The 70,203-nt window shown below is 49.0% G+C and overlaps 3 protein-coding genes and 2 long non-coding RNA genes across 6 annotated transcripts in view; 3 read left to right on the top strand and 2 right to left on the bottom strand.

Annotated features, from left to right (window-relative positions):
- The window catches only part of PRR15L (proline rich 15 like), a 5,778-nt gene extending 4,212 nt beyond the window's left edge, over positions 1-1,566 (top strand). For both annotated transcript variants that reach the window (XM_040245573.1, XM_040245574.1), the window contains exon 2: positions 403-1,566. In XM_040245573.1, coding sequence (XP_040101507.1) covers positions 403-734 — 332 coding nt within the window. In that variant the 3' untranslated portion in view covers positions 735-1,566. The remainder of the gene's footprint in view (positions 1-402) is intronic.
- A 2,620-nt stretch (positions 1,567-4,186) lies between these two features.
- On the bottom strand, positions 4,187-12,872 carry PNPO (pyridoxamine 5'-phosphate oxidase). The gene is made up of 7 exons (XM_040245572.1): positions 12,586-12,872; positions 9,170-9,294; positions 8,609-8,708; positions 7,711-7,764; positions 7,331-7,459; positions 6,956-7,026; positions 4,187-6,735 (listed from the first exon to the last, which is right to left on the bottom strand). Exons 1-7 carry the CDS (start codon positions 12,721-12,723, stop codon positions 6,567-6,569), a joined length of 786 nt encoding a protein of 261 aa, XP_040101506.1. The 5' UTR covers positions 12,724-12,872; the 3' UTR covers positions 4,187-6,566.
- Positions 12,873-16,580: 3,708 nt separating this feature from the next.
- LOC120867271 lies at positions 16,581-19,064 on the top strand. Its single transcript, XR_005721837.1, has 2 exons — positions 16,581-17,209; positions 17,751-19,064. It is a non-coding gene; the product is annotated as an uncharacterized LOC120867271 (long non-coding RNA).
- SP2 (Sp2 transcription factor) lies at positions 18,669-49,131 on the bottom strand. The gene is made up of 7 exons (XM_040245570.1): positions 49,068-49,131; positions 29,779-29,855; positions 28,016-28,990; positions 25,240-25,552; positions 23,955-24,129; positions 23,534-23,727; positions 18,669-19,905 (listed from the first exon to the last, which is right to left on the bottom strand). Exons 1-7 carry the CDS (start codon positions 49,072-49,074, stop codon positions 19,805-19,807), a joined length of 1,842 nt encoding a protein of 613 aa, XP_040101504.1. The 5' UTR covers positions 49,075-49,131; the 3' UTR covers positions 18,669-19,804.
- A 2,557-nt stretch (positions 49,132-51,688) lies between these two features.
- On the top strand, positions 51,689-53,333 carry LOC120867269. The gene is made up of 2 exons (XR_005721836.1): positions 51,689-51,838; positions 52,172-53,333. It is a non-coding gene; the product is annotated as an uncharacterized LOC120867269 (long non-coding RNA).
- The last annotated feature ends 16,870 nt before the right edge of the window (positions 53,334-70,203 follow it).

Here is a 70,203-nt window from a genome sequence, read left to right as displayed (position 1 = left end):
ATCACCTGTCTGCTCCTGGCAGCAGAGCCTGGAGGCATAGCGGGAAGAGCTTGGGAAGGTGGCCAAGGCCTAGTTGCTGTATGACCCAGCAAGCTATTCACTCTCCTGCAGCCCCAAGGGGCTTGGAGTGTCAAGCTGTCTGGCAGCGGTGTGTAGCTGTCCCACTGTCCCATCCACCTGGCTCAGATGGCTTCCCCGTGGATGTTTTCTTGACTGCCTCTTCCCCAGACCCTTCTCTCTCTCATGTTCACCGAAAGGATTGCATCGCTTACCTGAATCCTGGGTTCACTTGGCCCCACCTTCAATTCTTTCAAGCCAGGTTGGGAGACTAGAAAGGGCTGCTCCAAGGCCCCTACCCCTTCTCCCCACTGACCCCTTTCTCTATGTCCCCTGCTCCTGCAGGAAGCCCCACCTTCAGGTCTGGGAACGCCATGACCGAAGTTGGTTGGTGGAAGCTGACCTTCCTGCGGAAAAAGAAATCCACTCCCAAAGTGCTGTATGAGATCCCTGACACCTACACCCAGAGTGAGGGTGGTGCGGAGCCCCCAAGGCCTGACGGTGGGAACCCCAACAGCAACTTTAACACTCGCTTGGAGAAGATTGTGGACAAGAACACCAAGGGCAAGCACGTCAAAGTCTCCAACTCAGGCCGCTTCAAGGAGAAGAAAAAGGTCCGAGCCTCATTGGCGGAGAACCCCAACCTGTTTGATGACAGGGAGGGCAAAGGACAGTGAAGGGGGCCGAGGAGGACGCTAGCACCTTCCTGCTCCCTGCCATCAGCTGGGTCTGAGACAGGAGCTCGCCACGCTGGCCTCTTTGGCCACAGCTGAAGCTGTGGGGGGACTTGGTGCCTGCTGGCAGGAAATGTCTGGTTTTAGGTTTGTATTTATGTGCTCTGGCTTTCTGGAAGGCCTGAGAGATCCCAGGTCCTCCCGCCCTCCCCCACCACATACAAAGGCACTTCAGTTCAAGGTTGAAAAGTCCCACTTGGGAAGGACAGCCCTCCTGGAAGCACTGGCAGCGCCAGCAGGGAGGTGGGCGTGGAAGGAATGGAGCAAGGGATCCGGACAGACCTCACCCTCTGCAGGGGCACGGGGTCAAGGGTGAGCTTAAATTACTGCTCCCTCTACTTTCTCTACCTGTGATTATTCTCTGGATCCATTCTGAGTGCTTTTTCCAGAAGCCACATGATGGGGGTGGTTTCTTGGAGCTGAGGTGGAGATGATGAACTTGAGTTCACCTCCTAACTCAAGTGGGAAACTTCCTGGAACTTTGCCCCCAGGTGCGAAGGGGGAGGGGACCCTGGCACTCCCTAGGAGGTGCTGCAGAAGGCCGGACCAGGGACCCCACAAGTTCTGCATGCAGCCTCAAAGGGAAAGTACACTGTCCCTCGGGCCCAAACTTGGAAAAGGGGTGGGAAGTTCTGGCAGGAGCCCTCCTACCCCTACTAGTATTTAAGATGGATCAGCCCCAGAGATGAGTCCTGGAGCCTTGAATTTTGTTTAAAAGAAAAAAAATTGTAGGTTTCTTTTTGTAATAAACAATGCTGCAAAAGCAGAGAACCTATGTACGCTCTTGTCTTACATTTACTGTAAAGTCTTTCATGACTTTACTCTTTTTTACTTTGTGTTCAAACTGTTCCTTTTGAGCATCAGGAAAGGTCCTCAGGTGAAAAAAGATAGTGTACGGGGCACTAACTTCACCACCAAGCCATCTTAACGTTTGGAGATGGAGAGAGCAAAGGAAGGAGCTAGTTATACCTCAGAAACAGAAAGGCCTTCAGGTGCTCCAAGAGAATGGAGCAGACCTCTGGTGCTGCTGCTGCTGCTAAGTCGCTTCAGTCATGTCCGACTCTGTGTGACCCCATGGACGGAAGCCCACCAGATTCCCCCGTCCCTGGGATTCTCCAGGCAAGAACACTGGAGTGGGTTGCCATTTCCTTCTCCAATGCATGAAAGTGAAAAGTGAAAGGGAAGTCGCTCAGTCGTGTCCGACTCTTCACGACCACATGGACTGCAGCCTACCAGGCTCCTCCGTCCACGGGATTTTCCAGGCAAGAGTACTGGAGTGGGGTGCCATTGACCTCTGTTGACTGACCCCCAAATCTCAGGGGTTTAGTTTGGGATCCAGATTCAAATTCTGGTTTCTCCGTTAGCAGCTGGGTGATTTGGGGAACATTAAAAAGCAAAAACAAAATCTCCTCTGAGCCTCAGCTTCCTCTTCTGTAAAAGGGGCTGTACTAATATCTATTTCACAGACAGTGGCCAGTATAGGGCTTCCCTGGTGGCTCAGCGGTAAAGAATCCACCTGCAATGCAGGAGATGCAGGTTCGATCCCTGGATTGGGAAGATCCCCTGGAGGAGAGCATGACAACCCCCTCCAGGATTCTTGCCTGGAGAATCCCAGGGACAGAGGAGCCTGGCAGGCTACAGTCCAGAGTGTCGCAAAGAGTCGGATATGACGGAAGCGACTTAGCACACGTACCTGGTCAGTATTACATGATCCATAAGAAGTCCTCTGTATGTGCTCAGTGCATATCGGTTTCCTTTCCTCTCTTTTATGAAGGAACTCCACCACAGCTCATGCTTCCGTTTAAGGATGAAGAGAGAGCTTACTCCCTACGCTGTTAGGTCTAGACCCTCCTCAAGCCCCAGGAACTGAGAACTGGAAAAAAATTGGCCAAATCTCTGGAGCTCATGGTGGGAACAGAAAGAGACCAAGGTGACAACTAAATGATGTGATTCTGTGGCTTCTGGGTCAGGCTGCTGGGCCACCCAGGGAGGTTACTCAGGACATTCACCAATACAAACAGACCTGTACAAGGGGGCCTTTGTTAGCTGGCCTCACCCAGGCCAGAGGCAACTCTGAAGAAGAGGGAGGGAGCTCAGGGACTGGAGGGAGGGAAGGCGGGCTCAAGTGTATGGCCTTCCCCCAAGCCTCTTCCCCATCCCTCCCCACCACATGGAACTTTCTAGGGTCCCCACAATCATTCAGTCCATAAAGCCTCGCATGGAGGAGCTGACTTTCAGCCGACTGCAGCTCTGCCCAGTTAGCAGCTCATACTCAGAGGGTTTGTAATCAGCCAGCTCTATGGTGAGTTCCCCAGGAAGTTCCTCCTATAACCCTCTCATCATAGGTGCTGTCATTATCACTGTTTTCTAGTTTTCCAGCTACATTAGCTGACCTGGGTCAGGGGTTCCTAGTGGCAGAGCTGGGACTGAGGCCAGATCTGTGCATATGGCTGCCGTACCACACAGCCCCCTTCACACTGGATTTGTATCTGCTCAGGGAAGGGAAGCCTGGCGTGCTGCAGTCCATGGGGTTGCAAAAAGTCGGACAGGACAGAGCAAATGAACAACAGGGAAGGGAAACTGATCAGAACAAGGAAAGGAGTACAGTCACCTTCTGCAGTGGGAAGGTGGGGAGAAGGCCATGCCTGGGCCTTGCGGTCCCGGGAGGCAAGCATCCTCTGAGGGGGCCGCCCAGAATCTGGAACCAGTGAGGAAAAGCCAACCAGCTTCAAGGGTGAGAACCCAAACCATAGGGACCTGCTGCTTCAGCCATCCTCAGGTTCCCTGAGGCAAGGGGTGGGGAGGGGCGAGAGGCTGGGCCCCAGGCCACTGACCTGTGCTTCTGTCTCATACTGGCAACCACCAGGCCACTATCTTTCCTCTGAGGTGAGAGGGTCTGTGGGTTCCTCAACCCTGTGCATGCCACTCCACTCCACGGCCCCAAAGTGACGGCCACAGAATCTCCCACGAAAACTCCACACATATCCCTAAGTTAAGGGATGGACAGATGGGCTGGGGGCAGGTAGTAGGAGCCAAGGAGACCTGGCTGCCCAGGAAGTCAGCGCCCAGGCAGCCACAAGTGTTCACCAGGCCAGAGGAGGAGGAAGCGAGAGTGCAAATATGAAAATATGAGCAGGAGCGGGAGAGGCCACGGTTATTGACCACAGTTTCACTGGGACGGGACCCAAGAGGGGAAAGAAGGGGGGCAGGAGGGGCCGACTAGAACTGGCCTGTGCTGCCTAGAAGGGGCCAACCCTGGGCATTGGGCTCCCCCTGCTGGACGCCCAACCTCCCCAAGTGGAGAAGCCAGGTAGGAGGAGTTGCTTAAATTCTTCAACTCCCCTCAAACATGGGGGGTGGGGGACGAGACCAGGCTACATCAAATATTTACATAATGGATGGCTGATGAGCTTTTATTTTAGACTTGGCACAGGGACTGTCAGACAGAGGAAAGGAAAGGAACAGCTGAGACCAGGCTCAAAGCAGGGGATATACACAGACCCCATAATATAACAGGACAAGGTAGAGAAGGGCACTCCATACCCTCTCTTGCAACTGGCCACAAGGCTAGCATTGTGCCTTCCTGCACCCTGACTTAAGGAAGCCGGTGGGGGTGGGGGGTGGTCAACACCCAGAGGGCCGCTCTTGGAGGAGGCAGTCAGTAACAGACGCCAAAGAACACACCCATACAGTGGAATGAAGCAGTTTACAGAGTTGCAAGCTCAAAGGCCAATGTATGCAAACAGTCAGTTCTCTGATCCTGGCTTAGGCACAGCAAACATTTGCCCAGCCTGGCTCCTCTCCGCAGCCTGGAGGCCACTCATCCACGTTATCCCTGGTCACCAGACTTGTGCTCGAAGAAGACAAAGTCTATAGCTCAGCACAGGCCTCAGCCAAATGCTACCGAAGAATCCAGCTGCAGAAGTGGTTGGTTTAGAGGCTGAGACTAATCTGGTTACCTGGAAGCAGGAGTGGTCTTGTTTAAAGCAGCGTGGGATTCAATGGGTCTGGGGTAGGCTCCCAAGGGAAGCCAAAGCTACTGGCCTGTTGACTACACTCCAAGTGAATCAAAGTCGCTCAGTCGTGTCTGACTCTTTTCGACCCCATGGACTACATAGTCCATGGGATTCTCCAGGTCAGAATACTGAAATGGGTAGCCTTTCCCTTCTTCAGGGCATCTGCCCAACCCAGGGATCGAACCCAGGTCCCCTGAATTGCAGACGGATTCTTTACTACCTGAGGCACAAGGGAAGCCCCACTGCAAGTAGCAAGGATCTATTAACAGGGGCTCTCAACCTTGGCTGCACAGAATTCTCAAGGACCTTGGAAATTTCCCCAAGTCCAGGCTGCACTCACACTGGTCAAATCACCTCTGTGAGTGGGACTGAGCAGCAGGGTTTTTAAAGCTCCTGGGTAATCCAGTGAAAACCAGTGACCTAGGAGTCATCATCAGTAGGGGTGGAAGGGAGGTAAAGGGATGTGTGTCAGCAAAGTATAAGCTCTATTATTTAATTTTATATCTGGAAAGCGAAATACATATAAATGTATGTATATATGTATTTCACATACATATGTGCTGTGCTAAGTCGCTTCAGTCGTATCTGACTCTTTGCAACACTAGGGACGGTAGCCCACAGGCTCCTCTGTCCATGGCATTCTCCAGGCAAGAATACTAGGGTGGGTTGCCATGCCCTCCTCCAGGGGATCTTCCAGATCCAGGGATTGAACCCACATCTCTTACATCTCCTGCACTGGCAGGTGGGTTCTTTACCACTAGTACCGCCTGGAAAGCCCTCACATACATTGAGTTTTTAAAAACAAATGTGGAAAGTAAGGCCTGAAGAAAATCTTCCTGATCCACAGGTACTAGCATGAGTTCCTTCTACAAAACTCCTATCTGACAGGGACAGAATACTCACTAACTAACCTACTCCCTCTTAGGCAGCCCCAATTGTTTGAAATTTCTTCCCATATTGAGATGAAATCTAACTTCATCTAACTTCCACGTATGGGTCCTTTACAGCTACAGAGAATACGTTTAGTCTCTTTTCCACATTGCTCTTCTTCAGATAATGGAGGGCATCTATCAGTTGGGTAAGAGGTTTAAAAATATCCTATTAGTAAATGAGTTAGTGAAGATTCTTTTCATTATAAGCACATCAATTCTGACTGGTTTAAGCCAAGAAAAAAATAAATCTCTCTCTTTTTTTTTAGAGACAATGGGTTTTCTGAGGTAGAAGGAGGAACTGGACAACCCCAGGCATGGGAAGGAGGGATCCATGGATGGTTCAGAGAATTGCAAGAGCAGCAGCCAGAAGGTGCTGTTTCTAGGCCGCCATTATTTACTTGGCTCCTATGCTCTGAGTCTCTAGATTTCAAATTTGAAAGAATAGAAAAACCGATTGGCTAGATTGCCTCAGGTGCTTCTGCTGGGACCAATCGGCTTTGGCCAGACTCTTGTCATGTGATAAGAGACAAGGCTGCTGGGGCCCTAACCCTGTCACACCAACCCCACCCCTACAGGGAGCTATTCCAATAAATTATAGTTAAGGTCGAGAAGATAATCACGAGATTTTCCGTTTGTGATCGTCTGTGCCACTGTTAAAACTCGACTAGACTAGCTGACTACGCAGAATTCCGAGGGCAAACACTGAAGGGCCCTGAATATAAGAGGCAGGAAGGGAAATGGGTTGAGTTTATAAGGGTCTGGCCCCATATCCCATACCCTCTCTGGGGCACTGGCCCCAGCTCCACTCAGTGCCGACAGATTGGGAGTCAGGGCGCAAGTCTCTCATAGAGCCAGTCTTCCTCGCCTCGGTGGGTCATGGGCCCCAGAGGGGCATCTCCAGTTAGTAGGCCTCGTCGAAAGACGATCCGGTCGTGCAGGCGGTTGGTTTGGCCCTGCCAGAACTCAATCACCTGTGGGTACAGCATGTAGCCACCCCTACAAGGAGAAGCAGACGGTTTGGTGCCCTGTGCATGCATTTTTCCAGCCAGGCAACCCCCACCACCTTCCACGCCATCCAGGGTCCCGTGAAGGAAGTTGGTGGCATGCATCTGACATGGGTTGCCAGGGAGGAGTATATCTGTAATTCCAAGCATGGCTTCAAGGAAGCATGAGGGCCCCAGTGTCCCTTTCTAGGTGACCCCCCTGTATCACTCACCAGTATTTTGGCTTTGGCACCTCCTGTTCCTGGTAGAGTTGCTCTAGTTCCTTATTCTTCTTTCGCAGATACTGTCCAGGGGAAGGAAATGAAGGAAGGGCCAGACCCAGTCAGGGATTCATTTAATCACCACTTACAGGGCCTGTGCTCTGTGCCAGGTGCTGGGGACACAGGTGACCTCCGGGGGGCACAGTTCAACAGGAGAGTCAGACAGACACAGGAGGTCTGATCCCTGCTCCCCATATTCACATCCTCCAGGGAGACCATCCATTTCACTTTGCTGGAGAGAGAGGGCCCTGGCACCCCCTGGGGACAGCCTCTGGGGCTGAGCCAAGGCACCCACCACTCAAAGGACTAAGGAGAAGCCCCACTCACCTCCCGATCCGGGATCACGGAACTCTGGTGACTGACCACAGCCCCAATCTGGCTGCTTTTGGGGCGGGAGTGGAAGTAGCATTCAGCCTCCTCCTCAGGCAGCTTCTTCACGGGCCCCTCCACACGCACCTGCCCAGGGATGGCCCTGGTTAGATAACAATCAAGGCCACCTGCCCTCCCGACCAGCACTGGCCCGTCTTCTTTGTTCTTCTCTTTATCCACTGCCCCATTGCGCCTGACTCCAGGTAGCCTAGCTAAGTGAGAGCCATTTGAAAGGCAGGATGTTTGCGCAGCCTGGGGACCTTCACCAGGTTCATCCATAAACTCAGGCCCCTCCTACCTCCAGTCCACCCCTAGCTGTCCCAGGAATGCTCACTCACCTGACGGTGCAGGGGCTCCCAGTAGAAGACGAGGGAAGCAAAGGGATTCGAGTCCTGGAAACGGAAGAGAATCCACAGACAGTCATCAGGATGGGAGAGAGGAGGCCTGAGCACAGGGGGAAGGTAGCGGGTCTGCACCGTGCAGGCCCTGCAGATGCATTTACTGCAGCATTTCATTAAGTCCCCAAAGGCGGGCCTGCTTTTACAGGTGTAGAGATAGGCTCAGAGAGGTTCACTAACATGCCCAGGTTCACAGAGTCAATGGAAGACCTGCATTGAAAACCTCAGCCAGATGGACTCGAGTGCGGCTTGCCATTTCTCTTACCCACAGATTTGCAAATCCTCTGAAATGCACATTTGACTGCACTGGACTCGGGGGAGAGCTACTCATTTTGGATTCATTAACTGAATGCATAGGAAGTGCCAGCTCTGTGCTCAACACCAGAAGAGGTGCTGGGGGTATAACAGAGACATCTCAGAGGCAGTCCCGCCCCCACAGAGCTTACCGTTTAGCAGAGGACATAAACATTAATCACATAATCCCCCAAATACATGCAGTTAGAAACTAAAACAATGGCAGAAAGGAAATTTGTAAATTATAGTGACCGAAGTGAGAGGGGCTGGCTCAGCCTGGGAGTCCAGAGGCTTCTGTGAGGAGGTGACGGCGGGGCTGAGACCTGAAGAAACAGGAGCTACTCAGATAAACAGCTAGGGAGGTGGAGGAGCTTAAAGCTTGCCCTCATTCACGGCAGAGAGAAGCCAAGTGCAAACGCCTCTAGTCGGGACAGTGCCTGAGCACGGCTGGCAAGTGGACGGGGGCAGGGGTGGCATGAGTAGGTGACCAAGAAGCCAGGGCTGGACCCTGCAGGCCCAGGAAGGATTTATCATGAACCCTCACCAGCTCTTTTCCCTTTCGACTCTCGAAGTTAGTGAAGAAGCGGAAGCCATCCTTGTCAAAGCCCTTCAGCAGCACCATGCGGGCAGACGGTTTCCCATCTCTGGGGCAAAGAGCAGAGGGGGAAGAAGAGTTGAATAAGAGGCTAATACAAGCGATGTCTCAAGGGATTTATGACTGATTGTCAAATGAATGATACAAACCAGCACTGTGCTAGATTTCAAGAGAGGGAGATGGCTTTATGGAGATCTACCTCCCCAGATGGGAACTGGGGAGACTGGGAGCTGAGGGAGACAAGGGTGTGTGTACTGGGAGGTGGAAGCATCAAGGGCAGAGATGAATGAGGCACTACATTTTATCACTAAATGGAACTGAGTCAAGTCTAATCTTTGGTTTACAGGTAAGGACACCGAGGCCCAGAGAGGACAAATTACTTGCCTGAGGCCACACAGCATGTTAATAATAGAACTAGAATCATAAAGTTGTCATCCATCAAATTGAGAGCTTCCTAAGTTTCCTACTTCATCTGAACCCACCTACAGAAGGGCCCACGGCTATGCCTACCTTGTACACGTAGCCAGACACATGGCGTTGGCTTCCATTATGTTAGGACACTGAACAGCCTCCTCGAACCAGGCAGCAAACTGCTTCACAGGGTCCAGGGAGGTCAGATGAGTCTCCTCAAATGCCTGGGAAGGGAGAGTTTTATTTCATTTTACAAACACAGAGTGTTTACTGTGTACATGGCTCTCTTCTAGGCACTTTTCAAGTGTTAACTCATTTAGTCCTCATAACAAAAACCATCGCCAGGAAGGTTCTGTTAGCCTTATCTTATAGGTGAGAAAACAGGTACAAAATGGTGAATAATTTGACAAATCAGGGTTTCATGTCACAGGTGTCAAACCTATCACCTGGGAAGCCTAAAAAAAAAAAAAAAAAAAAAAAACAACTCCTGGGCTCCACCCAGTAAATTCTCATTCAGCAGGTCAATTGCAGAAAGGGGGATCCCTTCCAGGGCCCGAGAGCAGACTCCTGTCTGACACTCAGAAATGAATTGTCCGAGGAGGTACAGTTCAGTTCAGTTCAGTTGCTCAGTCATGTCCAACTCTTTGAGACCCTATTAATCGCAACACGCCAGGCCTCCCTGTCCATCACCGTCTCCCGGAGTTCACTCAGACTCACGTCCATCAAGTCAGTGATGCCATCCAGCCATCTCATCCTCTGTCGTCCCCTTCTCCTCCTGCCCCCAATCCCTCCCAGCATCAGAGTCTTTTCCAATGAGTCAACTCTTCGCATGAGGTGGCCAAAATACTGGAGCTTCAGCTTTAGCGTCATTCCCTCCAAAGAAATCCCAGGGCTGATCTCCTTCAGAATGGACTGGTTGGATCTCCTTGCAGTCCAAGGGACTCTCAAGAGTCTTCTCCAACACCACAGTACAAAAGCATCAATTCTTCGGCGCTCAGCCTTCTTCACAGTCCAACTCTTACATCCATACATGACCACAGGAAAAACCATATCCTTGACTAGACCGACCTTAGTCAGCAAAGTAATATCTCTGCTTTTCAATATGCTGTCTAGATTGGTCATAACTTTCCTTCCAAGGAGTAAGCGTCTTTTAATTTCATGGCTGCAATCACCATCTGCAGTGATTTTGGAGCCCCCAAAAATAAAGTCTGACACTGTTTCCCCATCTATTTCCCATGGAGTGATGGGACCGGATGCCATGATCTTCGTTTTCCGAATGTTGAGCTTTAAGCCAACTTTTTCACTCTCCTCTTTTACTTTCATCAAGAGGCTTTTGAGTTCCTCTTCACTTTCTGCCATAAGGGTGGTGTCATCTGCATATCTGAGGTTATTGATATTTCTCCCGGCAATCTTGATTCCAGCTTGTGTTTCTTCCAGTCCAGCGTTTTTCATGAGGTACTCTGCATAGAAGTTAAATACGCAGGGTGACAATATACAGCCTTGACGTACTCCTTTTCCTATTTGGAATCAGTCTGTTGTTCCATGTCCAGTTCTAACCGTTGCTTCCTGACCTGCATACCGATTTCTCAAGAGGCAGGACAGGGGTACACTTGCTGACAAAACAAGAGACTTTATTGGGACGGAGCGCCCAGGTGGAAAGCAGCAGGGCAAGGGAAACCAGGAGGACCGCTCTGGCACTTGGCTTGCAGCTTCATGTTCTATGGTGATGCTGTTGGTTTCCAGGTTGTCTCTGGCCAATCATTCTGACTCAGGGTCCTTCCTGGTGGCACGCACATTGTTTAGCCAAGATGGATTCCAGTCAGAAGGATTCTGGGAGGTAGGCAGGACATACAGACTGTCTCCTCTCTCCTTGTGACCTTTCTCAAATTCTTCTAGTCGGTGTTAGCTTGTTAGTTCCAGATTCCTTCCTGGGACCTCTGGTTTAAGATAACTCATGCAAGTGGTTACTTTGGGGCCTGGCCTGGGTGGGCAGTTTGGGTCAGTGGTTCCCCCAACAAGTCTGAGATTTAATGAAAAACTTCATGTTTAACAAGCATTTCTGGAAATGTTCACATGCAACTAGATTTGGTAACCGGTTCTGGGCCCTAATTCCAAAATAGTTCTCTTGGTTTCTATCTGAGGAGAGAAAAGGAAGTAAGATCCAGGAGCTTTCTCCTGCACTCCTGGGTAAGTTATTCCTCCTCCTCAAAGTGTTATTTATCAAACATTTATGGACTTTCCTGGGGTCCAGTGGTTTAAAATCCACCTGCCAATGCAGGGCTCTGGGGTTTGATCCCTAGTCTGGGAAGATCCCACATGCCGGGGGGGCAGCCACTGAGCCCATGGGCTGCAGCTATGGGAAGACCGCACACCTAGAGCCCCATGCTCCCCAGTGAGAGAAGCCTTTGCTCAAGGAAGACCCAGAGCAACCAAAAATAGACAAAATAAATTAACTAGTTACATTTAAAAACAACAACAAACATAAGCTTCCCAAGTGGCTCAGTGATAAAGAATCTGCCTGCCAATCCAGGAGACACGTGTTTTAATCCCTGGGGTTGGGAAGATACCCTGGACAAGGAAATGGCAAGCCACTTCAGTATTTTTGCCTGGGAAATTCCATGGACAGAGGAACCTGGTGGGCTTCAGTTCATGGGGTCGCAGAGTTGCAAACGACTGGTGACTAACCCTGTTATCACTGTTCTAGGCACTTTACTAGCTTTATTACTTTGGCCACCTGATGCAAACAGTCGACTCATTGGGAAAGATCCTGATGCTGGAAAGATTGAAGGCAAAAGGAGAAAGTGGGCAAAAGAAGAGGGCAGTAAAGGATGCGATGGTTAGATAGCATCACCGACTCAATGGACATGAAAGTGGAAGTGTGCTCAGTCATGTCCGACTCTTTCCGACCCCATGGACTTTAGCCTACCAGGCTCCTCTGTCCATGGGATTTTCCAGGCAACAGTACTGGAGTGGTTTGCCATTTCCTTCCCCAGGGGATCTTCCCAAACCAGGGATCGAACCCAGGTGTCCCACATTGTAGACAGACGCTTTACCGCCTGAGCCACCTTTGGGAGATACTGAGGGACAGGGAAGTCTGGCCCGGTGCAGTCCATGGGGTTGCAAAGAGTCTGACGCAACTTGGAGACGAAACAGAGGTATTTTACAAATATCAAAGTCCATAACATCCCCGTGAGGTCAGTGATATTACTTGTGAAGTGAGGAAACTGAGACCCAGAGAGGTAAGTAAACCGTCCTAGAAGTGCACCCAACGACCGGCAGGATTCCTCCCAGGCAACCCCTAAGTGAGCGCCCTGAGTGCCTATAACGAGCTGCCTCTGGAGTCCATCTTCATCCTTGTTTCTCCAGAAACCCTCCCCTATTGGTTGTCTTTGAACCCCCGCTTCTCCCATAGGGGTAACCCCGAGCCCCAAGAGGTGGATCAGAAACCCCAGGGGATCCCTTCCATGCCCCTCCCCTCGGGAGATGACTGCGGAGGCCCTGCAGGGCAGCGGCACCTCTGGGTCCCCGCGGTAAGTCTTGCGCATCGGTCCCAGGTCCATGGCAGCACCGCGGCTGCAGAGGTGGCGGAGGCAGCGGGGCCACTCGGCGGGTCGCCCAAACGTCACGATGACGCTCCGCAGCCAGAATGTCATGGGCCCTTTGGCCACGTGACCCAGCGTGGCTCCGCGCTGGGTTCCGTTGCGTTTGGAACCAGTGTCTTAGCCGGGAAATCTCCCAGCAAGGAAGAATTTATCAGTCACCAAGCCAGGCCAACAGCCTAAGTCCGCCGAGCCAATGGGAGCCAATGGGAAGCCAGAGGCGGTGGAGGGAGCCGGGAGCGGAGAGACCATTGGTTGGAGTTTTTCAGGCGCGAGGCCAATTAAAACAAGAACAGAGGAACCCGGCAGCCAATGGACGGCGCCTCCCGGGGCGGGAGCAGAGAGACAAGGAAATGCTGTCACCGCGGTTAACACGCACGTGGAGGTTTGTTAAAGGTATAGGGACTGCAGCGGCCCAGGCGGGAGGGGCAAGGGAGGAGCCGCTGGGGGCTTGTGGAGATAGTCAGTTTTAAGAGACCCGCCCCTAGCAGATGACCGAAGGCTAGTTTAGAGATTGGCGGTCTGGAAAGTACAAACGGAAAATGGAATTAGGGGCCAGACTCTGAGGCAAAGTGTAGTGGAGACACAGAAAGGGGCGATCTGGTGGGGGGATGAAATTTGGGCTCGAGAATGGGAGAGGTTGAAATAGGACTTCGGGTCTCATGGGATAGGGGTGTGTATATAGTGTGTGAGTATCGGGAGGTACTCTGATGTCTGGGAGGAGCAGTTGGGTCAGGAGGAGACTATGGGTAAGAAAGCAGATGGCCAGATGGGAAAGGGGAAGAGGGAAATTTGGGATCAAACTATCCCAGATGAGAACCATCTTCCTGTTTCAGCTCTGAATTGCCGCTCTCCAGCCTCATTTCTGTAATGCAAGTCAGAGCATGCTCCTCCCTTTTCTCATGGTTTCCTCTTTTGTGGTTGCAGCGGAGCTCATACTACCCAGTGTTCCAGCAGATGGAAAGATTGCCCCATCGCTCCAGGGCTGCCTCCCTCTTTGTTGTTTCTCCTTTTTCACATTTTGCCTCTTCTCGGTAGTTGGAGTCTAGTTCCCAGGTCAGTGACAACCATAATTAAAGGCACAGGGGAGCCTGTTGCCATGCAAAGTCACTTCCAGGATGTGGACTAGGGGCTTGAATAATAGACACTTGCCAGTGCCCATTCCAGTTTTGACTTGGCTGGGCAGCCTAGGGTCAAGGCTTCTCTGTAGTCCTTCCTGAACATCAAGAAGGGGAGCTGCAAGAGCCTTTTAGGCAGGCACCCCAGGACTGTGTCAGGTAAGGGGAACTTCCCTGTCCTGCCCAGGTGTTTGCATTACTGCCGAGCTTCATTAAGCCCTACATTAGATGACTGTCATCCTTTATTATGTGCACGTAGCTTGCCAAATGGCATCTGGAAGACAAATTTGCTGCAAAGAAATAATTCATCTCAAGGTTTAATGATGTTGATCAATGGATTCTCCACTGGTTGAAATTTTTTTGTGTGGCCATCATTTTTCTCTCTTGACATGATTGAGAGAGAGGTGATGGACTTTCTTTCTTGTTGAGGTTGTTCTTCCACATATGACCATTGCTTCCCCCCTCCCAAGGCCCTGCACTTGAACCTGGATAAGCAGTGATTAGTACTCTTCAGCTCACATGATTTTATTCATGGGGCTACACTCTTAGCACTGCTGGGTTTTGCTACCCTGGGCCCAGATTCTGGGGCACTAAAATTAGGATCATTTGAATGGTTTGTTTAAAATTTAAAAGCCAAGGGCTCAGTGTAGTGGAGAAGACGTGTTAAAGACCAGGCACTGAGCTAGGTCTGAGAATATGAAGATAAACGTGCATAGTTCCTGCCCACAGGGGGCTTACACTCTATAGGGGGAGACAGATCTGTAAACTAAGGAGTTACAGGAACTTTAACAGATGTATCTGCAAGGTAAAGGGGAGCAAAAATGAGAATGTGGTCTCCAAGGGTTACGCAGTCGGGAAAGGCTTCATAAAGGGAGCAGACATTTGATTTGTCTTAATGAGTAAGTGTTCTCCAGATGGGCAAAGAACAGTCATTCCAGGAAGACGGAACAACTTGAATATGATTCTGCCAGAGCAAGGTGGTGAGAAAACAGGCCAGGCAAGGAGGCAGGGGCTAGGTGACTGCTAAAGATCAGACAGGTGGCAAGGGCCAGCTTTAGATATCTCTTCTCAGTTTTCATCCTGTGCTGCTGTCGAACTAGGGTGTCTAATTCCTAGTTTTTTAAGGCCAGGTAGCAAGAAAAAGTACTAGATTCTGACAGCCTCTTCCATCCTTGGCTGTTGGTGAGGAAATTTGCAACTGGTTGCCTTTTTATATTTCCCCTTTGTCTTAAAGATAATCAGTAGGCTTGTATTGTGCTTTTCTGCCTAGTGGAATTTGGTGTCTAGATCACAAAGGGGCCCTTGCAGTGCAAACCAGAGGGGGGACATGACGCCCGCTGTGGGTGCTGCTCCTGCTGCGACCCCAGCAAGGGGTTTGACTGCTTGGGAGAACTGAATTTCTTTTTTACTGATTTTCTTAAATATTTTGCTTACCACCCCCCAACTTTGTAAAGTTACTAATCTTTTCTTGGAGGTCTTTAATGAATAGAAGCTATATTACAATACTGCATTGTACAGAGACATCCCAGGTTATCAATATGCAGCAAAAGGTTGAAGAGTTTGTTTGGGGACTATGCCTTGCCTGTTTTCTCCTAATGCTTTTGCATTTATGTTCTTAAATCACCATTTTTAGTCTAATTGTTTGATTAAATTATACATTTCAGTTACATCTTGGTGACTGGATTTTTGTTTGGGGATATGGCTCTGGTGACCAGTAGGTGATGGGCAAAGGAGGGTGAGGCAGTGGCAGGGAGACATTGGGAGATGCTGTTCTCTAAGCTAGACCTGGGAGTAGGGAGCCTGATGCCTGAGTTTGAGAGGTATGAAGTGGAGAGGAACGATTTAACTCAGCAGGATGCCTTTAGGTGAGCTGGGCAGTGAGTGAAAGTGAAGTTGCTCAGTCGTGTCCAACTCTTTACGACCCCATGGACTGTAGCCTACCAGGCTCCTCCATCCTTGGGATTTTCCAGGCAAGAGTACTGGAGTGGGTTGCCATTTCCTTCTCCAGGGGATCTTCCCAACCCAGGGATTGAACCCAGGTCTCCTGCATTGTAGACAGACGCCTTACCGTCTGAGCCACCAGGCGTGTTGGAGGAAAGGTTTCAGGGAAAGATGAAGTCGCATTCAGGCCTGTTGAGTGTGAGGGTTTATGGGACAACCATGTGTGGTCAGGTTGAAAAAGTCCTTCTGAAGCTGGGGGAGAGGTCTAGATTGATGGGATGGTTGAGGTGTCATGAGCCTCCAAGGTGGCACTTGAAGCCATAGGGAAGGATGAGAATGTCTGGGGAGGGAGGGGAACCTGGGGGAGTTAATGATGCTTGTGCAGTACAGCCCCCCGCCTCCCAGGGAACCAACAGCAGGCTGGAACCAACCCCAGGTGTGCTGGGGGCCCAAATCTCAGCAATCCTCTGGCCCGGCCTTGGGTGAACTCAGCCTGGAGCCTCAGAATGCACAGATGGGTACTTGGTGCTCTGTCAGCAGATGCCTGAACCCTGAGTGTGGTTACCAAGGGAGCCAGAGCTGGGTGCAAGGAGGCTGCCCCTTACCTAAGTGTCCTGCCTGCAGTTATACGGTTAACTCCTCATGTGATCCTTTGCACGTGCTCACGGGTTGCTCCCCAAATATGTCCCTTCGTTTTCATATGTGTACCCCACACCCCACGAGAAGCTCCTTCATGGGAAGGATTCCTTAATGTCCCCGGCTCCTTCTCACAATCCCAGCCAGGAAATGCTAATGTGTAATATTTATGCATAATCTGCTTTTCTCAAGCTTCTCTGAACCTGGTGAGTGGAGCTTGGGGTTTTGGGCACCTGGTGGGACTGGAGGGATGTTAAGGTTTCCAAGGTTGAGTGAGCTCTGGGGAGACTATCTTAGCCCCAGCACTGAGTGAGAGCCACAGGAGCGGGAGGAGGCCTGATGGGGTCTCAGCAGGCCCAAAGGATATGACCTGGTGGCTCCTTAGTTTTATTTAAGGACTGCTGGTCGATTGTCTTGACCTGACCTGTGGTCATTTATTTCCTCTTGTCCAGGATCCCAATGAGCAGGTATCTGATGCTCCTCTCCAAGCCCTGATTCTCTGCTTCTCCCTCCATTCTTTGCTTTCTTTTCACCCACACTCCTGTTCTTTATTCCATCCTCCCAGGCTGATGGGGGTGGCCTGATGGGGGTGTCATTTTGACAACCAGGGCCAATCAGGTGTCCTGGGGAGGCCTCTGGCCTAGAGTGAGCTTGGGCTGCATCACTCTAACAGTCCCCACCCCTGCAACTCTGAAGTCTCAGTAAGGGATAGATTGAAGCAGATGAGGGCTAATTAGCCACTGGGTCTCTCTGTTCTTCCCTCAGGCCATTAGCCATGCCAGGCAGAATACATCTTCCTGCTCCCCTTCTAACTCAGGCATCCCATAGGAGGCAGAGATGATCAGGTATGTGTCTCACTGGAGAAACCAGACATCATGCTGTTCTGGCCGTTAGGGGCTGGCACCTGATTTCCAAAGGATGCCGAGGAGTCAGGTCAGCTTCTGCCCTTGAAGCATAAACCACAGTTCCCAGGAAAGGATAGTTGTTTGTGCCTGAGAGCAAAGCTGGTGGGGAACGTGTGGCAGAAAGAGATCAGTTGTTAACATTCCCCTTCTTCCCGCCAGTCCCAATCCAGAACACAGTAAGGCAGTTTTCTAGTCACACATTCCACACTTGAGAGTGGATAAATATACCTCATGTCTTCTGCCTCCTGCCGTGCAGCGATGAGATGTGGGGCTGCTGGGCTAGGTAGGAGACTTCGTGTCAGGGAAGTCAGTGGTGGGTCTGGTATCACTCAAAGGGCTTAAGTATGCTTGTTGGACGGGCCTCCCTACCTTAATAAAGAAGGGATCAGGGCAGACAAACCTCTGATCCATCCTTTTATTTCTTCAGCTGATGTGAGGGTGTTAGGCTCTAAAGACAAGATGTTTGCTTGCAAAAATGCAGGCTGCTGCTGACAGAGGAAACCGAGTAAGGGGATGGAGAGCTCCAAACGCGCCCTGCCACTCCTGCACAGAACAGCCACTGTGGATCCTTCTGAGGCTGGTTAAGAGGAATTGTTGATATAAGAAAAGCACATACCGTTCTCTATACCCTTGAGAACTTGTCTCTTCTTCAGCCCAGATGCTCTTCAGGCACTTCCTAGGTTTAAACACAGGTACTGAACTGGCTCCAATCTCAGCCTGCCTACCATCACGAGCCCAGATCTCCTCATAGCCTTGCCCCATCCCCACCCCTCCAAAAATTCAGATCTGCAGCACTTGCTGAAACCAAAATTAACCTGCTGCCCTCCCTGGGGTGCTGGGATGAGGGGATAGAAGAAAAACAGAATCTGTGGCCAGGGTTCTCTCGAGCTGGGTTCTGGCTTGGACCCCCAGCCTGGGAAGGGGTCTTGGGGTATTGTTTTCTCCAGATTCTTTAGCCTTCTGCAAGTGACTGAGGTGAGGTCCTTTTGGGTATCTTTCCCAAGCTTCTTATTAACGGGCTCGGAGGCCAAAGCTCTCCTCCAGGCGTTGGGAGAGTTGAGTGGAGGGATTCACTCGCTGGTAAGGAAGGCATTGCTATGGACTTGAGTCTGTGGACAGAGTCTGCCTGCTTTGATCTGGGCAAAACCAGGCAAAACCAAGCAGAAACTCCTGCACCAAGCTCAGCCCTCTGGAGTCCCACCAGGTGCTCTGGGGGCTTGCGCCAATGCCAGGTCCGTGTGGCTGAGGCCCTTTCTGGGCTGCGTCCCTGATTTGCCAAGGTCAGAAGGGCAAGGCCCCACCCTGGTCCCAGTGTGGATTGCTCTGAAGAGACCAGGGCTCCCATCTCAGGATTCCCTGCTACCAGGGAAAAGACAAAGGAAGCTGCATTGCCAAGTTGCAGATTTTGCCTCGGGCAACTAAATTTATTAGCAAGAAAAAATTTTTGTCAGCCCAGTGCTGACCAACAAAGTACATCGTTAATAAAGGATAACAAATCTGTCACTTAATTCATAAAACATACCTCAAGCAGTTACAACTAAAAATAAAGTTGGATTTTTGTTTTAATTTAAAAGCCTCAAAAATAACAAGCAATATGTTTTTAAACATGTAGTAGACACAATTGTCTATTATACAATATACACTGTACACAAGTAGGGCTTGGGCTGGTCAGGGTGGGTGAGATGATGGGGAGAGGGAGGAGGTTCAGGATGGGAAGGTGTTTTATCTGAATCCAGATTTGAGTTGAAATGCTGTGTCATTTAGAAAAGAGAATTGCTACAGTGAGAAAAAAAAATTCATATGCTCATCATTGCCCCCCAAAAACCTTAAACTAAAAGCAGGCATGGGGGAGGTGAGTAACAAGGACAGGAAGAAGGGAGCAATTAAAGAAACTTCTTGAAAGCATACACAATACACAGTGTTCATCATCGGAAGTAGAGTGTAAGGCAACGTTCTCCATAGAGAAAGAGGAATCAGGGAGTGGGTGGGCAGCTTTACTTTTTAAATAGAAAGTTGGAATGTGCTGGAGGAGAGTTGGGGTCGGGTGGGGCATGTGGAGTGGAGGCGACTGGCTGCCAGGGGAGCCCTGGGTGCAGGACCCGGGCGTCCAGGCGTCCGCGGTGGCCGAGGGGGCCAGGGCGGTGCAGGAGGGGGAGAGGGGCATGGCACGATGCGACTCCGGCAGTGTTGGGGGGAGGGGGCTCACTTTGCTCCTCGACGGAGTGAAATTCATGTTTTTCCTTTGGAAATAAGGGTTCCCACTCGTCCTGATTTAGAACGTCTCATTGGGCATGGCCAGTGTCCATGGTTTGGGCAGGCCAGGAGCTTGTGGTGAGAGGGGAGGGCCAGGGTGGAGCCAAGGGGCTTCAGAAGGAGGTGCATATGGGGGCAGCAGAGCCCCTTCCTGTGGGGACAGTCGCACAACAGGAACGGGGGTTGAGGCGGGCCCATGACAGCGTGGGCCTCCTTTCTGCCAGAGGCCCAGGCAGGACACGGGCAGGTCTGCATCTGTGGGGCCTCCTGCCTCAGTTGGCCTTACAAGTTCTTCGTGACCAGGTGGGTCTTGTAATGCTTGGTGAGGTGGTCACTCCTCATGAAGCGCTTCTGACACTGGGCACACTCGAAGCGTTTGTCCCCTGGGAAGAGGAGATGCCTGTCACTCACAGATACATGTCCCTCTGCCTAACCCCGGCTCAAAGTCCTCCCCCTCACAGGAAAAGCCCTCTCCCCTCTGGGCTGCCAGCCTGAGCACTAACAGCTCGAATCACACCCACCCACCCGGGCTGGGTTAGCTACTGTTCTGTGTATTTACTCTGAGGCTACAGAGGGTGGGTGAGACCTGCCCCCACTACTGGCCTTGCATCCCAGGCCCAGGCCACGTGTCTGCTCACTGGGAGCATCTGCCAGAATAGCAGTTCTCAAAGCATGTGCTGTGGACCACTGGAGGCACCCAGGACAATCTTAGGTGGTAGATGGATGAACATTTTTCTACTTTATAGTTTTGTATTTATTTGTGAGTACATTAAAACACTTAGCTATGGTCTCAAGTCTGTGATGTGAAAAGTTAATCCTTCACTGGACATAAAAGAGTAAAAATAGTAAAATGATTTAAGGAAAATCATTTGTTAAATAACAGTAGGAAAGCTGGGAGCCAGAGGGCCTGGGTTGAACCAGCTCCACCAGCCACTGGCTATGTGACCCTGACCCTGCTCCATGCCTCAGAAAATGGGCATAATCACAGTACTGTTTCCATAGAGTCATATGAAAATTAAATTAGTTAATGAGAAAATGTCTAGGAGATTGCAAGACTGAACACTGACATCTTAGGAATCAGTGAACTAAAACGGATGGGAATGAGCCAATTTAATTCAGATAACCAATTCCTTAGAAGAAATAGTCTCAAAAGTCTACAAAAGAGCCCAAAATGCAGTACTTGGGTGCAACCTCAAAAACAACAGAATGATCTCGGCTTGTTTCCAAGGTAAACCATTCAACATCACAGTAATCCAAGTCTATGCCCTAACCACTGATGCTGGGGAAGCTGAAGCTGACCAGTTCTATGAAGACCTACAACACCTTCTAGAACTAACACCAAAAAAAAGATCTCCTTTTCAGTATAGGGGTGGAATATAAAAGTAGGAAGTCAAGAGAGACCCAGATTACAGGCAAGTTTGGCCTTCAAGTACAAAATTAAGCAGGGCAAAGGCTAACAGTTTTGTCAAGAGAACACACTGGTCATAGGAAAAGACTCTTTTCTAACAACCTAAGCTCTATACATGGACATCACCAGATGGTCAACACCAAAATCAGATTGATTATATATTCTCTGTAGACAAACATGGAAAAGCTCTATACAGTCAGTAAAAACAAGACCTGGAGCTGCCTGTGGCTCAGATCATGAGCTCCTTATTGCAAAATCCAGGCTTAAATTGAAGAAAGTAGGGAAAACCACTAGGCCATTCAAGTATGACCTAAATCAAATCCCTTGTGATTATACAGTGGAGGTGATGAATAGATTCAAGGGATTAGATCTGGTAGACAGAGTGCTTGAAGGACTGTGGACGAAGGTTTGTAACACTGTACAGGAGGTGGTGACCAAAACCATCCCCAAGAAAAAGAAATGTAAGAAGGCAAAATGCTTGTCTGAGGAGGCTTTACAAATAGCTGAGGAAAGAAGAGAAGCAAAAGGCAAGGGAGAAAGGGAAAGATAAACCCAACTTAATGCAGAGCTGCAGAGAATAGCAAGGAGAGATAAGAAGGTCTTCTTAAATGAACAATGCAAAGAAGTAGAAGAAAACAACAGAACGGGAAAGACTAGAGATCTTTTTAAGAAAATTGGAGATATCAAGGGAACATTTCATGCAAAGATGGGCATGATAAAGGACAGAAACAGTAAGGATCTAACAGAAGCAGACAAGATTAAGAAGAGGTGGCAAGAATACACTGAAGACCTATACAAAAAAGATCTTAGTGACCCTGATAACCATGATGGTTTGATCTTTCACCTACAGCCAGACATCCTGGAGTCTGAAATCAAGTGGTCCTCAGGAAGCATTACTACAAACAAAGCTAGTGAAAATGATGGAATTCCAGGTCTGAGAAGATATTTAGAATCTTAGAAGATAATGCTGTTAAAATGCTGCAGTCAGTATGTCAGTAAATTTGGAAAACTAGGCAGGGGCCACAGGACTGGAAAAGGTCAGTTTTCATTCCAATCCCAAAGAAGGGCAATGTCAAAGAATGTTCAAACTACCATACACTTGGGCTCATTTCACATACTAGCAAGGTTATGCTCAAAATCCTTCAAGCTAGGCTTCAGCAATATGTGAACTAAGAACTTCTAGATGTACAAGCTGGGTTAAGAAAAGGCGGAGGAATCAGAGATCAAACTGCTAACCTTTGCTGGATCATAGAGAAAGCAAGGGAATTAAAAAAAAAATCTACTTCTGCTTCTTTGACTACTACTCCTTTGACTGTGTGGATCACAACAAATTGGAAAATTCTTAAAAAGATAATACCAGACCATCTCACCTGTCTCCTGAGAAACCTATATGCAGGTCAAGAAGCAACAATTAGAACTGGACAGGAACAACTGACTGGGTTCAAAATTGGGAAAGGAGTACAACAAGGCTGTATATTGTCACACTAGTTATTTAACTTATATGCAGAGTACATCACATGAAATACTGGGCTGGATGAATCACAAGCTGGAATCAAGATTGCTAGGAGAAATACCAACAACGTCAGATATGCAGATGATACCACTGTAATGGCAGAAAGTGAAGAGAAACTAAAGAGCCTCTTGATGACGGTGAAAGAGGAGAGTAAAAAACTGGCTTAAAACTCAACATTCAAAAAACACTAAGATCATGGCATCCGGTCCCATCACTTCTTGGCAAATAGAAGGGGAAAAAGTGAAAGCAATGACAAATTTTATTTTCTTGAGCTCTAAAGTCACTGCAAATGGTGACTGCACTCATGAAATCAAGACACTTGCTCCCTGGAAAGAAATCTAGACAGCATATTAAAAAGCACAGACATCACTTTGCCAACAAACATCCATCTATTCAAAGCTATTGTTTTTCCAGTAGTCATGTACAGATATGAGAGTTGGACTATAAAGAAGGCTGAGTGCCGAAAATTGATGCTTCAAATTGTCGTGCTGGAGAAGACCCTTAAGATCTCCATGGCATACAAGATCAAATCAGTCAGTCCTAAAGGAAATCAACCGTGAATACTGGAAGGACTGATACTCAAGCTGAAACTCCAATACTTTGGCCACCTGATGCAAAGTGCCAACTCACTGGAAAAGACCCTGATGTTAGGAAAGATAGAAGGCAAAAGGAGAAGAGGGCAACAGAAGATGGGATGGTTAGATAGCATCACTGACTCAATGGACATGAATCTGAGCAAACCGGAGAGAGTGGAGGACAGAGGAGCCTGGCGTGCTGCAGTCCATAGGGTTGCAAAGAGTCAGACATGACTTAGAGACTGAACAACAAGCTTGGCACAGTGCTTGTTAAATAGCTATGCAGCTGTGGCAGAAGTCATCAAGGCCATGCAGTGCAAGTGACCTCACTGTGGGAAACACTATAAAAAAGGAAAGGCTTGTGAGAACCTCCCGGGTAGTCCTGCACCGGAGAAGACAGTCTGTACCCTGCACTCAGTGTGGCAGTACCGTGGCCAGGCCAGGAATCTCCATGTCGCTGGTGGGGAGCTGACATGAGGGTGGGTTGGAAAGTGCTGCAGGGGAGGGAAGCAGACCTGTGTGGGTGCGGGCATGCCGCTGGAGCTCGTCGCTCCGTGTAAACCTCTTGCCACAGAAGAACCAGTTGCAGACAAAGGGCCGCTCGCCGGTGTGCAGGCGCACGTGAGCCCGCAGCAGGGACGTCTTACGGAAAGTCTTGCCGCAGTCGGGGATGTGGCATACATGCTTCTTCTTGCCCTGCTCTCCAGACCTGGGAATTGGGTTGAAGGTGGGGTAGAGGAACAAGCAGAGAGAGCGGGAGGTAGAGATGGAGCAGAACAGGATGGAGAGAGGACGTGGGGTCAGGCCGGAGAGCAAAGGAAGGGGAGGAGGCCAGGTGGCAGGAACTGCTGCCTCGTCCCCTCTTTGTGTTCCAGGGAGGGATTGGGGAACAGGGCACACGCTGGGCTGGCCACCTGGCCAGTTGCCTCAAATTACCTCTTGTCCCCATCCTTGCAGTTGGGACACGTGCAGGCCATGCGGCGCCGCTTTTCCCCAGGCTGGGCCTCTCCAGCCAGGGCCTGTTCCATCTGCAGCTGGATCTGGGTGGGGCTCAGCCCACTGATGGTCAGGTTGTTCCCAGAAACATTCTGCACAGTCAGCTGCTGCTGTCCTATGGGAAGGACGGGGGCACAGTTCAGGGTAAGGAAGCTGAAGGGCGCACAGGAGGGAACCTGACTCCTGTCTGCCCTCCTGCACAGGGTGAGGGTGAGAGTCATAGTGGCTAAGAGTTTTCAGCCTGCTATGTGCCTGATACCATTTTAGAGATCTTAAATGTATTTAATGCATTTAAGCTTCAAAAGCCCATGAAATAGGTAATATCATCCCCCTTTTACAGATTAAGAAACTGAGGCTCACAGTCACACAGCCAGAACTTATAGAACTTGGATCTGAACCCAGGTCATCAACTTGAGAGTCAATGCCCAGAACCACTATGCTACACAGGCTGAAGTCACTTCCAGACACTGCCCACCTGGGTCCTATCTTGAAATGCTTTCCCAGAATCTCCTCCAGCTTTGGGTCCTTGTGAGACACCAACTCTGCTCCCAGAAAAGCATCCAGGAATTATTGTTCATAGAGGGAGAGACAGTGCTTTGCACTCTGGAATAAATCAAGTCCCCCGGCACTTGCACAAAGCCATCAAAGCAGGGGAGTGCCTGTAGGCGAACTCCTCCCTGCTGCTAAACCAAGGATGAAGGGAAGAGATTCAGACAGATTCAACTGCTCTGAATAGTGCCCTTCACCCAGCCAAAGAATACAATGACCCATTTTTGCTCAGTAACTAGTGTTTTATTATCTGCAAGGTGGCTTTCATACTGAAGATATGACAAAATATTGCCACCGAACTGAGTGCCATACAAGCCAGTCTTGCTGCCAAAGGCTCCCTTCTCTTCTATCAACCTTAAGTCAAGGCTTTCTCCAAGAAGCCTTCCTTCAAGTACCTTTACCCAGAGCCTCCCTTGAACATGTCTTTGGTCTGCACCAAACTATTCTGTATGCATATGTTAGCTGGAAAGTTTTCCTGAGTGTATCTTATGTTCTCCATCATATTCAAGGTCTTTAGCTGTTGGAAAGGCCAACATGTGTCTTAAACTATCTCACAAAGCTGACGTAAGGACCAAGGAACATGCTTTTAAGATGGAAGGGACCAGGCAAATGTCAGGCCTATGTGTGGGATGCACAGGCATGCTGCCCACACCCCAGCCCAGGGGACTTCCCTCACCGCCAGTGTTGGTGATGGTGACAGGCACGCCCTGGACCTGGACACCATTGATGTTGATGGTCTGCATGGCCTGGGCTGCTGCTGCCAGCTGTGCTGCATTCAGGCTGATGATGCTCCCAGCAGGAGCGATCTTTGGCAGGGGTCGTTCTTTTCGGAGAATTGCAGCCGAGTGCTTTTTGCTGGTCCCGCTCAGATGGGCAGCACGGGACGCGGGGCTACTACAAGTGGTGGTGGAGGCAGTCGCAGCTGTTGCTGGGGGGCTGTCCTGGACGAGGACCGTCTGTACCTCACCAGAAGGCGTACGGATGTAGACCTGGGAGGTGCCAGAGAGAAAAAGTCAGTGCCCCCTGAGAGTCCTGGCACCTGCCACGTTTCAATGAAACACCATCTCCCTGCCCCAAGGAAGAAACGCGGACCTCTCTGTCCACCCAAGTCTTCTCCAACTAGCCCAGACCTACATTTACCCCCTGCTGATGCCCAACAAACAGGGCTGATGGCATCCCTCTACTAAGCTGACAGATGTTATCTGCTGATTTGAAACAAAACAGTTTACTTAGCATAGAAAAATATAATGCCAAATCTCTGAACTGAAGAATTAGAAGGCAGCTAAATGATGATCTCACAAAAGATGCACTGTGAATGCTCTTCGAACAAGTGATAACAGCCTTTAGGAGATCCTTTTGCCACAAAGGAATCACTGGGGCAAGTGGTGAGACCTGAACGGAGTCTCTGAATTAAAAGTTAGTCTGCATCCTTGCTAGCTTTCTATGCTTGATGGTTGTGCTGTTGTTATGTAGAATGTCCTTGTGTTTAAGAATTACACACTTTCTATAAAACATTCGGGAGTAACGGGCAAGATGGCAACTTATACTCAAATGATTTGTTAAAAAAAAAGTCTGCTGCGATTTTGATTGGAATTATTATTTTTTTTGATTGGGATTATTTTTGATCCTTGGATTATTTAGGACCATATTTCTCAGTTAAAAGCAAACAAACCTCATGTTATCTATTATTAAGTACACATCTCATCCTCAATTTTCTGGTATGTGCCTGCCCCTTTTGCAAATCATTGCTATTTTCTGCATATCCAAAATTTATGTTACTAGAACATTTTCTTTCTCACAATATAGAGCAGAGTCCAACACACTTTTTCTCTAAAGGGAAGATAATACATACATATTTTAGGCTACGCAGGTCTTGAGGTCTCTGTCTTATGGTGAATAACCACACAAATTGGCCAGATGTGACCTCAAGATTGACGACTACAAATCTCTCTCATAGAGAGTATAGTACATTTTTAAAAACATGCATATCCTTTGACCCACTTTTAGGAATTTATTTAGTGACAAGATTGAAATTCGCCTAGAAGATCCAGTTAATAGCTGGGTTTTAGCTGGATAACAGACAGTACCTCAGGAAATATACTATCATTAAAACATAACGTTGTAGTGCTAAATCTTTCTGCACATGTATTCTTACTTCCTTAGGAGGACCCCAATTTTAAGCCCTGCCTCCATCAGTCTCAAGACTCGGGACCTTAGGGAAGAGAAAGAGGTGCCTGGAGGCTTCAGCACCTGAGCAGTCTTGCCTCAGTTCTTCACCATCAAGGTAGGTCTGATAAGGGAGGCTCACATGTTCTACAACAAATTACACTGATTCATAGAAAGCCACTTGGCAGTGTGCAATATACCAGAAGGGAGGAGGCACTTGAGGGCAGGCCTCAGATTTCCTCCCCAGGGTGCTTCTCCACCTGCACAGCTCCCTACTGTCATCACTCACCCTGATGCCCTGGTTCTCTCTACAGACAGCTGGATTATAAGTTCCTCCATGGCAGGAGCTGGTTTTTTATATTCAAAAAGAAATCCTTATACAATTTTAAGTGTAGCCCCTGCCATACATAACATAGTGAGCCAGGGTGGAATAAGGGAAAAAAAGTGTGGGTCTGAAATCTGAGTTGAATCCTGGCTCTTTATGTTGAATCCAGTTATTTGTGCTCTATTAGATCTGGATATTAATAATTTCTCTTGAGTTTCAGGTTCTCCATCTGCAACATGGGCCTAATCTCTGGCTTTTACTAAATTTACACAAAGTATAAATGCTGCCCTGCAGAGCCATATAAATTTGAATATTACAGCCCCCTAATAAATGCCAAAAGTAAGTTCCTGTTTAGGTCAGCGTTACAGATAGATCTATCCTAAATGTTCCTGCTATAAAGCTAGGGAGGGGTGCCTCTTCTGAACTTTTGTCATTAACAATGATTAGCATTTTTCTCATTGGTTTTCTTACTTTATATCAAATTCTATGGTTCTGACTAGAATTTTTTCACTCTTACTATCATTCTGAGTATGTAGTTCTAGAATAAAAAAAATAAAATTTTTGTGGCATGTGGGATCTTAGTTCCTCTACAGGCATTAAACCTGTGTCCCCCTGCAGTGGAAGCAGAGTCCTAACCACTAGACTGCCAGGGGAAGTCCCTGAACTTTACATATCTGCCACCTACTCATCCCTCTACCAAAAGACCCCCCTAAAGGAAGTTTTCAAAATATAGGTATATATGGATGTTGTACCTGATTTCTAAAGATAAGCAGCATGTGGCCCTACGATCTGGCAGAAATGCGCCCTTACTACCCATCCCAAACGATCCTGACTCCCAACGCTGAGGTCAGATGGGAAGATGCATGAGCATCACCTAGAAAGGCGAGCCAAGTGGAACGGAGCATCAGCTGTTTAGAGCTGAGAAGGAGAGGGAAGCTCTGCGGAAAGGTCAGCGTGGTACCTGAGTAGGTGACGGCTCAGCAGCCTGGATCTGGAAGTTCTGGGAGGGCTTCTGGGGGACGGTGGGGAGTGTGGCGGACGCGGCCTGCACCACCCGCAGGGCCTGCTGTGGAATCTGCACCACCTGCTGCTGCTCGGCCTTGGGGGGCACCACCTGGACCTGCTGGACCACGGCTGGCTGGCCCCCGCCGGGGCTCTGAACGATGAGCAGGTTGTTTCCTGCTTGGATGATGTTGTCCGCGGTGGTCTCGATCAGCACCGTCTCCACTTGCTCGGCCACGGCCACAGGGGGCTGGGCGGCAGGAAGACTCTTCTTCCTGGCTTTCTTGTTAGTCTTAGACAGCGGGGCAGGGGGGCTCTCCGTGAGGAGCTGAGTGGTGGCCCCGGGGTCGCTGGTGTTCACGAGGTTGTTGACAGGCAGAGTAAGGGTCACATTGCCACCGCCACCTGTCAGCTTCACCACATTGGCCCCGCTCTGTGCCGGAGCGGTGGTCGTACTTGACTTCTGGACAGGGGCTGGCTTGATGGGGACGGGCTTGTGACTGGACGGGGATGGGGTGATGATGGCTTGGTTGGTGCCAGGGATGATCTGGATCTGGTTGGTGAGACTGGGCTGCACCTGGATGGTCTGAGGACTGCTGGCCTGGATCTGAGGGACTGCCTGGTACTGGATACTGGTGTTCGATCGGGTCCCTTTGTTGACCACGGTGGGGTTCTGGATGGCGAACACCAGCTGCCCCCCAGGGTAGGACGTGCTCAGCTGTGACCCCTGAATCTGAAGTATGTTTCCCTTGGAGGACAAGATTCCAAAGCTATTCTTGCTGGGGCTGAGAGGGAGAGGGGCGGGTTTGATAGGGACGAGTTTCCGTGGAGTGGGCTGAGGGGGAGCAGGAGGCGTCACCGCAGCTTCAACAGCTGGAGGGCCGATTTTGCTACATGTCGCGGCAAGTAGTGCTAAGGGAGATGGCTGGGAGTCCTGCAAAACACCAGGAGGAGACCAAGAGTGAGACATGAGGCCTGCTGCCCAGCCGCCCCACCCTTTAGGATCCTCTCCTCCTGGCAGGCTCCTCCCCACCTGACGAGTGGGGTGCCAGCATCCTTCCCCTGCAGCTGTCCCAGTCTCCCATCCCCAATGGTTTCTCCACTGAGGAATTAACAGAGAAAAGGCGGAAAGTGTCCTCAGGAAGGAACTCCGCAGAAGCAGCCCTTGACAGAGTGAACTAGCAACATGAGCTGACCTCTTACTCCCTGGGCCTAATGGTGTCTAATGGGGATCTAGAATCACCCTCAGCTTGTAGACGGAGCTCTATTAGCCCCCACCCCACCCCAGCGATAAAGGATCCTTGACTCATCAAGTGAGGAAGCACTGAGGAAGGGAAGGAGAGAAAGACAAGTGGAGGGGACAGGAGGAATAAACCCTTTGGAAAAGTGTTTTCCAGCGCTTGGGACATGACATTTTCGATGGACAAGGAAAGAGCCTCTGGGGTGCAGGGACAGTCTCTGTTTTCCTTGTATGGTCAGTGGGGTCTGGTGGAAGGACCTTCAGTTGCATCCTGCTTTTCCTCCTGACTCAATTGTTGCACCTTAGATGAGCTACCTTGGTTTCTTAGGTCAGAAAAAGTGAAAAACTGAACCCTCCCTGGTCTCACAGCCTTGGGCAGTTATAGTGAGCCAGCAGAGCTTCAGTTGTGGCTTCATGTCAGCTTCAGCAAGCCCTTCCAGGCTAATGCAGCCCCCAACCCCCAGAGCCCACTGCCCACTCGCCTGGGTGGTAGAGGCGGCAGGCTGCAGGTAGTCACTGGGACTGACAGCGGCAGTGGCAGCCATGCTGGTCTGTGGTTCTGTCGGAAGAAAAGAGATGCAATAATACTCATGGTGCTTGAAAAGAACCCAAGTCCCCTGGCCTCAGATTTTCTTTCCCCACGAGAGGCTGATGAGCTTTCCCCACACTACCCTACTCGAGGTTAGCAACCCTACAAAGACCTTCTCTCTTTCTCAGACTTAGCCATCCAGGCCGTGAGGACAGCTGGTCCTGCCTCCACTGGGCTGTCTTCCAACCATCAAAAAGTCTAGAATAATGTAAAGATACCGAGACTATAAAAACATGGGCTTCAGTAACTAAGTGGTGCCACCTAATGGAGCCCTCTCTGCCAGGCACTGCTGCCTCTCCCCAGCTAGACTGGGGCCCCTATACGGTGGGCAGGGGCGTCCCCCCAGCTATTCCTGTAGCTCTGACAAGGGCTTCTGCTCACTCCTGCTGTAACCAGATGCCAAGCCAGTCTGGGAGAGAAGCATCGCTGAGCTGGGATCTCTGACAAGAAGGACACACCCACTCCATGTAAAAAGTCTAGATCGCTTTATGCTCAGCCTTTACCACATGAACACAATGGCCTAGGTATCGAGCTATATATATATATATATATATAGAGAGAGAGAGAGAGAGAGAGCACATATGAATAATTACTTTAAATAAATTTAGTTTTACATAGCATGATAGGCATGGCCCCATAGTATCACCGAGACTAGGAGAGTTAATAACTGAATGTAATGAGAATGAATAAATCCTTTTTCTTAAATGAGTATATAATTCTATATATGAATATAGCAGGGAAAAAAATCTATTTAAAAAAAAGGCTAAAATGTTAAAAGCCATTATCTCCTGGTGGTATATTTTTGCTTCATTTAAAGAATTTTTCCCATTTTTCTGTATTTTCTCATTTTCCCCACAATGAACATACTCTACTATACTTTCGCTTTAAATAAAGGAAAATAAAGAACGTTGAGGGAGTAATGAAGGACTCTCTACTCTGAACTTAGGTCTGATCTAAGAGAAACAGAAGACAAGTAAAACAGAAATCAGGGGAATTTGCGACTCTAAGCCATCTTATAGTTTACAGATCACAAGAAAAAGAGCACCATGCAGAGAGTCAGACTTGTATATACCTCAGACCTTTGGAAAGCAGGTTTCAGGAAGTACAGAAACAAGAAGGGTATCACTCAGAGACGGGAAGGGGCAGAATGGCTCAGGCATTGAGCACTTGGAACCACTCACAGTTTGGCTGGTCTCTGGTTTCTCTTTGGGAGAATGATTCTTAAATGAGAAAAGGTAAAGAAAAGGTAGGTAAAGCAGGAACTGCAGCCCAGGACAGGTTAGTAAGCAGGCTTGTCAATGCCCTAAACGATTTCCAGGCCCCGAGGCCACATGAGCTGCACTCCACAGTAGGCAGAGACTTTGCAGCAAACTGTATGAGGAGCCAGAGGGCAACTCTGGGCCGATCACACAGGTGGATCCTGAAATATTACAGACACTGATCCTCAGCAAAACCCTAGAACAAACGACTGAACAGCGCTACAATTACTAAGGTAAGGAAGGCAGTGATCTCAAGGAATAAGCATGGGGTTGCTAAAACCAAGTCATGCTGAACAAACCTGTTTCTTTTTTATGGGGTTTTGGATGGCTACACTGAGAGAATAGTATACAAAAGCTCCCTGTGAATCAACAGGGCATTTGACCAAAACGGTCACAGTATTCTAATGAACAAGAAGGGAAAGAACTACATGCAGAATAATAGTCTAGTTTGGAGGCTAAGCTGAACATGCCTCTGCCTAAGTGCTGAGATCCAGGCTGTCCTAAGCAGTGTGCTGCTGTGAGGCCAGCCAGGGTCTCCTGCTAGAGGTGGGTCTCCCGACCAGGTCGGCAGGGTTCCCCTCGGAGGCTCATGCTTTTTCTAGCAGAACGTTTTATTCTTGTGTTTTCACTGCGATGATCATCTTTTAAAAATGAACACATACTGGGACGTCCCTGGTGGTCCAGTGGTTAAGATTTCGCACTTCCACTGCCGAGGGCATGAGTCTGACCCCTAGTCAGGGCTAGGATCACGCACTGACTCGTGAGGCAGCCAAAAAAGAACATGTAACTACAGATGACTGAGTAACTGCTGCTTAACCAATCTGCACATTTCTGGGCCTCTGTGAGTTGTGTACAACTGTATTGGTACCAAGTGGCACCACTCTAACTACATGGGCTTAAGGCAACTTAATTCTGCACATTTAACTCATGGCACATTTGTGCAAAGTGATGGATGATGGCTCTTCAGAAGCCTCGGAAGACGTCACTGGACACTAGACACTGCAGGGTGGGTGTGCAGAACTCAAGGAGCCAGGGTGTCAAATCTGTGCTGAACGTAGACTGACAGCAGCAACTGAGGTTCAGTCAACTTTCCCCCCAGCAAATGATGCTGTTGATTTTATTGGCTTTTCTTTAGTTATTGAATTAATTTTATAGGAACTACATCTATGAACTGATAAACAGATTGTTACACATAATTAAGTAAGGTTGCAGCCTTACAGTGTAAACAACCTAAGTTGACTGAAAAAACATCTTCCCTTTAGAGCAGTGTTTAAACTATTTAGACCATGAACCACAATCATAAAAACAATTTACATCAAGACCCAGTATATGCACATACACCCCCCCACATACTTCCCTGTCCTGTGCTCATGCAATAAGAATTTCCTGAAATAAAATTTGCCCTCGCTACATGTGATGGGCTTTGATATTTTTCTATTCTATTTCATTTTTTTAAATGCCAGTTGTGACTCACTAAATTGGTTTTGTGCCCTACAGGCTGGAAACATGGCTTCAAAGCAGTCTATCCACCACCCAAGTTAGGGAAACCATGCAAAAGATCTAGAAGGCAAATTAACTTTATGGATGTCACAAAACTGAGGATTGTAAACACAATGGGTGTCTGTACCAGGGTTCAAAGAGAACTTTAAAAAACCGGTGTGTGCAGTGCTCAAGAGCATGAGGCTCCAGACCGAAATGGGCGTTCAGACTGCGGGACGGCTGGGGCCTTCCTCTCCCAGCCTCAGTGCACCACCTGTAAAACAGAGGTAAGGTCATCCTGACACGATTCTAGGAGGCGTCAGTAATGAGAAATATTGAGCCTAGAGTGGGGAATCAATAAATGGTGGTTTAAACTTTGAAGTTGAGTAAACACTGCATTTGAGTTAAGAAAAAAAAAAAAAATCGCATGCACATAGGACAGGAAGACAGAGCTTAACCATGTTTCTCATGTGAAAAAGCCCCAGTGGTTTTGACTCAAAGTTATATGGGAAGCAACAGAACCTAGATGTGGTTGCCAAAAAAGCTACTGCGATCTTGGACTGCATTTCCCAAAGTTCAGTCATAGAAAATAATAGTCCTCGTCTGCTCTGTACTGGCCCCGCCTGGAGTGTCGGGTTCTGTCCTGAGGGATGTTTTGAAAGAGGGATTTTCAAGCGGAGCTTGAGGGCAGCTGTGGTGGTGTCCACCAGGACATTTATTCCAGACATGTACTGAATGAGAAGAACCAAGACTTTGGGGTGGAAATTTCAGCTTTCCAAAGGGGAGAACTTTCAAACACTGGGATCAGTTGCCTCTTGAGGTAATGGTCTCCCTTCTCTGGAGTCATTTACCCAGAGGCAGGATGTGTGTCCCTCCGGTGGGGTGGGAAGGTGGATGAAATGATCTGATCTGAAAATTTAAATGCTTTTATAATCCTCAAACCTCACTGCCGATAAAAACACAGGATGAGTTGGTTGCTGGCAGGGCTGGGAAGGGCAGGCAGGGCTCTTCCAGGAGGCTCCCCTGAGCTCACGTTCACTTAGCTAAAAATGGTGAATGACTCTCCCTCTGACATCCCCTGTTATGAAACAGGAGGACACCAGAAAAGGATACAGTGCAAACAAAATGAAAACTGGCCCAGCGCTTATTCACCTCCCTTTCCCATCTCTCTCCCTCTGCGGTCATTAGCACCCTGGAGTCAAAGTGTCTAGAGATTCCGCTGGGCTGACTGGCTTTTCAGTTAGGAAGTTACAGCAGAGTCCTGACGCCACTGCAGAATGACATCCCAGGATGTGGCAGGGAGATGAGTCTCCATTTTGGTTGTCCAGCTCCACAGCCCAGGGGCCACAAAGCTCTGTGAGACTCTAGGAGAGAAACCACTGGTTTGAGATCTAGAGGAGTATTTCAGGGGCCGGCCGGAGAGGAAAATGAAACCAACCAAGATGGTGCAGGGAGAATGCCCTCAGTCTGTGCTGGCATCAGGACTCTGCTGTAACTTTCCCCTTTCCCTGGCTCATGAAGTTTTATGGTGATTTGCTCTACCAGCAATTGCAGCTGTCTTAGGCTCCAAGGAAAATTTCCAAGGCTGTCACACAAGGCTTCCAGGCAGGGGTTGGGGGTTGTTCAGTGCCTGACGGGTCCACTCTTGATCTTCCTTTTCCCTATACTGGAAACCAACTTAATTCCAATTTAAAACTGTGAATGTCCCAGATCTGGATGAACATACGATGGTTCATCTCTACCTCCATCCCTCCAGCTGCAGCTTCCTCACTCCTTGGCCAAACTTAGTGGAAAAGCTGCCAGCACCCTGCTGTCCCACTCCTTTCTCACCTGCTCACTTGGACTTTCACCCCAGGTCTCTGCTGATACTGCACTTGCCAGGCCACCAAGGCCCTCCTCATTGTTAAATCCAACAGACCCCTGACCCTTTGACCATTCCCTCCTCTTGAAATCCCCACAGATTTTCTCCTACCTCTCCAGCCACCTCTTCCCTTTGTGGGCTCCTTTCGCCATTCCTTCAGTACGGATGTTCCTCACTATCATCTTTCCCACCCAACACCCATTCCAGGGGTGACTGTGCCCACTCACATGGCTTCAAGTACCTTTCCCAGGCTGATGAGCCCCAGGTTTATGAATGGGCTACACATCTCCCTTCTGAGCGGTGAACCAGTACCTCTAGCCCTCTGTGGGCTTTTCACCTGGGTTGGCCACAGAACTGCAAATGCCGAGCTGTTACCTGGGCCCATTCTCTCCCTGACCTGCTCATCCCGTCACCATGGGCCTCCTTTCAGATCCCTGAAGAGCCTCCATCTCTTCCCTATTCTCATCCCTGCCCTGTCCTTGCTCAGAACTCTTTCTTCTCTCTTCACTAGCTAACACGACTCACCCTTCAGACCTCAGGTTGTTTTTTTTTTCCCCTCAAAAGCCCACTGTGTAAAAGGCATGTCATTTCCTCGGAGAGGCCTTTGAGGAGCCTTGACGTGAGGTTAACTCCTCTGGTAACTCACCATGCATTAAATCATTATGGGCTTAACGTCTCTCTTCCACACTCACGGAAATCAGGGGGCTTAGGTCTGTTTTCACTGCTGAGCCGCTACATCAAGCCTATTACACAGCACAGTGACACCAGTGCCTGGAGGCTGAATGGATAATAAATATTTCTGGTTAACCAGCCCCTTCTGGTACTTCCAATCACAACGAAACCAGAGCTCCATCCTCATCACCACCCAATCATCAAGTCCTCCTGGGTCTGCCTCCTAAATATGAATCTCTCTCCATCTGCCTTATGCTAGAGTTAACCACCTTCAGCCCAGCCCGAAATACAGCCCAAAGCCTTCAAGATGGCTCCCTAGCCTCTAATCCAACCTCCACAGTCTTGTCTGAAATATCTTTTAAAATGTAAATTCACTCAACTACTCCCCCAGATTAAATCCTTCAATCAGTTTAGTTCAGTTGTGTCTAACTCTTTGCAACCCCATGAATCGCAGCACGCCAGGCCTCCCTGTCCATCACCAACTCCCAGAGTTTACTAAAACTCACGTCCATCGAGTCAGTCATGCCATCCAGCCATCTCATCCTCTGTCGTCCCCTTCTCCTCCTGCTCCCAATCCCTCTCAGCATCAGGGTCTTTCCCAATGAGTCAACTCTTCGCATCAGGTGGCCAACTAGAGTTTTAGCTTTAGCATCAACCCTTCCAATGAACACCCAGGACTGATCTCCTTTAGGATGGACTGGTTGGATCTCCTTGCAGTCCAAGGGACTCTCTCAAGAGTCTTCTCCAACACCACAGTTCAAAAGCATCAATTCTTCGGCACTCAGCATTCTTCACAGTCCAACTCTCACATCCATACATGACCACTGGAAAAACCACAGCCTTGACTAGACAGACCTTTGTTGGCAAAGTAATGTCTCCGCTTTTTAATATGCTATCTAGGATGGTCATAACTTTCCTTCCAAGGAGTAAGCATCTTTTAATTTCATGGCTGCAGTCACCATCTGCAGTGATTTTGGAGCCCCCCAAAATAAAGTCTGACACTGTTTCCACTGTTTCCCCATCTATTTCCCATGAAGTGATGGGACCAGATGCCATGATCTTTGTTTTCTGAATGTTGAGCTTTAAGCCAACTTTTTCACTCTCCTTTCACTTTCATCAAAAGGATTTTGAGTTCCTCTTCACTTTCTGCCATAAGGGTGGTGTCATCTGCATATCTGAGGTTATTGATATTTCTCCGGGCAATCTTGATTCCAGCTTGTGTTTCTTCCAGCCCAGCGTTTCTCATGATGTACTCTGCATAGAAGTTAAATAAGCAGGGTGACAATACACAGCTTTGACGTACTCCTTTCCCTATTTGGAACCAGTCTGTTGTTCCGTGTCCAGTTCTTTTTTTTTTTTTTCAACTCTTAATTAATTTTTTAATGAGAGTGGAAATTGAAAAGGAAGTCAGGGGGAGTATGCATAATAAAATCAACAGAAACCGTGTCCAGTTCTAACCGTTGCTTCCTGACCTGCATATCGGTTTCTCAAGAGGCAGGTCAAGTGGTCTGGTATTCCCATCTCTTTCAGAATTTTCCACAGTTTATTGTGATCCACACAGCCAAGGGCTCAGCATAGTCAGTAAAGCAGAAATAGATGATTTTCTGAACTCTTGCTTTTTCGATGATCCAGCAGATATTGGCAATTTGATCTCTTGTTCCTCTGCCTTTTCTAAAACCAGATTGAACATCTGGAAGTTCACGGTTCACGTATTGCTGAAGCCTGGCTTGGAGAATTTTGAGCATTACTTTACTAGCATGTGAGATGAGTGCAATTGTGCGGTAGTTTGACCATTCTTTGGCATTGCCTTTCTTTGGGATTGGAATGAAAACTGACTTTTTCCAGTCCTGTGGCCACTGCTGAGTTTTCCAAATTTGCTGGCTCGTTGAGTGCAGCACTTTCACAGCATCATCTTTCCGGATTTGAAATAGCTCAACTGGAATTCCATCACTTCCACTAGCTTTGTTTGTAGTGATGCTTTCTAAGGCCCACTTGACTTCACATTCCAGGATGTCTGGCTGTAGGTGAGTGATCACACCATCGTGATTATCTGGGTCGTGAAGCTCTTTTTTGTACAGTTGTTCTGTGAATTCTTGCCACCTCTTCTTAATATCTTCTGCTTCTGTTAGGTCCATACCATTTCCGTCCTTTATCGAGCCCATCTTTGCATGAAATGTTCCCTTGGTATCTCTAATTTTCTTGACGAGATCTCTAGTCTTTCCCATTCTGTTGTTTTCCTCTATTTCTTTGCATCAATCGCTGAGGAAGGCTTTCTTATCTCTCCTTGCTATTCTTTGCACTCTGCATTCAGATGCTTATATCTTTCCTTTTCTCCTTTGCTTTTCGCTTCTCTTCTTTTCACAGCTATTTGTAAGGCTTCCTCAGACAGCCATTTTGCTTTTTTGCATTTCTTTTTCTTGGGGATGGTCTTGATCCTTGTCTCCTGTACAATGTCACAAACCTCCATAGTCCATAGTTCATCAGGCACTCTGCCTATCAATTTAGTCCCTTAAATCTATTTCTCACTTCCACCGTATAATCATAAGGGATTTGATTTAGGTCATACCTGAGTGGTCTAGTGGTTTTCTCTACTTTTTTCAATTTAAGTCTGAATTTGCCAATAAGGAGTTCATGATCTGAGCCACAGTCAGCTCAGATGAATTTAACTCAGATGACCATTATATCTACTATAATTATGATCATTATATCTCTATATAGTCAGCAAAAAAATCCTTCAATAGTTTAGGCCAAAACAAGCCGCCCCTCCCTGACCACCTCCCCCTCCCCCACCCCCAACCTCTCCCACTTTATCTCTTGCCCTTTCAACTCTCTCCACAAACATTTCCTTTTTTTCCACTTCAGGAACTACAACACATTCTCACCTGGAAGGAATCCCTTAGAAGAAATGAAGTAGCCATCATGGTCAACAAGAGTCTGAAATGCAGCACTTGGATGCAATCTCAAAAACAACAGAATAATCTCTGTTCGTTTCCAAGGCAAACCATTCAATATCACGGTAATCCAAACCTATGCCCCAACCAGTAACGCTGAAGAAGCTGAAACTGAACGGTTCTATGAAGACCTACAAGACCTTTTAGAACTAACACCCCAAAAAGATGTCCTTTTCATTACAGGGGACTGGAATGCAAAAGTAGGAAGTCAAGAAACACCTGGAGTCACAGGCAAATCTGGCCTTGGGAGTACAGAATGAAGTAGAGCAAAGGCTAATAGAGTTTTGCCAAGAGAACGCACTGGTCATAGCAAACACCCTCTTCCAACAACACATGAGAAGACTCTACACCTGGACGTTGCCAGATGGTCAACACCAAAATCAGACTGATTATATTCTTTGCAGCCAAAGATGGAGAAGCTCTATATAGTCAGCAAAAAAAATCCTTCAATAGTTTAGGCCAAAACAAGCCACCCCTCCCTGACCACCTCCCCCTCCCCCGCCCCCAACCTCTCCCACTTTATCTCTTGCCCTTTCAACTCTCTCCACAAACATTTCCGTTTTTTCCACTTCAGGAACTGCAACACATTCTCACCGGGAACCTAAGCACACTCTCTCCCATGTGTCTGGCCAACTCCAGCCCTTCTTCAGAGCTCATGTGTAGCCCTCCTGACATCTGGGGCAAGTGCTCCCCGCGTGGGGCAAGTGCCGCTGCTCTGTGCCAGTGTATATGCGCCATGGCACCTTCACGCAACTTCCCCCGGCAACAGGGCAGGGAGCGCAGCTCCTCTAGAGCTCTTTCCATAGGCTGCCCCAGGGAGCACCACGTAACAGAAGAGGCTTCAGAAGAGGCTTCAGACGGGGCCCTGGAGCCCTGCCCACCAGACTGGGGGTTGTTTCACTGGTCTTTCACTTGAGAATACTACTCTTGAGCCAGGGGATGAGAGAGAAGGGAAACAAAGAAACACCACAACTGAGAAAGAACTTGGCTCAAATTCCACAGCCAGGCCTTGGGGGTACTTGGTTTTTACTGCGTCCTGGGGTCTTACCACCCCAGCTATGGCTTTCTTGGCTGTCTGCGATGGTATTTCCCCTAGAGGAATTTCACTCTGTGCAAACAGTTCTTCTGTTGGCTATTTTGGTCAGCTCACCTGGGCCTGAAGCCAGCAACAGTTCCTAGGCCCAGTCCAGTTGCCTAGCCTGGAAGAATTCAGAGCTGGTAAGGGAAAGACTACACCATAGCTGGTTTTAAGAAACTAAGCTGGACCTCAAAGGGAGCTGAGAATGGACTGAGACAGAGAAAGGATCAAGAAAGACTCTAAAATACTCTGAGCAAAAATCCAACAATTAGAATAATCATATAAAAGAGATCCATAACAGTAGAAGGAATTTCATTGATTTTCATGAAGAGAGTAGTTCCAGGTGTGGCTATTGCTAGAGGCAAGTAAAGATTGCACATCCTGTCTCCACCCACTTATTGAGCCCTCTAGTCTTCTCCCAAGTTTGTCAGAAGCCTCAGCCACAATTTCATCAAGACAACTCCCTTTATCAGCCAAGATCGGTACTTCTCTCCTTATCGAACAAAACTCCTCGCAACAGCCACTGTACTTGCTGTCCCTCATTGCTCTCCTTCCAGTCTTTCTTGAACCTGTTCCAGCCAGGTTGCCCCTTTCTATCCACACCACAAAAATCACCCCCACCACCAGGGACCTCCACTTTGCCAGGTTGGATGGTTAATTCTTAGATCTAGGCTTGTGTTATCTGACAGTTGGCCCCTCTTCCTCCTTGAAATAACATCTTCACTTGGCTTGCAGGGTGGCCTCTTACCCCTCTGGCTGCTGCTTCTGAGATTCCTTGGCTGGGTCTCTCTCTCAAATTCTAAATGCTTAGTCTGCTCCAGGGCTCAGTCTTAGGTACTGTTTTTTTTTTTTTTTTTTTCTGTCTACACCTGTTTGCTGGGGGATTTCATCTAGTCTCATAGCTTTAGAAACCAATAATATATATAGGTTCACACAGACCTAGTCGGCGCTTCCCTGGTGGCTCAGTGCTAAAGAATCTGCCTGGAATGCAGGAGATACAGGTTCGATCACTGAGTCGGCAAGATCCCCTGGAGAATATGGCAACCCACTCCAGTATTCTTGCCTGGAAAATCCCATGGACAGAGAAATCTGATGGGCTATGGTACATGGGATTGCAAGAGTCGGACACAACTTAGTGACTAAACCACCACAGTCCTGATGACTCCTAAACATATCTTCAGATTTGTATATCTTGACTGCCTACTGTTATCTCCACTTGAATGTACTGGTAAGCAACTCAAACGTGCCCTAGCCCCAAAGAGGGCTCCTGTTAGCTCCCCAATTCTGTGCCTCCTTCAAACTTCCCCAAGGCAGTGAATGGAACTCCACTTTTTCAGCTATTCAGCCCTAAAACCTTGGGAGTCATCCTCGATCTTTCTTTTTTCCACTCTGTGTTAGTTGCTCAGTCCTGTTGGATTCTTTTGTGTCCTCATGGACTGTAGCCTGCCAGGCTCCTCTGTCCATGGAATTTTCCAGGCAAGAATACTGGAATGGGTAGCCATTCCCTTCTCCAGGGGATCTTCCCGACCCAGGGACTAAACCCGGGTCTCTGCATTACAGGCAGATTCTCTACTGTCTTAGTCACTAGGGAAGCCCACTCTCTACCTGTCAAGAAACACTTGAGCTCTATCTTCAAAATATATACAGAATCTGACTGCTTTCACAACCACTTCTTTTTATCACCCAGGTTCAGGTCCCCATCATCTCTCGCTTGGATAACTGTGAAAGTCTCCTAGCTGGGCTTCTGACTTTGTCCCTGCTGGTTTTATTCTCAACCAGCATCCAGAGACCCATCAAGCTTAAATGCAATCCTGTTACTCCTCTGCTCGGAGTCCCTAATACATACTATCTCCCAGGCAAATTAAGAGTCAAAGTCCACACCATGACACATAAGGAGTCCATGTGACCTCTCTGACTTAGCCGTCACTCTCTCTCACTTACCGCTTAGGCCATGCTGGCCTCCCTGCTATTCCAGTACATGCCAGCTAGGGCCCCTCTTCAGGCCCTTTGTACTCACTGTTCTCTCTGTTTGAGTTCTCACCCCCAGCCCCGTCTCCCCTCCCCAGATTGTTGTTGTTTAGTCGCTAGGTCTTGTCCAACTCTTTACGACCCCATGACCTCCCCAGATTATGCCTGGCTCAATCCCTCCCCTCCCTCCTTCAGGGTTTTCTCAAACTCCCTTCTCTGACAACCCTGTGTACACCACACCCCTCATGTTCTCCCGTCCTCTATTCAGTTTTCCCCTTAGCACTTCTTATTGTCTGATATCTGCTAGTTACTTAATGCCTTCTACCAGATGTACCTTCCTTACCTACTGGCAAGGAAGATGCCTTCATACATATATTTGTTGGGTGGATGAATGAATGAATCCTGGAGGCTGCAGAGCAGGAGAGCGTGAGTAGAATCTAAGAACCGAAGGAAAAACCTGCAGATCTGCATATCCTGGCACTAGGTGCTGGCATCCACTCACCAGGTCAGCTCAGCCGATCCAATCATAGAAGGAACTCAACTCTGCCAGTCACTTCACATGGGACAAGAGTCTGTGTGTGGACCAGCACAGTCGAGTCTTTCTCCTGGACAGAAACCTCAGACATGCACCTCATCACCACACACCAGGTGCCGCATCTCAATCCCTCTTTCAATGAACAGGTACTGGGGAGAAATTCTTTCCCAAGTGGAGTTAAGATGATGCGGGTCCCTGCTATCTGAAGACCTCGTCTGTCTCCACCCTGCAGCTCTCTCCTGAAAATGGGACCACATCATTTGCTAGCTCGCAACCTATCAGACTGGAAGGGACCCTAGAGAAGTGAGTGGGGACACAGGACGGCCAGCAGGGGATGGTGAGAAAGAGTCCCAGGAAACGGTACAAAAATACTGGGCCTCAGAACTCTGCCAAAAACAGGAAAGAAGAAACCAAGACAGACTTTTTCCCCTCTAAAGAATATCATTATGTACAAACTTTATGTACATGCTTTCTCTGCTTTGTCACATTTGTGAGTCACTCTGTTCATTCATCCTGGACACAACTGGTTAAAGTTAGTGGTGACTTCATTTCCCCTGGGACGAGAGAGTCACCATTTATTTTTCTGATGGCTGGGAAATGTTTTGGTCTGTTCTGAGGCTAGTCTGAGAAGACTTCCAGTTAGACACTAGCTGGGGGCAGAAACAGTCCACATCCAATCACATGGCCCTGCCTGCCGTCTCTTCCTCCCTATTTACACCCTCTGAAAGGCAGCTTTGTGGTTCCACCGAGTCCCCTAGGAGAGATAACAAACACCCCACAGAGGAAGCTCTAGAAAGAGGATATTTGGAAGTGTGCAGGCCAGTGCCTGCTGCTTTCTGAGCCGTTTTCACTGCGTGGCTGAGATGAAGAGACCACCTAACAGCTTCAATCATGGCTTGGGGACAGATGCATCCAGTGAGGTGGGGCTTCTGGCTAGAGACAGCATGCAGTGCTGATGCTGAAACAAACTGTAGCTCAGGGAAATGAGATGGGCAAAGGGAGGATTCAGTTGGGTCTGAAAGCACCTTCTTCCTGTGGCAAACAGCTCTGACATCTTAGCGTTGCTTGGAGTTGCTAACAGAGGGTAAACTGAGAAGCAGCAAAACTGAGCACTTTTGTTCTTTCTACTCCTCTGCTCCTGAGCAGTACTCATCTCCCAAGAGCATGCCAGATTGAAGGCCAAGCTGTGGGGGCCTCAAAATATACAGGAAGAGCAGTGGAAGTGGCAGTGTCCCCAGGCTGCCAGAGCTGATTCAGCTTGCTTCTGGGCTCTCTTCTCACCTTGAGTGAGGCAATACAAAAACCTGTTTTCCATCTCGGAATCCTGTCAACTGGAACAAATCCACCAGTGAGAGCATCTCCACAAGGGCAATCTCTAACCCTTTCCTACTCAAACAGATAGTGCCCTTGAATTAGTACTGCCCCATGTTTTTACCTTCTTTATTCATCTTTCCAACCTAGCTTCAACAGACAACTGACAGCAAAGTGAGACCTCCCCACCCTGAGGTCTCCAAGAGAATGCTGCTAGCCAAGAAAAGATCTGATAACCGAAAAAGTAGTTCTTAACAGAGAAGTGACTTTGAACTATGTTTCAGAAATACAAAGATCTAAGTGCTGACTCTGGGTAGAAGGGAATAAAGAAAAAGTTCTTCTTCCTTCCTTCAATAGAAGGAAGTCACTAGAGGAGATGCATGTGGATTCAAAACAAAAGCAAAGCAAAACAAAAAAGCATCAACAAATGCATTCCACAACGATATCCACTTCTTAGCCCATCTTGGCTTCCAGCCCAGCTAGTTTAGAACTTGCTGGGAAGACATTCACAAATCCAGTTAAGCTGCTCAAAGGGAAACTCCAGATATAACACCCAATACACTAATAAGAAAATACTAGAGTGCCTCCAAATAGATTTTGCTGTAAGTCTGCAGCTCACGAAGTTTCAGATTGGACAATTTAATCATTTAAACTCAAAAGTACTCATCTCTACGTTTTCTGATACTCTTACACCTTTTAAAGCAGTTCTCTGCACCTTCATTCTGTGGCCATTGTCTATCTCCTGCAAAATAATTCCTAAAATTTTCAATCTCTCGACATAAAGCTTCCAATTTGTGTGTTGACAGAGAACAAAGGAGGTAACATTAAATCTTAGAAGAATATCTTACATTTCATCATAGAAATGTGGGTGAGCAAGGTCTATAAGATTGCTAAACCCAAGCCAACACTAGGGTCTACTGGTTAGCTGCAACAAGCTTAAATGTTTTCAAAAAGGCCTTGGTTGGGCAATCCTTGCGTAAAGCAAGCTTGTGAATGATCATATACCTATAGCGAAAGCAACTGTTTAGGCTACAAGAGTCTGTGCAACTTCTCCAAAACGCTACTATTCGCCAACAGAAGAACTAGCAATTTGAAGGCCAAAGATATCAAAATGAATTGTCCTCTCTGCTGTTATGCTAGGAGGCTCCTTTACCCAGACATTTGCCAGAATCTTCTTAACACTTCTTCTCTCCTCTGACAGGCCTGCAGAGGCCCAAACTTAATAGAATCTAAGAGAAAAGAGCCTATCGGTCTATAAGAAGCCAAATAGTGAGGCCAAGCTCTTCCTCCTGGCGTGAGTTCTCCCTGCAGGGCTGTGAAGTGACACTCCAGTGATGAACTGACTCTACTTGGGTCTCCTTGACAAAGAGACCATGTCTTTACAAGCCTAGCCCAGGGGGTTCATAATTACGTCAGACCAGCTTTTTTTTTTTTCCCCTCATTGTTGCTGCTTTTAAACAAAGGGGTTAAGCCTCTGTACAACCTAGTGGAAGAACAAGAATTTGAAAACTTGCCAATCCCTCCAGCCAACGAGAATTCATTTCCAACAGGTATTAATGCCTGTTAGAAGCCACTGGTCTGACAGAATGTGGTCCACTGGAGAAGGGAATGGCAAACCACTTCAGTATTCTTGCCTTGAGAATCTCATGAACAGTATGAAAAGGCAAAATGATAGGATACTGAAAGGGGAACTCCCCAGGTCGGTAGGTGCCCAATATGCTACTGGAGATCAGTGGAGAAATAACTCCAGAAAGAATGAAGGGATGGAGCCAAAGCAAAAAAAAATACCCAGTTGTGGATGCGACTGGTGATAGAAGCAAGGTCCGATGCTGTAAAGAGCAATATTGCATAGGAACCTGGAATGTCAGGTCCATGAATCAAGGCAAATTGGAAGTGGTCAAACAGGAGATGGCAAGAGTGAACGTTGACATTCTAGGAATCAGCAAACTAAAATGGACTGGAATGGGTGAATTTAACTCAAATGACCATTATATCTACTACTGTGGGCAGGAATCCCTTAGAAGAAATGGAGTAGCTATCATGGTCAAAAAAAAAAAGAGTCCAAAACGCAGTATTTGGATGCAATCTCAAAAATGACAGAATGATCTCTGTTCATTTCCAAGGCAAACCATTCAATATCACGGTGATCCAAGCCTATGCCCTAATCAGTAACGCTGAAGAAGCTGAAGTTGAACGGTTCTATGAAGACCTATAAGGCCTCTTAGAAGTAACACCCAAAAAAGATGTCCGTTTCATTACAGGGGACTGGAATGCAAAAGTAGGAAGTCAAGAAACACCTGGAGTCACAGGCAAATCTGGCCTTGGAGTATGGAATGAAGTAGGGCAAAGGCTAATAGAGTTTTGCCAAGAAAATGCACTGGTCATAGCAAACACCCTCTTCCAACACAAGAGAAGACTCTACCCATGGACATCACCAGATGGTCAACACCGAAATCAGACTGATTATATTCTTTGCAGCCAAAGATGGAGAAGCTCTATACAGTAAGCAAAACCAAGACTGGGAGCTGACTGCGGCTCAGATCATGAACTCCTTATTGGCAAATTCAGACTTAAATTGAAGAAAGTAGGAAAAACCACTAGACCATTCAGGTATGACCTAAATCAAATCCCTTATGATTATATAGTGGAAGTGAGAAATAGATTTAAGGGACTAGATCTGATAGAGTGCCTGATGAACTATGGACAGAGGTTCATGACATTGTACAGGAGACAGGGATCAAGACCATCCCCAAGAAAAAGAAATGCAAAAAAGCAAAATGGCTGTCTGAAGAGGCCTTACAAATAGCTGTGAAAAGAAGAGAAGCGAAAAGCAAAGGAGAAAAGGAAAGATATAAGCATCTGAATGCAGAGTTCCAAAGAATAGCAAGGAGAGATAAGAAAGCCTTCCTCAGCGATCAATGCCAAGAAATAGAGGAAAACAACAGAATGGGAAAGACTAGAGATTTCTTCAAGAAAATTAGAGATACCAAGGGAACATTTCATGCAAAGATGGGCTTGATAAAGGACAGAAATCCTATGGACCTAACTTGAGCTATTTCAAATCCTGAAAGATGATGCTGTGAAAGTGCTGCACTCATTATGCCAGCAAATTTGGGAAACTCAGCAGTGGTCACAGGACTGCAAAAGGTCAGTTTTCATTCCAGTCCCAAAGAAAGGCAATGCCAAAGAACGCTCAAACTACCGCACTACTGCACTCATCTCACGCGCTAGTAAAGTAATGCTCAAAATTCTCCAAGGCTTCAGCAATACGTGAACCGTGAACATCCAGATGTTCAATCTGGTTTTAGAAAAGGCAGAGGAACCAGAGATCAAATTGCCAACATCTGCTGGATCATGGAAAAAGCAAGAGTTCCAGAAAAACATCTATTTCTGCTTTACTGACTATGCCATCACAATAAACTGTGGAAAATTCTGAAAGAGATGGGAATACCAGACCACCTGACCTGCCTTTGAGAAACCGATATGCAGGTCAGGAAGCAACAGTTAGAACTGGACATGGAACAGACTGGTTCCAAATAGGAAAAGAAGTACGTCAAGGCTGTATATTGTCACCCTGCTTATTTAACTTCTATGCAGAATACATCATGAGAAACGCTGGGCTGGAAGAAACACAAGCTGGAATCAAGATTGCCGGGACAAATATCAATGACCTCAGATATGCAGATGACACCACCCTTATGGCAGAAAGTGAAGAGGAACTCAAAAGCCTCTTGATGAAAGTGAAAGAGGAGAGTGAAAAAGTTGACCTAAAACTCAACATTCAGAAAACAAAGATCATGGCATCTGGTGCCATCACTTCATGGGAAATAGATGAAGAAACAGTGGAAACAGTGTCAGACTTTATTTTTGGGGGCTCCAAAATCACTGCAGATGGTGACTGCAGCCATGAAATTAAAAGACGCTTACTCCTTGGAAGGAAAGTTATGACCAATCTAGACAGCATATTGAAAAGTAGAGATGTTACTTTTACAACAAAGGTCCGTCTAGTCAAGGCTATGGTTTTTCCAGTGGTCATGTATGGATGTGAGTTGGACTGTGAAGAAAGCTGAGCGCCGAAGAATTGATGCTTTTGAACTGTGGTGCTGGAAAAGACTCTTGAGAGTCCCTTGGACTGCAAGGAGATCCAACCAGTCCATGCTAAAGGAGATCAGTCCTGGGTATTCATTGGAAGGGTTGATGCTGAAGCTGAAACTCCAATACTCTGGTCACCTCATCCGAAGAGCTGACTCATTGGAAAAGACCCTGATGCTGGGAGGGATTGGGGGCAGGAGGAGAAGGGGACGACAGAAGATGAGATGGCTGGATGGCATCACCGACTTGATGGGCATGAGTTTGAGTGAACTCCGGGAGTTGGTGATGGACAGGGAGGCCTGGCATGCTGTCATTCATGGGGTTGCAAAGAGTCAGACATGACTGAGTGACTGAACTGAACTGAGAAGCCACTGGAACACTGACATCATCAGCCCAATTGATAGGCTGTCTGACAGATTCGCCCCCTTCATCACACACAAGAATTTAAAACAAAACAAGACACTGCAGTTATATTCGTTATTGCAGACAACAGGTTTCTTTATGCTATCAAATCTAAATTACTCCTATGGTGTGGATTCTACATTCATTCCCTTCAAAGCCTCTCTATGAGCTGGCCAGCACCCTAAATGTTCTAGCCTGAAAAATCTTAATCCAAAATACCCACTCAACACTTAGTCCTCCACTGTCATACTTAATGCCTTCTGAGGTACAGCATGCAAGTTTCGGGCATGCCAGTGTACTGCCCAACAGTCATCACTCTTCTGTCTGCAATGAAACCCGTGTAATGGGTGACCATGGGTCAATTCACTGTTTAAAGCGGATTCAGCAGCTCCTCCCTCCCTTTCTCTAAGAAATCAACAAATAAGTGAGCAAGGAGTAGTCTCAGAAGAAGACACAAACTTCGGGATAATATGCACTGAGAAAAGCCAGACTGAGTCCCCCTGGATCAAGTTAATTAAGAAACAATTAAACATGACAGTATCTTGGAATCAAAACCAAGGAATGCCGTGAGGACAAGTTTCTCAATTGCTCGGAGGAGAAGACACAATTCCTTTTCATCTAAAATTAGAAAGCCACCCGGAACATAAGCCAAGAAGCATGGGTAGAAGGCTGAGAATCATAAGCTAGCAATGAGAATGGAGGTGGGGTGGAGGAAGAAAGGAAATACCAATTTTGTTTTACTTCTTCTGTCATTCATTAGGTTTGCTCCTGGCCTTTGGGATTCGGCAGTTCCAACCTCCCCACCCCCAAGGGATATCAGGCAACAGGCTGGGAGTTCTGTCCACAAGTTCTTAAACGTCTCACAATTCTGCTAAGCGTTGACACATTATCTAGCTGGAAGCTCAAAGATGCAAGTGAAAATATTAAAAGGTTTCTGCCCACTCCTCAGTCTAAGGCGAGAGGTCATCTACTTTGGGAGCGCCCTAGTGTCCTCACACCATCTCTAGACTTTCTACCCAGAGAACTACGTTGGCTTCCACGCCCATCAGTGCCCATGTGTTGGCGCCGTCGGAATTTCAAGTATTCCCCCACCCCTCTCTGCAGTCGAGAGAACACTGAATCGCTGGTGGGCACTTAAGAGTCAGAATGCAAGAGGGTCCCGGAACACAGGACAAGCGCACAGGGAGCCCGACCGCCTCCTCAGAGCAGACCCAGGCAACGTCCCCGGGCCGAGAAACACTCAGGTGGGCCGGCGACCAGGCAGACGGGGTGCCAGGTTTGCCCTGGATGCCCGCTCCTCTCGCCAGCCCCGGAAGCGCCTCCCTCCCGCCTAGCGGGCTCCGAGGGGGCGGGGAGTCGAACGCCCCCTTCCGGGTGCCTCCGCCTGGCTGGCCAGCCCCGCTCCTCCTCCGGGCGGGAATCCTCCCTCCCCGCCCCTACCGGAGCCGGGCCCCGGCGCCAGGTCCGGCCCCAGGGGGGAACCCCCAGTCCAGGCTCCCTCTCCCTGCGGCCTCTGCCCGTCTTCCCGACCCTTGAGAGCCGGGAAGACCCCGCCGGCAGCGGTCAGGACCCACCGCTCATTACGACATCTTCCTCCCTGGCCTCCGCCGCCTCCGCCGCCACCGAGAGCCTGACACCGCCCGCCTAGCACCCGCCAATCCCGGAGCCCGCCACCGCCCGAGCGACGGCAGCGTTCACCAATAAGAGCTCGGTACATTGGGGACCGACAGCACTATCAACCAATCAAAGAGAGTCATCTAGAGCGACGTTGGCTTGGCCAATAGACCTGTGAAATGTCACTGACGGACGGTAGAGGGCACCAACCGGAAGCTTACTGAAGAATGAACGACATGTTCGCCAGCCAACTGAAGGGAGGCAAAGTCCCACCTACCAGGTGTTTGATGGACAGCAACAGGAAGCTAGATGGGGAGGGGCTTAGCTAAGGAGTGGTTTTGTATTGGTCGTGGTTGACCTTCCACCCACCTCTAATCCAGAAGATGAGTGATAGATCTGCCCTAAAGCCAATCAAAAGTCCTCAGGGTGAGGCCGACAAATGCCCTATAAATAGCATCTACTTTGAGCCTAAATCCAGCGTCGCCCTGGTGTGGTAGGGGCGTCTCGCTCTTCCGCTATTCAACTCGTTGCCTGGTGAGTTGAAAGCCACCAGCTTTTTATTCAATTTTTTACCTTTCATCGCTTCTGAAGAGGGAAGTGAGCCTCCAGGCGACTTTGTCAGTGAGACATTGGCGGCAGGCACAATAGCGGGAGTAGGGGCTGCGTGACACTTCTCAAAGTATTTTCACCGTCTCAGTTCACATCCCTCATGATCTTCACCTGGTTATTGTATCAACCTGCCAACGTGGGTATCAGAATCACCTGAAGCTCTCTCAAAGACTCTAGGACTGCCTCTCGTGTCCGGCGCACGACAGAAATATGCATTCTAACGAGCGCCTCTGGTGGACAGAATTGGCCTCTGCCCCCACTTACCTCCTTGAATGAAGCGCTGTGAGTACAGCACTTGGCAGGCGCGACCTGGGTAGGTTTCTCTTCCCTGTAAGATGTGTAACTTTGGAACGCGTTAGTGAGAAGGAATCCACTCTGGTGTCAGACCAGCCTGGGTTCGAAACTCTCACGGCCTACTTACAAGAGAGGCAGGGTGCCGAAACTCCGTGCATCTTATGTCCTCATCTGTGAAATGAGGCTGCTCACACCTACACCTTACAGCAGGACTTTCCTTTTTTTTTTTTTAATCATAACCCCACAGTGAGAAAATCATTTGCATTCTTACCCAGTACACTTACACTCCTGTGAGTGGATGATAAAATTTTACAAAAACAATACTTACCCTTCCTACCATGATCCATTGACGTTTTCTGTCCTGTCCAATCTTTTTCTTTCTTCCCTCCCTTTCTCCCTCTCCTTTTTTAAAAAAAAAAATATTGAAATCTAGTTGATTTACAGTATTGTGTTAGTTTCAGGTGTATAGCACAGTGATTCAGATATATATATGTGTGAGTGTGTGTGTGTGTGTGTGTGTGCCTTTTCAGAAGGAATGTATTCCTTCTGAAATACATACACAGTGTGTGTGTATTCTTTTCCCTCATAGGTTACTACAAATTACTGAGTATAGTTCCCTATGCTATACAGTAGGTCCTTATTGGTTATCTATTTTATATATGCATGCATGTTCAGTCGCTGAGTTGTGTATGACTGCGACCCCATTGACCAGGCTCTTCTGTCTGTGGGATTCTCCAGGCAAGAATACTGGAGTGGGTTGCCATTTCCTTCTCCATGGGATCTTCTCAAACCAGGGATGAAACCCGCATCTACTGCATTGGCAGGCGGAGTCTTTACCACTGCACCACCAGGGAAGTTGTTATTTTATATATAGTAGTGAAAGTGTTAGTTGCTGAGTCATGCCCAATTCTTTGTGACCCCATGGACTGTAGCCCGTCGGGGCTCCTCTGTCCATGGAATTCTCCAGGCAAGAATACTTGAGTGGGTAGCCATTCCCTTCTCCAGGCAATCTTCCCAACCCAGGGATCATACCCAGGTCTCCTGCATTGCAGGCATTACCATCTGAGCCACCAGGGAAGCCCTGTTGTGTATATGTTAATCCCAACCTCCTATTTTATCCTTTCCCTTACTTTCTTTTCTTGATCATGGCTGGCAGTTTGAATAATATTATCATGAAGGGTTGATGTAATAAAATACAGAGCAGAATGCCCAGTATATTGTAATTATTGAATAATTGTTACTAGTCTCTTCCAGGCTACCCCTTTGAAAAAATAGGACTTCAAAAGAATTCATTTTTTCAGTTAAGATCCTTCATTGGCTCCCTTCGCCCTTCTAGATAAAAAGTCCATACTCCTTTCTAGGCAAACAATGGCCTTCACACTCTTTGTGTACCCTTCATGTTTCATCTCCCTCTGCCATCCTATTCTCTTTCCATAATCCTACCTTTTTGCCTCAAGAAAAGGTTCCACAGTTCCTAAACACATACTCATCCATTTCCTGTCTTACTTTTTCCTTCCTTTTTCCTGGTAAACTCCTATGCATCCTTCAAGAACCTGCTCAAAGTTTGATCTGCTAAGCCAGATCGTTTTCCTTCTCTGGGCTGTTCTTGGCACAGGCAAAGGGCTTCACTCTCTCACGCTGCATTACTCACTTTCATTCTTCTGACTTCTCTCCTAAACTGTGGGCTGCAGTGGAAGGTTTGAGGCCAGTACTAGAAGACTGGCAGGAAATATATGCTGAGCTAAAGAATGAATATTTGCATACAATTACATCTACATATGACTTGTTTATGTAGACCGTACAGTCTGTTCCCATGCCATTATTCAAGGTAAGATTGCTTCACTGTTGAGCCAAGGACTCCACCCGGGTTCCATGAGTCAACTACTTTAGGGTGCAGGGATTTGAGGGGTGAGGTGGGGTTGAATTTCCTGCTGGGCTACTGCCAGACCTCTTGTGAGATGAAAGCTGGGGCCGCTGTGCTTCTTCCACCCCAGAAGCCCTGTCATGAAGCTAGCAGAAACTTCTTCCACCCAGAAGCGGGAGGGATTTGCATATGTGGGTAGGGGGCAGGGTGCAAAAACTTCAAAGAAATTGGCAGCAGTTTTGAGTAGTTTAAATGGTTCTTTCCTTTAAAGACCACCATGTTTCTTGTTTCCACCAGAGGTACAGCTGAGGAAGGGGGCACCTGCTAAGGAGAAGACCCCCTTGTACTTTTGCCAGGACCCTTGGAGTCCTTGAGCCTCACTTACAACACACTAAAGCCATCACAGTTTCGCTTCCCACAGATCACTTCCTGCAGATGGCCCCCAGACTCTACAGAGAGGACAGGCAAGGTTGCCAGCTCCTAATGCCTGCTTTCCCCTGGGTGCTCTTTAGATTCACTAGAGATTGTTTAATAAATTCTAAACCATGGCCAAGAAAATCAGTATCTCTGAGGGTGCAGCCCTGGTGAGGGTATTAAGTTCCTCAGGTTATTCCAACAGGCAGCCAAATTAGAGAACTGCTGGTCAGCCCAAAGATGTTTTCTGGTGGGGGTCCTCAGGTAAACCACTATGAATAGTCTATAACCTTCACCTGTACCCATTCCTGTCCCTCCTCTTCCTGAGTTTCTCCCCTGCCCATCCTACCTGCTATGATCTCCACAGAGCCAGGGTGGACAGGTGGTTCCAGCTGCAGGTCTCAGCATCAACCAGGAGAAGAATCTCATCCATGGGTGCACCTGGACATAGCTTCTCCTTTGGTGATACCTGCCTTGTTTCCAACCACTTTCAGCCTCTTCCTGCTCTAAGTTGTCACTTTCTCCCCATTTCTAATTTGTAAAGTTAACCTGTTCTCCACCGCTAAAGTCCCTGTATTTCTTTTGTCCACCACAGCAGCTTGCACTCCCAGCACATTGCTTGATATAGAGTAAGGTACATGGTACATGCTTGTTGACTGACTGAATGACTGCATCTGGAGGAGTCCTTGGGCCTAGAAAAGAAAACAACGGTCTCAAAGGCCCTTGCTAAATCATCTAACTTCTGGGAAAACAAAATCGAACTTTTAAGTCCCGCCCTGATGCTCCAGGCCTCTACCCTGACACTCCAGTTGCATCTACCTGTTACTTATCACCTGCTGCCCAAAACCTCCCACCCCCTGTTCAACTACAAATGCCATCTCAACCAAAGATTACCCAAAACGTCCCGCCTGATAACGTTTCCCTTATCGCTTCCACAAACCTCCCTTTAAATGTGAAGCCTCCCTAATCCGTCTCGCGCTCAGCCTGGTTGTTAGGCCGACTGTCACCCCTTCTTGCCTGAATAAAGGTAACCTACCTCCGATGAGGTTGTCTCTTCTTTTCCGCCTCTGCCGGCACTACCTTACATTCTTGGTGCCGAAACCCAGGAGAGGGCGAGGCACTCATGTCTCTCTCTGGCTCTCGCTCGCTCTCCCTCTATTGTTTCCCCTTTTCCTGAAATCTGGAAATGTGAACTCACTTTCTGCCAGGGCTCATAAGTTCCCCTCAGGGACACCTAGTGCCCTTGTGAGTGGTACAAGCCTTGTCCTAAGGCTTTATTGGTGCTCTACGTACCCACAGGCCTCTGGCTCTATCCCCTTTTCTCTCTGACAACCTCTGGAATAGGGAACTGTTGCCATTCGACTGCTCTACACGCAACACCCCACTCAAGCCAGCCCCTGGATTAAGATAAGATCCGGACGGTGTTCTAGAGGCGCCCCAGAACCCAGTCCGCTCCGGGTCCAGGGGACCCCGGCCCAGGGCCACTCTAGGTGACAGTGAGGGACGCTCCACCTCGACACAGAGCTCTCTTCTCATAACGCCTATTATTATGGGTGACAACTCGAACTCCCATTGGGAGCCTCTGCTTGCCTTTCAATTATGGCATCTGGCCAGTCTGTCCCAAAAGATTCCCCTCTGGCCTGTGTTCTCAAAAATCTCAAACCGCTCTTACTCACAACTCAAAGCTAACCGTTTAAAACAACTCTATACGGATCTGGCCTCAATACCGATTGGACAGTCAAGACCACTGGCCTGAGTTTGGCACATTTGACTTTAACATTCTTAAAAACCTCACTGACTTCCTTAAACGGAATGGCAAGTGGTCAAAGGTCCCATATACCCAAGCCTTTTGGGCCCTTTGGAGCTGGCCCTCCCTATGTAAGGTGTGCTCCACCCACAAGGTCTTTCTATGCACCTTGCCTCCCAAACAAAAGGGCTCTTCTTCAGTTAACCCTCGGTGGTGACCTTCTGCACCCCTGGAGTTTGACCCCACTGACAGCCCCCTCCCTACCAGCCACACCTCTGACCCTCTCCTTCCCCCTCATCCAACTCACCTACTGACTCTGAAACCTCTCCTGACTCTCCCTCAACCTCACTACCCCATCTTCCTGACCCCTCCCCCACCGCCACAGGGTCAGTACATGTTTCCCCTGGGAGAGGTGGCAGGACCAGAGGGCCCCACCCGAGTCCACGTGACATTTTCATTGTCAGACATGAGCCAGATAGAAGAAAAGTTAGGATCATTTTCTGAAAATCTACCAGATACAGAAAAGAATTCCTGAGACTCTCCCAGACCTATAACCTCACATGGAATGACGTATATTATATCCTAAATGCCACTCTCACCCCAGATGAAAAGAACCGTATCTGGGAAGCAGTGAAAGCCCATGCCGATCCCTTATATAACCAAGACCGGGATAGCCCAGCTGCTGATGAGGCGGTGCCTCAGTTAGATCCCCGCTGGACGTACCAGCCCGGTGACCCAGGTATCAGGAGACTCAATCATATGACTACCTGCCTTCTAGAAGGAATGCAGAAAAATACTCCTATCCATGTCAGTTATGATAAAGTCAGGGAAGTCACCCAAGGGGCAGATGAAAATCCAGCCTTATTCTTGGCATGCCTCACAGAGGCAGTCTAGAAGTATACCAACCTAGATATCACCACCCCTGCTGGGTTACTCTACCTTCATGTTCAATTCATCAGGCGGTCCACCCCTGACATTAGACGCAAGCTTCGACAACTAGAGAAGGGCCCTGAGACCGCCCGCAAAGAGACCTTCTAGAAGTAGCCTTCAAGGTGTTCAATAATAGGAGGGGGCTACAAGAGAAAAAGACCATGAGAGAAGCTAAATATGCCTTTTTGGCGGCAGCAATTAGGGGAAGAGATCAGCCCGGCCCAAGTCATCTCAGACCAGGACTTAAGACCTGCCCCTTGGACCCTGCTTCCAATGCAACCAGTCAGCACACTGGGCAAAGACATGCCCAAACCCACCATCCTCCCCCCGACAAAAGCATACCCAAACTGTGGTTGATGGGGACACTGGAAAATGGACTGTCCCCAGGGATGCCCTGGCACTCCTGGGGAGGTCCCCACCTCCCAGACCTGGAGAGTGGAATGTCCACAGGGATGCCCTGGTGCCCCTGGAGAGATCCCCACTTCTCCCCGGAACCCCAGCCTAGCCCTACGAGAGTTGTTCCAGCCCCCCGGCCCATGTCCTGGACACAAGCTTGGAACTTAGGTTAGACAAGGTAGTGGCTGGTGAAAAGATCTCCTTTATAGTAGGCACTGGAGCCGCTTTCTCTCTCTTAATTTCCTACTGTAGCCCAACTCAAGACTCAGAACTCACAATAAAGGAGGTCTCTAGAGAAACCTATATGCAGGTCAGGAAGCAACAGTTAGAACTGGACATGGAACAACAGACTGGTTCCAAATAGGGAAAGGAGTACGTCAAGGCTGTATATTGTCACCCTGCTTATTTAACTTCTATGCAGAATACATCATGAGAAACGCTGGGCTGGAAGAAACACAAGCTGGACTCAAGATTGCCGGGAGAAATATCAATAACCTCAGATATGCAGATGACACCACCCTTATGGCAGAAAGTGAAGAGGAACTCAAAAGCCTCTTGATGAAAGTGAAAGAAGAGAGTGAAAAAGTTGGCTTAAAGCTCAACATTCAGAAAACGAAGATCTTGGCATTTGGTCCCATCACTTCATGGGAAATAGATGGGGAAACAGTGGAAACAGTGTCAGATCTTATTTTTGGGAGCTCCAAAATCACTGTAGATGGTGAATGCAACCATGAAATTAAAAGACGCTTACTCCTTGGAAGGAAAATTATGACCAACCTGGATAGCATATTCAAAAGCAGAGACATTACTTTGCCAACAAAGGTCCATCTAGTCAAGGCTATGGTTTTTCCAGTGGTCATGTATGGATGTGAGTTGGACTGTGAAGAAAGATGAGCACCGAAGAATTGATGCTTTTGAACTGTGGTGCTGGAAAAGACTCTTGAGAGTCCCTTGGACTGCAAGGAGATCCAACCAGTCCATGCTAAAGGAGATCAGTCCTGGGTGTTCATTGGAAGGACTGATTCTGAGGCTGAAACTCCAATACTTTGGCCACCTGATGTGAAGAGTTGACTCACTGGAAAAGACTCTGATGTTGGGAGGGATTGGGGGCAGGAGAAGGGGACGACAGAGGATGAGATGGCTGGATGGCATCACTGACTTGATGGACGTGAGTTTGGGTAAACTCCGGGAGTTGGTGATGGACAAAGAGGCCTTGCGTGCTGCAATTCATGGGGTCACAAAGAGTCGGACACGACTGAGCGACTGAACTGAACTGGAGTTCCCTTAAGGCCAAAAATCAGCCCTCCATTACTCTGTCAATTTGGATAATCGACCCTCATACACTCATTCCTCATAATGCTTCGGTGTCCCATGGCACTCCTAGGGAGAGATTTGTTATCCAAATTGGGGGTCTTTATTACCATACCCCCCCCGCCAATAGTGTCTCTATATTCTACATGCAGACGGCACCTGGACTGTCCCTATCCCTCACCCCTGACCTTCCTTTGGATCTACCCGCCCTAGACCCCCAAGTCTGGGACACTGATCACCCATCCGTAGCCAAACATCATCCCCCACTCCACATTACCCTAAAAGACCCCTCAGCTATAATCACTCAACAACATTACTCTCACCGCGGAGGCCCACAAGGGATTTAAGCCTATCACAGACCATCTTCAAAGTCTCCATCTTAATTCCTACCCATTTATCACACAACACCCCTAATTCTGGCAGTAAGGAAGGGACCAAACTCTTGGAGACTGGTCCAGGATCTGTGAAAAATCAGTGAGGCCATCGTGCGGACATTCCCAGTAGTCCCTAACCCTTACACCCTTCTGTCCGCCATACCCCCGACTGCAACCCACTTCACGGTATTAGATCTCAAACATGCCTTTATCACCATCCCCCTCCTCCCCCTCTCCCAACCCCTTTTTGCCTTCACCTGGCAAGACCCCGAGACTCATGTTTCCCAACAACTAACATGGACTGTTCTCCCCCAGGGGTTCAGAGACAGCCCCCACTTTTTTGGACAGTCTTTACAAAAGGACCTACAGACACTCGACCTAGCCCCGAGTCATCTCCTCCAATACGTAGATGAGCTCCTTTGTAGCCCAACCCAAAAACTCTGCCTCCAACATACTGCCAAACTCCTTGGGGCCCTGGGGTCCTGGGGTTATTGGGTGTCCTGATCCAAGGCCCAAGTAGTACAGACAAACGTCACCTACCTGGGGCTCTCCATATCCCACCAACAAAGAACTATTCTCCCAGATAGAATCCAGGCCTTGATTAACTGTCCACTTCCAAAAACAAAAAGGGAATTCCTGTCTATCCTTGGCCTCCTAAACTTTTTCCGTCGCTGGATCCCTAACTTCTCCCTCATTACAAAGCCGCTCTATGAGGCAACTAAAGGTTGTCTGGGTGAGCCCCTCTTTAACCCCTCCTTGCTGTCCAATCCTATTCGCCAGCTCACCAAGAGCCTCCTCCAAGTGCCAACTCTCCACCTGCCAGATTACACCAGACCATTCTTTCTCTTTGCCCACTCCAACCAAGGACAGGCCCTGGGACTTCTATGTCAGTGGGCTGGAGACACTTGGGCTCCCATAGCCTATCTGTCAAAACAGCTTGACATGGTGACCCAGAGATGGCCTCCCTGTGTACCGGCCACGGCTGCTATTGCAGCTCTTGTACCCAAAGCAAATAAACTCTCTAGGCACGCCCCTTTAACAGTCTGTTCTCCACACACCTTCCAAGACTTACTATCACATCAGGCTTTTCTCTCCCTTCCCCCTTCCAGGGTACAGATCCTACATGCCTTTCTCCTCGACCCGACCCTCTGCTCTCATTCTCCCCCTACCCTCCCCTTAACCCTGCCAGCTTATTACCCATGTCCTCTACAACAGATCGCCTCCTACATAGCTGCAGCCTAACAGTAGATCTTACCCAAAACCCCTTCCAACATTTAACAGATCAGCCCATCCTAGACCCACCACACTGGTTCGTTGATGGCAGCTCTCAAAAATCCCCACCCTTCGCAGAAGGATATGCCATCATCCAGGGGGACCTTCGTCACAATCACGGGACCCAGACAATTGAAGCTTCACCTCTGCCACCACCTCCCAACAGGCAGAACTGATAGCTTCACCAGAGCTTTAACTCTGGCTAAAAATCTAAGGGTTAACATCCACACAGACTCCAAATATGCCTATAACATACTTCACTCAAATATCCTAATATGGAGAGAAAGAGGTTTCCTAACCCAAAAGGGATCTCCCACTATTAATTCAGACCTGATCCACAAACTTCCTAGAGGCAGCACTCTTACAAACAAAGCCACCATCCTCCACCGTAGGGGACATCAAAAGGGAAGTCTCACATCAACCTACACCAATGCCACAGACCAGAAGGCAAAGGAGATAGCCCTGTCCCGTCCTTCCCTCCAGTCCCTTGTCATCTTAGCCCTGACTCCATCCAACCTTCTACCACCAGAGAAGTCCTTTTATCTACACTCACTCTTTCATCCCTCGTCCAAGACACTCCATCAGTTCCTCCTCCATAACCACTTCCCCATGTCGACTGCTGACCAACAATATTTAGATAACCTTACCCGCTCCTATCAGACATGTCAATGTATTAATCCCAGTTCCAACCTTAAACCTACACCCTTTCCAACCCATCAAATGCGAGGCAGCTTCCCAGCACAGGATTGGCAGACAGACTTTACTCATATGCCCCTGGTTCGGAGATTCAGATACCTCCTGGTCCATGTGGACACCTTTTGGGGATGGGTAGAAGCATTTCCTACCACAAACAAAAGGGCCCACACCGTGGCCCAAATCCTCCTCACAGAAATTATCCCCAGGTTTGGCCTACCTTCATCCCTACCATCTGATAATGACCCAGAATTTACGTCCAAGGTCACCCAACAACTTGTCCAATTCTTACAGACACCCTGGAAATTTCACATTCCATATCGTCCCCAGTCCTCAGGAAAGGTAGAAAGGATGAATAGAGTAATCAAAGAAATTCTTCCCAAACTATCCCTCGAGGTACATCTGAATTGGACTAAACTTTTGCTGATTGTTCTCCTCAAAGTACGGGCTTTGCCCAGAAAGCCCCTGGGGCTCAGCCCCTTTGAGGTGATGTATGGAAGGCCCATGCTCCCTCCTGGACTTCCCCCTGAACCTCCTCCGATACCAAGCTTCCTACAACTCCTCTCTGCAGATGGAACTCCACAATGCCCTCTGGAAATACATCAACCACAACTTGCCCGCCTCTGACCCCCAAGCCCCCTTGCCCCCTTTACAAATTGGGGACATGGTCTATCCGTCTGATAATCCCCAGGGTGACCTAACCCCAAAGTGGCAGGGACCATTCAAAATCCTCCTCCTCACACCGACTGCAGCTAAACTCAGAAGGTCACCTCCTGGGTACACCTCTCTCGCCTAAAATGGGTCACCTCCGACCCTGCGCTGCCCTCCTTAACTGACCCCTATTAGGTCTCCCTCACAGGACCCACCTCCTTAAAAATCACCCGGCGACAACCCCTGTCAACCATCCGAGAGGACACTGAATGACCTCGACACTCCTTAACCTACAACTGTTCCTGACCCAACTACTACAAGACCTCTGGACCAGCAACCCGACCGGAACCTCCTTCGAAGATCTGACCACCCTGGTGTCTCATCCGTGGCTCCAGGGGACCTTCTACAACCAAGTCCAGAAGAAATTGATTTCTTTACTCTCGTACATGAACACTGTTCCTCTTCAGATTCAAGCAACCACCAACTTGGGGCCTTCCGCCCCTCGCCCTGTCTTCTCCTCGTCTCTCTAACTATAACTGCACTCTTAATCTTAGTCCTTGCTATAGTCCCAGTAACTGTCTCCCCTCAGGACTGGTCACCTATCCTTCATCTCTTTGTTGGTATCGCCTACACTGTTAGCTGTGTTCTACTCCTAGGGTGCCATTTCCTCCACACTGCCTGCCTAACAGACCCGTGACCCCCCTGTTCCTTACCCTTGCTGCACTCCCCAGACTTCTGGCTAGTCCCTGCCCCTGCTCAGACATCTATTCCTATATTCATTCCTCATGTTATAATATGGCTCCAAGACCATTGACCTTGCAGGGGCGGAAGTCAAAATCCCTACTCACTGTTAAAGTACAGAAGAGAGGGAATTTCGTGAGCACCTGCCATTAGCCAAATGGAAGAAACATATGTTTCTATCCCATTACCCACTGGGGGTACTCAGACCGGAGTGGCTGCTGCTGCTAAGTGGCTTCAGTTGTGTCCGACTCTGTGCGACCCCATAGATGGCAGCCCAGCAGGCTCCCCTGTCCCTGGGATTCTCCAGGCGAGAGTACTGGAGTGGGGTGCCATTGCCTTCTCTGACGGGAGTGGGGTACTAGATTAATATTGGGAAAAGAAAACAAGAACAAGTCATAGAGAACATAATTTCCTGGTTACAGGCAACCCCTGAGCCTTATAAACACCTAGACCTCCTTTCCCAATTGCGGCATTTCCTAAAACCTCCCTCTGACAACCAAGACCTTACCCGCCTTTTCAACTCTTCCTTCCAATTCTTCCAGTGCACACAACATACATCCCAGTTCTGGACATGCATGTCACTGTCTCCCTCACCACACAGAGCAATGCCCTTACCCTCAACCTGGCTGTCACAGGGCAACTATACCTCCCCTCCCCAACAAAAAACTACGCAACTCACTGGGCCAGTCTCTGACAATGTCCTTCTCTCAACCTCTTCAAACCTAACCTGTATCAACAACTCTGGTCCCAACTACACTGGTCTCACAAACTCCGCTCCCTCCTGTTCCACTTGGGTTCTCTGGAACAGCACAGATAATTGCACTAACCTGGGGATCTTCATTCTCTGCAGGACCTACGCATATTCATGTCTCCCCCTTGACCCCGCTGGACCTTGCATCTTGGTCCCCCTGACCCCAGGTATAAGCATCCACAAAGAAGAAGAGATAGAACAAACAGTCTACCCCCAAGGGGAACTTTCCCACAGGAAAAAATGAGCTGTCATAGCCCCACTCCTGACTGGGACCGACATAGCAGCAGCCCTAGGCACCAGGGCCGGGGGCATCTCGACCTTGGCCCATTTCTACTGCAAGCTGTCCCAAGAACTTAATGAGGATATGGAGCAGGTAGAGGAGTCTTTTGTTTCGGTCCAAAGACAAATGAACTCATTAGTTTCTGTGGCCCTACAAAATAGGCAAGCCCTGGACCTTCTCAGGGCCGAGGGAAAGGGAGGGACCTGCCTTTTCCTAGGAGAGGACTGCTGCTATTTTGTTAATGAAATGGGCATAGTCTAGGGCAGAGTCAAAGAACTTAGAGACAGAATCGAATGCCGCAGAAAAGAGTTACAAAACCTTTACACTCCCCAAAACCTGTTCCAACTGGCCCTCCCTTGGTTGCTCCCTTTCTTAGGACTATTGGTACTTATCATTTTATTCCTCTTATTTGGACCCTGTCTCTTCAATCTCTTTCAAAGTTTTCTCCAAGAATGAATTTGGGTCACCTCTAGAAACCAGGTCAAGACCATTCTTCTCAAGAGCCTCACCCTGACCTCAGGAAAAGGAGACCCTGGGGCCTAGGACAATCCTCTGTTCCAGACCCAGAACCATCGTCCCTATCCAGCAGGAAGTAGCCAGAGAGATACAGCACCCTTTTTCCCATTTCTTATGATTTCAGGGTCTGGAATGAAGGAGTCCTTGGGCCTAGAAAAGAAAACAATGGTCTCAAAGGCCCTTGCTGAATCATCTAACTGCGGGGAAAACAAAACCGAACTTTTAAGTCCCACCCTGGTGCTCTGGGCCGATTGCATCTACCTGGGACTTATTACCCCCTGCCCAGAAACCTCCCACCCCCTGTTCAACTACAAATACCATCTCAACAAAAGATTACCCAAAACATCCCACCTGATAACGTTTCCCTTATCGCTTCCACAAACCTCCCTTTAAATATGAAGCCTCCTTGATCCCTCTCAGCCTGGTCATTAGGCGGACTGTCGCCCCTCCTTGCCTGAATAAAGGTAACCTACCTCTGTTGAGGTCGTCTCTCCTTTTCTGCCTCTGCCAGAACTATATCTTCCAGCATCCTTTTAACATTTTTCATGTATTTATCTCCTTCTCTTCCAGTCCCGGCTTCCTCCACCTCCACTTCACTTTTCCTTCCCTGTCTGTCTCTTAACCCCTTTCCCTCTTCATTTTCCCATGTTTTTCCTGCTTCCTGACATTTTCCTTTTTCCTCTTTTCTGCATGTGGTTGCCCCCATCTGATTCATCAGTACCAGATAGCGAGCATCTATCCCTGAGGATGCCGAGGGCACCAGAAGGAGGGAGGAGTGGCTGCAGAACCACAGTCTTTGCCCTCAAGAAGCTCCACATTCCTTCTGGGACCTCTTATGAAAGGAACCAGCTGGTGCAGTTGCTGTTGGATGTCCAGAAATTAGAAGAATATCAATGTCCCAGCGCTTGACTTTCTGTTGATCCTCACTCATCACTACAACCCAAGCTTTATTGTTATTTTTGAAGAGTCGCAGCCAGCTCAGCCTTCTACAGGCTGCTCGTTCTGCCTTAAGGATTTCCCCAGTAGCCTCTGCTTCTCTTTCCCTCCTCTGGTTTTCTACATTCTCATCTCTCCTCTTGCCACCTACAGAAAAATCAAAGTTGCAGACTTTTCAAACCATTCCTGACATTCTTACATGCCAAGAGAAAGATTTGATGGGACATAGACCTAATTTAAATGAACCATTGTTTGTTTGTTTTTTTCTCCCAGGTCCATCTATGGTTTCAATTATCCAGATTTCCTTAGTCTTTTCTGAGCACGAAAAATTTAACAGAAGCTGTAAAATGTATCTCCCAGATTTTACTTTGGCAGCTACCCCATCCTCACTCCAAGTGCACACACACAGCGACCCTTCTTTCTCCACTACCCAGATATGCCTAGCCTAATACTGACTCATCAACTCCCTCTGTCCCGTGGTTCCCCTGCCCAGACCTATGGCTGTCCTCCACCAACTGCCATGGAATCTTCCAGCGAGGACATTCCACTCATCCTTCCCCACAGAGTTCTTCCCCTTCCCCAGCTTCTCCCTACTCCCAGTCCCCTTGGGATGATATCTGTGAAACCTCCAAAAGGCAGGCCCCACAGGATTCTTTTAGGATGGAAGGCACTGGTGGCTCCCCAGCCTTTGTGTGTCGCCACCAGGGGGCGGCCAAGGCATTTCCAAACAGCGGATGCTGGGTGTTTTTTGTTTCGTTTTTTTTTTAATATTGGAGCAGAAAGACAAGCTTGAAAATTCAATTTAACAAGCATTCATTGAGTACCCACTGTTTGCCAGGATTGTGCCCTGATTCACCTGAACACAGAGCACGTTCCAGCCTCTACAAAGACTCCTTGAAAAGAACCATTTGCCTCTCCAAGGAATCATTTTCTACCAACCAGCTCCTCTTACTGCCTGTGGTAACAGCATCCTCTCTCCCCCTCGGCCTCTTGCCTGCGCTCAGGCCCTCCCCACCGTTCCTGACCTTGGGAACACAGCTCCACGTCTGCTTCTCAGAGCCCAGACTCCCCACAGCAGACTGGAAACATCCCTAGGCACGCAGAGCAGTTGTGAAGCTCCCTGGGCAGGCACTTTCTCTTCTGGATCCCCAACGCCCTTCTGTCAAAACTCCATCTCCTTCTCCGTCACTAGCCTCCTGAGAGTCCCCCAGACCCCCTGAGTGTGGAGAGTGGGCATTGAGTGAGGCCATTATCTGGGACACCGGACTCAAGAGCATGACTTCTTCACTTGGGAGCTCCGACCCAGCTGGCAGAGACTCGGGAAGTGGTGATCACAATAACCATAATAATATTAATCATGATGTTGGGGCCCACAAAATGGCTGTGAAATCCTCTCTAATGATCCCTTATATTTATAAATCTCCTTCCTCCTAGACACTTCAGAGCCATTGCCCAACAAACTCTGCCAGCTTCCCTAGGAGGGACAATTAACCCCTTATTTTATGGTTGGAGAAACTGAAGCCCTGAGAAGGTCAAGGAGTTGGCCGAGGTGACACAGGGCATTAGTGATGGCAGAATTTGTGAAAGGAGTGCTCTCACCTTCCTTTGTTTTACATCAAGACCCACCTAAGTGTGTGTGCCCAGGAACACACTTGCCAGGGACCTCAATGTCTGGGAGAAGCCGGAACCTGAGTAAAAGATTGTTGCCTAGGGCAACAAGGAGGGCCATCCTTGTCATGACCAGGGAGGGCGTCTCAGGGTCAGCCAAGGTTCTGGGGATATCTGTCTCTGTCCTGTTGGACGCACTTTGTGTCTAGCAGCACGCCAGTCACAACCAGGCCTTTCCAGACTTCAGGACTCGTGAGGAAAGAAGGGTGGGCTGCTTGCACAAGTCCCCCACTGACAGTGCCAAGGACGTGTTCACTCGGAAAACCAGTATGGATGCAGGATTCCATTAACCCCATCCAGTCACCATATTAAGGATGGCAGTGCGTGCGGCTCCAGGAAGAAGAAGAGATATGGTAGTCCTTGGGGGGAAGGAAAAAGTCTCCCAAACAAGAATGGCAGTTATTTGGCCTACATAGGAAGACACTGTGGTCAGCAGCAAGGAGGGAAGGGAGAGCTGCTGCTGGCACGGCTGACCGAATCCAGGTTCACCAGGAGAGTACAGAGAAATAAGGAGATGAGTTTTTCTAATCTGAGCTCAGAATGGAAAGGGGGAATGTGCTCTCTTTTGCAGCAAGAGGGAGTAAGTTTATCTAATCTAAGAGCTTCCTGGTTTACAAAGGAATGCCCTGGAGCCAGTGACAAGGATGAGAGCGGTGATATGTGGCCAATGTGAATACAGGTTCCAGTTAGCTTGGATGCTGGGACTGGGAGAGTCACACGTGGGTGGGTCCCTCCTTGGAGAGTAGAGCAGTGGAGACAAGGGTGACCGCAGCCTGGCCTGGATCCTTCCAGTCACTGATCCTTCCTGACGGGGCCCCCAACCACCAGCTCCACTCCTGACTCTGGTCGCATCCCTGAGCCCTCAGGGACAGTGCCTCCCCCGGCTCCTGGTTCCCCAACTGAAACCGAGGCTCTGCATTGCTGAGATTTTACTAGAGCGCCCAGCTGGATCCCACCTTTGATCTGGCTTCAAAAAATTAAAAAAAAAAAAAAAAAAAAGCAGTACCAGGAGAGTAATTTTGCCGACCTGCTGGGAAGGAAGGCAGGCTGGAGGCAGGTCCTGACCAGCCCGACCCACTCCTCCTTGGGCCTGTCATCTGAAGGGGGCTAGGAGCCAAGGAGGCAGAAAGCCCTCTCTCCCCTTTGACTGCCCCCTCCCTTCTGGAGCGCTGACCTTGAGTTTGTCCTCCTTCCCTGCCCTGCCCACCTGCCTGCCAGTCAGAGAAAGGCCAAGAGGGACAGTACAGCTGCACCCCACCTTCTCCTGAATATGGGGCTCCCCACCTGAACCTCTTCCCTGGTGGGCTGGATTCAAGTGGTGCCCTGCTTAGACTGGCAGTGTCTCCGTCTCCTCCCCACCATGCCCTGGCCTGGTCCTGGGGGTGCTGACCCACCACTCAGGGTGGGGCCTGGCAGTGAGTGAGTCTCTGTCCACCTGGCTGGGCACCCGAGACATTACTCAGTTAGCTGTCTCAGTGCCAGCTCTTGTCTTGGGAGGCTGGACTAAGGGGCGTGGAACGGAAGGCTAAGCTGGAGAGAGGGTGGGTCAGCCTTTTATGGGGCTTCCTCCCCGGCCCTCTCCCTGTGGCGCTGCCAGCCTGGGCCAGGATTTCCATCTTCTGGCAGCAGCCCCGCCCCCTCCCAGTTCAAAGGCTCTGGATCTCCACCTGTCCCACGATGCTCACCTGGCCCCTTTCAAGTGGTTTGCAGTGCACCCCTCCCCCACCCAGCTGAAATTTAGGGCTTCTCAATACAGGTGCTGGGGATGTGGGGGACCAGGATGATGGGGTGCCGAGTCCCGAGTCAGGGAGGAGACCCAAATATACCCTTGAACCGACTAACCTGCCCCCGGTGTGGAGCCCTAGCACAGATAATCCTGCCACGGGTGGGAAGGAGCCAGAGGTTTGGCCCAGGGGAAAACTGGCAGCTGAGTTGAGTGGGCAAGAACTGAGGGTGTGGGGCTGAGTCAAGTGCCTTCCACTTCTGAGAGTCCCAGCTCAGCTTTTTGGCTCATTGGCTGATCTGAGAGATGGCCACTGAGCTCCAGGGTTTTCACTGTTTTTGTGTCCTTATTGGGCCGTCCTTATCTCCCTTCAGGTAAGACTCCTACCCCACGGACACACTCTGAAAATGCTCCCTAAATGTTGAGACTCTTCCAGAATTGTCGGGAATCCACCCACACTCCTGCCCCCACTTCCAGGCCACTGTTGCCCTTTACTTGTCTGGGAAAAGGGACCCTGGGAGCTTGAGCCCCACTGTCCCCGGAGGGAGGCCCTCCTGGAGGTTGTCCCCTCTTCCTCCCCACCACACAGCCCCAGGCACCTCTCCCTGACCTGCGGGCAGAGAAGAGTCCAGGGTAGGGGAGGAAGTTTGGAGTCACCTGGTGGGGCGGGGTCCCCGCAGTGATAACCATCTTTCTGGCAGCTCCAACCTGTTCTCGTGGTGAGTAATTTTTTTTTCCTAGAGGAGAAAGGTGAAGGCTTTGGTGGGGAGTTACTCTGGCTCTGAAGTGTCCTCACAACTTCCCCAGGTCCCCTCCAGGCCTTGTGCAAGAGCTGTAAATCTCTCACCACCCACAGGCCTTGGGGGTTGGGGGAGGCTGCAGCTGAGACTTTCATGTTTGGAGGTTTTATGCATTTGCTCCTCAGTCAGGCTCCACAGCTCCCGCCTGGGGCCTCTCCCCAGCCTGTAAAAAATCCAGTCTCATAAATCTCAGCTGCCCCCCAGGGGCTAGCAGGGTTGCTCCCACTCCACCCCCTACCTACAAGCATCCCGCCCCCCCCCCCCCCCCCCCCCCCCCCCCGCCCCAAGAGACAGCAGACACAGTGCATTGGCAGGGGATGGGGAGGGGGCAGAAAAAGTTCTGAGCAGGGCAACAGTTGGGTGAGGGGTTTTCCTCTCTTGCTGCAGCCTAGCTGGGTCCTGACCCTGTCACTGGGTGATCTGTTACGGCAGCCTCCAGCACTGGACGGGCTTCTGGGGAGTCCCTGATGGGGAGACCCTGGCCTCCACTGCCTGCCGGCATCCACCTGAGCCTCCTGAGACAGGTGGCTGTCTGTCTGCCAAGCCCCCAGGTGCAGTCAGAGGTGGCAGACAGCCCAGTGACTGTGCCGCTTTCCTGGATCAAAAATGGGGAGCCTGAAGAATGGGAAAAGGTGATCGTGGCTGAGACCCAGAGGGATGACCTGCATGGTCCAGGGGGATCAGTAGTAAGACACAGGTTGCAGCTGCGAAGGCTGATGGGGGAGGCTGGACACTCACCCAGGACCGAGGGGAGAGACAGAGGGTCTCAGGTTGCAGGCCCTGGGGAGTCTCAGGGTGGGGACAGGCAAGGACGGAATGGGCTGGTGTCCGGTACAGGAGGGGCTCAGGAAGGACCAGATGAGAGCTGCAGAGGGTGCAGGGTGTTTACGAGAGGAGGGAACAGTCTGTTCAAAGACTCCCGGGGGAGAGGACGCAGCCTGGGCGGCAGGTTTGCCAGGAATGTGAGGAGCATGTGCTTGGCTCTGCCCTTCCTGGAATCAGAGGTAGGAAGAGAGGAATAGCTTTCCTGCTGAAGGTCAGGAGAGGCAAGGTGGGCGGTGGGAGAGAGGGCTGGGGGGAGCTGAACACAGCCTCTATGGCAGAGGATCTCCCATCCTGGGGTCTCACTGACCCTCCTGGCTTTCAGGGCTCTCTGGCCCAAGGTTAGAAGCAAGTAAGTGCAAGTGTTAGTCACTCAGTGTCCGACTCTTTGCAACCGCATGGACTGTAGCCTGCCAGGCTCCTCTGTGCATAGGGATTATTCTGGCAAGAATACTGAAGTGGGTTGCCATTTCCTACTCCAAGGGATGTTCCTGACCCAGGGATGGAACCTGGATCTCCTGCACTGCAGACGATTCTTTACCATCTGAGCCACAGGGAAGTCCTAAGCTTATAAGGGGTGTCCTCAAAATGGGAAGGGAGGAAGCCATCCAGCGTGGTGACTGTGCAGTCTCTGGCTAAGACGCAGGTAGACAGGTCAGGTCCATTATCCCCAAGAGGAAACAAGGAGAGCTGTGTTCAGCATGGGCAATCTCAGAGAAACCCTTGGGAAACCCAGCTTCTATGCCCCAGAAATCATCTCATCTACCCCTCCCTCTTCCCCCCATGTGGAAATTCAGACTGAGTTACATCCCATCTCTTCACTCCCATTGCCAAGCTAGGAAAGTGCTAGTGGCTACAATCATTCAACACTTATTACATGCCAGGCACTGCTCTAAGTGCTTTGTATGTGCTTAGCCCCACTTTACAGATGAGAAAGCTGAGGCACAGTGAGCTTAAGTAACCTGCCCAGAATCAGCAGCTGGATAATGGCACAGTCAGGTGCAGCCTGGCTTTGGAGCCCATGTTCTCCTCCCCTGTCCTCTACTGCAGAAGCAAAGGTGCTGCAGCTGAGGCCAGAGCAAAGAGCATGCCTGTACTCCTCCTGACTCCCACAGAAGCCAGGGGGTGGTATCCTCTTTCCCAGGTTAGGAGCAGTGTGGCCTACCTAACATTCTGGTCCTCTCTGGGGCCCTTTGCCTCCCTGGGGATGCCTATTGCAGAAGCAGTATCCTGTACTAGCAGCTGACTCCCACTGGATGCCCTGCTTCCGCTAGCACCCAGCAACCATGGGGAGGCTGCAATAACAAAAGTGAAACTAACTCAGCCGGTTTCCCGCCCCCACCAGGGGCAGAGGGAGCAGCCTCAGCTGGACAACAACCAATTAGGCACTTTTTATTGCCCACACTGAGGACTGTCATAATCCCCAGAGCTTGGCCAGGACGAAGAAGAGGAAATGGGATGGGATGGAAGTCCAAGATGCCTTCAGAGTTCATCCTAGCCATCTCCCTTCTTTCAGGTGGGAGAATGTTCTTCCTTCAAGAGAGGCCTGCAGCCATGGAAGTCAGAAGGTCTTCTGAAGAATTCTTCAGCCTTGGAAAGGGGTTTTCTCTTGTCCTCGGAGAAGAAGAATCCCAAGTCTGTTTATTCCGGGGATAGGGTCGGCAGGGACCTAGGCTCACACCTGGGACCTGGACACAGACATGGGAGCCTCTGGCTGGTACCAGTGGGATGTTAGCATCAGGGATCAGGAAATCGCTGTTTTTTTCAAGTACAATCTGACTCTTCTCTCAGATCATCAGTGCCCTCCTCCAGACTGAACATTCCTTGAGACAGGTGTTTGGGGACTTCTGGTGGTCCGGTGGCTAAGACTTCACACTTTCAAAGCAGGGAGTGTGGGTTTGATCCCTGGTCAGGGAACTAAGATCCCACATACTTTGTGACCAAATAAATCAGTAAATAAATAAAACACTTTCAAAAAGAGATGTCATCCCAAGAGAGGGCCAGGCCTTTGTCCACTGACCCTTCCCTCAAGTGCCCAGAGCCTTGTCCACAGTGGGCACCCCCTGCTGTCTATCAAGCAATGATTCTGCCTTTGGCCTAAAGGGAGGCTGGAAAATGTAGCTGTAACCTTCACTTCCTCATCTATAAAATGAAGTAATAATAAGACCAACCTTAGGGTTTGTTGTGAAGATTCAACCAGACACTGTGTGTGCTTGATCCACGATAAGAGCTCAGTAAATGAGAGCTCTCATTAGCTCTTTGGGCAGCTGGCAAAAGGGAAGAGATGCTTTCCTGGGCAGCAGC

This window comes from Oryx dammah, unplaced genomic scaffold, assembly GCF_014754425.2.
Source record: "Oryx dammah isolate SB20612 unplaced genomic scaffold, SCBI_Odam_1.1 HiC_scaffold_8, whole genome shotgun sequence".
Classification (NCBI taxonomy): Eukaryota; Metazoa; Chordata; class Mammalia; order Artiodactyla; family Bovidae; genus Oryx; species Oryx dammah.
The sequence above is the reverse complement of the archived record's forward strand: the minus strand, read 5'-3'. Positions and strand labels throughout refer to the sequence as shown.

What these genes read in the sequence shown, in the direction of transcription:
- PNPO (XM_040245572.1), bottom strand. Translation starts at nt 12,723, where the DNA reads ATGACATTCTGGCTGCGGAGCGTCATCGTGACGTTTGGGCGACCCGCC. An exon ending in CTTACCGCGGGGACCCAGAG is followed by an intron (nt 9,295 to 12,585) that starts GTGCCGCTGCCC and finishes CTCCCTTCCCAG; the next exon opens with GCATTTGAGGAGACTCATCT. An exon ending in GTCGAAAGGGAAAAGAGCTG is followed by an intron (nt 7,765 to 8,608) that starts GTGAGGGTTCAT and finishes TTCCGTTTCCAG; the next exon opens with GACTCGAATCCCTTTGCTTC.
- SP2 (XM_040245570.1), bottom strand. An exon ending in CTGCCGCCTCTACCACCCAG is followed by an intron (nt 28,991 to 29,778) that starts GCGAGTGGGCAG and finishes GGTGTTTTGCAG; the next exon opens with GACTCCCAGCCATCTCCCTT. An exon ending in CACCATCACCAACACTGGCG is followed by an intron (nt 24,130 to 25,239) that starts GTGAGGGAAGTC and finishes TCCTTCCCATAG; the next exon opens with GACAGCAGCAGCTGACTGTG.